The sequence below is a fragment of the Hypomesus nipponensis genome, chromosome 1, assembly GCF_054491055.1.
Source record: "Hypomesus nipponensis isolate SF chromosome 1, ASM5449105v1, whole genome shotgun sequence".
In the NCBI taxonomy this organism is placed as follows: Eukaryota; Metazoa; Chordata; class Actinopteri; order Osmeriformes; family Osmeridae; genus Hypomesus; species Hypomesus nipponensis.
Window position 1 is genome coordinate 312,041 of NC_140361.1, and position 72,089 is coordinate 384,129.

A 72,089-nucleotide genomic window follows, 5' to 3' on the forward strand; every position below is an offset into this window, starting at 1 on the left:
CACAGACGGTGCGAAGAAGCTTGGAATTCACGAATGGCTTCTGTACGACAGCTCAGGCCAACTCAAAACTAAACGATGATTCAATTACGGTACCAGGGTGTAGCATGCAACATTCCCAAACCCAGCTATTTCTTATGCTTCTCTGAAAGTACTACCCACACAACACTTTCTTGACGATGTCTTCACGTGATGTGAGGTTCCTTGGTGCAGTGTGAGGACACACTGCAGGGTGTGAGACTTGTTGGTTCTTCCCGCTCGGAGACGCAGGGCTCACTTCCCCTGTGTCCTTCTAGGTTCAAAGCGATCCTACTTTGTAAAAATGTACATCAAGGTGTGCATGACACATGGTAAAGTGACAGAGCTGTCCACCATGTTAGGGCATTGGGCACTGAGAATCCAACTTAATGTCACATCATTTTGTCACAATATTTTTAGACTTAGGACTATTTTTAGATTTTGTTACCATTCGCATTGTAAGATGACCTTTACAAAGCAAAACAAATATGTCCTCATACCTGCCCTGGATATCCCTCCAGTCCAGAGAACCTGCTAGTGTTGAAACAGAGTCTCTCTTTATCTGTAAAGATCTGACAGGTTTTCAAACAACCTGGGTGACATCCCAACTCTGGAATGGATCCCAACCTGAACTTGAGACAGGAAACAGACCTACCCTCCTTCGGACTCCACAGGAAATAAAACTACCCTCCTTCCGACTTCACATGAAATGAAACTATCCTACTTTGGTCTCCATGGTCTCTTTGGACAGGTACACCACCCAGTAGACCATGTTGAAAGCCCCGAAAGACACTGGGAAGAGAATGCGGGCATACTTGTCGATTTTACTGGTCCCGCCCATTCCAGCAGTGGTGGGCTGGGAGCATGGAGACTGCTTGGGCTCCATCTTGTTTCCCATCATGTGGATGTGCTCCAGCTTGGGGCCCAGGAGGTTCTGGAGGGAGGAGGAGCCAGTGCTCTCCCTGGACGGCGTGTCTCCGGGCGTGGCTGACGTGGAGGGTGGAGCTGGGGGAAGATTCTTCACCGTCAAGGTGGACGAAGCTGCATTAGATTGGCTGGTGGACTTGGGGCTGGAACACGATAGGCTGGAGGAGCTGCCAGTCATCACTGTGGTTGAACAGGATTGGCTTGAGGTGTGTGGTTGTTTAGTTACTCCTGCGTGGGGGTCCTGAGAGGTGGTAGTCATCCTTTTGCGCAGGTGTCCATTCGTGTCAAGGTTTCTCTGCAGACAGAAACAAGCAGAGAGGATGAGTGCTGGGCCAGAACACAACACAGCATGTCTAGGAACGATAAAGCCACCAATTGGTGTCATGACAATGTAGATTCTGAGACAAATCTTTACTCTCGAGTCTCCTAATTTGTGGACCTTATCTATTACATCACTGCTATCAGTCAGATCTAAACAGACCTGTTTTTCTTCCTACCCATACTTTCTGAATTGAATCAGTACTGTGCTTGCTTGCCTTGGTTGCTCTCCACTCGTATGAGATGGTTTGAGGCAGTGTTGTAGTCAAGACCACCTAAACCGAGACACACAACACAAACACTGCAACTTCCTGTTCCAACACAACCCTTACAAAAAATAAGTATATTAAAGTATACTATAAGTATACTAAAATATGGATAGTACACTTTTAGTTCACTTTTGATATACTTTTAAGAAGTATGCTTAGAAAATAGTTCACTTTTAATATACTTTTAAGAAGTATACTTAGAACATGGTTTACTTTTAATATACTTTTAAGTATGCTTTGAAAATAGTTCACTTTTGAATACTGCAAAGTAGCCTGTGTAGTGCACTTTCAGTTCATCAAGTATACTTCTTCAAGTACTTCAAAGTATACTTTGAAATACTCTAAAGTAGCCTGTGTAGAGCACTTTCAGTTCATCAAGTATACTTCCTCAAGTACTTCAAAGTATACTTTGGAATTCTCTAAAGTAGCCTGTGTAGTGCACTTTCAGTTCATCAAGTATACTTCCTAAAGTACTTCAAAGTATACTTTGGAATACTCTAAAGTAACCTGTGTAGTGCACTTTGAGTTCATCAAGTATACTTCCTAAAGAACCTCAAAGTATACTTTGCAATACTTTCAAGTGCACTTTCATTTAATGTAAGTACGTCAACAAGTAAACTTCTAAATGTAATTTTACTATTATTTACTAATGTATTAAAATGTTTATGGGCCCCTCAAACGCCTCAGATCTTGAGTCACTTGGCGAGAACGGGGCCCCTCATAATAATTTACTGCAGGTTTGTAGCTCTTCACTACCTACTCAATAACGTACTTTTAAGAAGTATGCTTAGAAACAGAAAATTGTATAATTTTTTTCTGGAGTAGGATGGATGTTTTCTATTATTATACAGCAAAAACAGTCAAAATAATTTAAAAGTACATTACAGGTTACATTTTTTAGATCCATCTCATTCTAATTATTCATGTCTATGAAAATCTAATGTATTGCACATTGAATCTTTTTTTGTTACTGAAGCTGTAACCTTAATTACTGCCAAAACATTCTGAAACCCTATACTCTTATACTAATAATGATCAATTAGAGTATTAATGGAAAAAAACGAAAAAGCTACTTGAGAATTTGAAGGTTATACTGTCAAACTGACTGAAGAACGAAATAACGACGTGAATTAATGAAGATAGTGTGGCTCATTGGCTAGTAAATTCCCATGATGCAAGGCGGTAAATAGTGTTAAAATTTCCTGATAAGTTTGCCGTTTATTCGAAATACAAATGTAACTTCATGAATTTCATTTTTTTAATGTGTCTGCTTAGAATGTAGAGTTTTGTTGCGTGGTAATTGTCATTGTTGTGCTAGTTTATCATTGTAAGTTGAGTTAAATGACTGTTACATTTGATAAGAACAGCTGGATTCTAGGAATGTTATTGAGTATGTGGTGAAGAGCTACAAATTTGTAGTAAATTGTTACGAGGGCCCCGTTCTCGCCAAGTGACTGAAGATCTTAGGCGTTTGAGGAGCCCATGAACATTTTAACATTAGTAAATAATAGTAAAATTACATTTAGAAGTTTACTTGTTGATGTACATACATTAAATGAAAGTGCACTTGAAAGTATTGCAAAGTATATTTTGAGGTTCTTTAGGAAGTATACTTGATGAACTCAAAGTGCACTACACAGGTTACTTTAGAGTATTCCAAAGTATACTTTGAAGTACTTTAGGAAGTATACTTGATGAACTTAAAGTGAACTACACAGGCTACTTTAGAGTATTCCAAAGTATACTTTGAAGTACTTGAGGATGTATACTTGATGAACTGAAAGTGCACTACACAGGCTACTTTGCAGTATTCAAAAGTAAACCTTGAAATACACTACAAGTGTACTTTAAAGTGTACTAAATGACCTAAAAAGTGGGCCAATTCAGTTTACTTAGTACAGAAAAAGTATATAAATAAGTACACTGCTAGTATACTTTAAGTACCATGATAATAGTATACTTTTTATACTAAGTATACTTACAAAATAAACTTGAAGTATACTTCTTTTTTGTAAGGGAACACAAACAAGGCTTTCACACAAGCTGATGTCAGAAAGTACTTCTTGCTCAGTGGGGTGGCAGAGCACACCATATAGGCATCAAAGCAGCTTATCCTCAGAAAGAGAATGATTCCAACCAGCGCATGTGTCACACTGGTTCTGATCCTAGTGGCTGCAGGAAGGGAAACACATGGAGAGGAGCTTTTGGAGCAACACAGGGGCCAGGGAGAGGCGCTCACAACCTGGACACCGCCACCCTGCCGCCACCCTAACCCTGCCAGCCTCCTCCCTGAGTGAGGCTTCAGGGCTGCTGTCGAGGAAAACGCTGCTAATTCCCCATCAGGGCGTCAGAGCCCCCACCAAAACCTATACAGATGCGCCCTGGCCACGTTGCCGTGGCAACCCACTAATCCATTGAAGCCCGGTTGTGGTTAAACTGCATTACAGTACGATCATACCAGCCAGGTCTGAACATCAGGGCATCTTACAGCAGGGATGCTGGTACACTGCTTTACTATCAGTTAACCATAGTAAACACACAGGAAACACTCAATATGCTGGATCTAGTAGTCATATATTTTATGAGCTGTGTGCAGTATAATATACAGTATATTCTACAGTTCATTTGAAGACCTTATTTCATATCAGACATTGATGATGAATTAAATGTGTTACATAATTTCACGTGTCATGTGAAATGCATGGTGATGTAAATACTCTGAACGACATCCACCAGCCCACACATTTATCCCAACACTGACTTTCCCAGACAACAGAGAATGTAGGACATTCACAGCATATTTAGAATTTTTAGGGATGAAATTGCTAAGCTGCTGAGATGGATTACAAATGGCGTGCATTGATCTGAGCAGACAGCTGGGGCGTGGGACTCTGCATGGGACGAACTGACAGAGGATTCTACATCTACACAGAACTGAGAGGAAGGTGTGTGTGTGTGTGTGTGTGTGTGTGTGAGAGAGAGAGAGAGAGAGAGAGAGAGAGAGTAAGATAACGAGTGAGTGGGTGGGTAAGAGAAAGAAAGAGAGAGAATGAGAGAAAGAGAGAGAAAGGATATATTCAGACAAAGAATCCTAAGATAATTAGCAAGAGAGAATCCTGTGTTGATAGTGTAGCAGAGTCCTGAGCCTGGCAGCTGATTGTCTCTGGAGAGTGAAGCTGTGTACCTGCAGCACCTCCTCTGTGTCCCTGGCCTTCACAGGTGTGGTCTGGGGCGCTGGGGGGCACCTCCCTGGCCTCCTCTTTGCCCTCTCCAGCTGGGCGTTGGTGAAGTAGTTTACAGCAGCAAACTCGATGAGGGCGGAGAACACAAATGCAAAACAGACAGCGATGAACCAGTCCATGGCCGTGGCATACGAAACCTTGGGTAGGGAGTGTCGGGCGCTGATGCTCAGGGTGGTCATGGTCAGCACTGTGGTGATGCCTGAGAACAAAAAAAATGTTTTTAAATGGATGCCGACTGATACAAATGCTGATTCCAGCATGAGCAACTCGCATCTATCTAAATGTCTCTATCAACGTGTCTGCATTCAACAGTTGACAGTGTAAGGGACATTCGCTGAAAAGAGGGGTAAAGCCAGTTTTCTTTGGTGTGATCTTGCGACTCTGGAACTGCGTTTGAAGCTAATGCAGCACCAGAGAGTGTAAGGTTTCCCTCGGAGGCTGTGAAGTTCTGCTGTGGGCCATGATGTATACCATCACTAAAACAGCTGCATCACATCTCTTTAGGATTAGAAGAAAGCAGCAGTAATGTGCTTTGGAGAATATCCCCTTTGTGTTGGAGATCCGGGGCAGCAGTGACACATTGACACCTCTCTGCTCCCCTTTGACCCCTGTGACTTTTATGCCTTCTGTCATCAAAAGCTGTCTGATGACCATTTGAGTGAGACTGGAGGAGGGAGGAAGCCAGCTTCAGAGACACAGTGCTATCTTTAATATGAAGCTCTCTCTCTCTGATGTTTTGGTCAATATAAGCACAATCAATCACCCGATCCACAACCATCCTAACCCTAACACTAAACCATACCCATACTCTGATGTACAACTGATGTGATCAGACTTGCTCAAATCCTTTTCAGAAAAAAAACTGCCTCTGTGTTTACGAAATTGCCTCCGTGTTTACGGATGAATGCAGCCGCTATTTTTCCCTTAAACCCTTTTTTGACATGCATCGCTTGGCTCTCATGTAGCCCACAGCTAGAGAATGAAACTTGTGTCCTTTCGATTCCACTAAAAATTGTAACATGAAGCATTTTGTATGTTAACTACAGCCTGTATGATTAGTAACATTTATGCACTCTCCTGTTGCAGATGGACTGATAGACTTAGCATTTATAGACTGTACACAGGCCCTTGAACCCCAAACCAACACACAACATGACAGCACGAGCCTTGGAGGTATCATGCTCTGAGAACTAATGTTACAGTAAATGTACATACATTTACATTTACAATAAGTCATTTAGCGGACGCTCTTATCCAGAGCGACTTACAGTAAGTACAGGTACATTCCCCCTTCTGCCTTGCCCAAAGACACAACAGCCGGGAATCAAACTGGCAATCTTCTGATTAATAGCCCGATTCCCTAACCGCTCAGCCATCTGACCCCCTTTTACATATAGCCCCACATAGTGCCGCTCCTAGCACACGTCCTAGCTGTCTGCCCTTTGGCTCTCATCTGGAAATGTTCTACCACTGAGCTATACCCATTCCCATGCTCTACCACTGAGAAACTGTGTCTTTATTCAGCATGTACAGAATGTACAGTATGATACCCTAGCTAAACCCACATATAGAGACCAATCACATTCACCCGATTCACATCAATTCTACATATGAACAACTCAGAACCTCTGATTCAGTCTATCCTAAAAGTCCTGTCATTTCAACAAGAATAACACATGTAACCACCAGGGGGAGCTCACAAAACATAATTCCTCTAATCATCCCTCAAGTGAATTCTTGCTTTTCTTCCCAAACAACAGTTCTGCCACTACGAGGCACGACCAGTTCTTGAAACATGGAGGCAGAAAGCGGAACAGAAAAAGACAGCCATCCCACACACACACACATAAGGACACATACATGCACCATATGAAAACACACAAATATGTACAAACACACACACACAGACACACTCACACAGATCCACAGACACACACATACAGACGGGAGAGCAACAGCTTACATGCTCGAGGGACAGAGCCAAATGACAATATTTACCTTGCCACACTGTGGGCAGTTTTATTAGCTTGGGAGGGGGAGCAGGCAAATCAAGTTCACCATGGCCAGAACAACAGAGCAGATTTACTATGTATATATAATGATCTCTGTCCTTCACCCAGGTAGAGGACCACGTCTGGCTCTGTCCCATCTCTGAGTCCACCACACATTCAGGGCCGCCCTTCTTCTATTCAGCCTCACACAGGAACACCCCAATCCCAACCTCTCACACAGGAACACCCTCATCCCAATCTCTCACACAAAAACACCCTAATCCCAATCTCTCACACAGAAACACCCCGATCCCAACCTTTCACACAGAAACACACAACTGCCAACCTCTCACATAAAATAGTAACCTGCATCTCACAACACTACACTCCCAGCCTCACTCAGAAGACATTGTTAATATCATATTCTCTCACGTTGTCTCCACTTGACTGCAAAACATTTAAACAACAAAAATGTCCATGATTCAGGCAGCAGGTGAGCTATGAAATGAACCTGCAGACGCAGAGCCACTGATGAGCCTGACACAGATTGCAGCTGCCTGAGACACCAGCAGGCTTCCAGCAGGAGGGACACACACACGTATACACACACATATACACACACACACACACACACACACACACTGAGGCACACATACACACACACAGAGGCACACAAACACACACATACACACACACACAGAGACACACAAACACACACATACACACACACACACACACGCAGAGGCACACAAACACACACATATACACATATACACACACACATACCGAGGCACACAAAGACACACATATACACACCTAGGGACACAAGCACACACATATATACACACACTTCCAGCAATAGGGAGACGTACCGAACACTGTCCGGGCAGGTACTGACTCTTTATTTATCCAGAATGACACTTGAGAGAGAATGACTGTCATTATGCAGGGGATGTACGTCTGGATCATGAAGTAGCCCATTTTCCGTTTCAGGTGGAAGTGCACCGTCATCACCACATATTCACCTGGAGGAGGGACAAGGGTCAGTTCAGGAGTTTGAGGAACGTAGAAGCTGAGGTAACTGTACTAACCTGAGGTAACTCTCCTAACCTGAGGTAACTCTACTAACCTGAGGTAACTCTCCTAACCTGAGGTAACTCTCCTAACCTGAGGTAACTCTCCTAACCTGAGGTAACCCTCCTAACCTGAGGTAACTCTCCTAACCTGAGGTAACTCTCCTAACCTGAGGTAACTCTACTAACCTGAGGTAACTCTCCTAACCTGAGGTAACTCTACTAACCTGAGGTAACTCTACTAACCTGAGGTAACTCGCCTAACCTGAGGTAACTCTACTAACCTGAGGTAACTACTAACCTGAGGTAACTTTCCTAATCCTAACCTTGAGGTAACTCTCCTAATTTGAGGTAACTTTACTAATCCTAACCTGAGGTAACTCTACTAATCCTAACCCTGAGGTAACTCTCCAGCCCTTAATATCAACAGTACCAGACAGTGATGGCAGTACCTGTGATGGATTTGACCGTTTCACTGGACACAGTTTGGCCAATCAGATCGTACTGCACCAGGCTGGAAGATTCTGGGGGAACCTCAACGGAATGTTCTGGTCCTTTGGTCCAAGTGTAGATCATTTCTGTTTTGGGGTATGCATCTGTAGGCGACACATGACACACAGGGGATGTGATAGTCTGCCCCCTCCTGGAACAGCCATGGTTGGAGTTTGGAAAGTTTAGAGTTATTGTAGTTTGTTGTATAGTTATTTAGAGGCACAGTCAATGAACACAGAATATATGGGGCTTTTTATATGGTAAAATGTCTAAAATTGAAAGGGGTTGCACAAAACCTCTATAACATTGGGAAGCGATGTCTGTTTCTACAATAAACGAGTACAAAAGGAAAAGCTGTGTGTGTGGCTGGATGGGTTCCAGATGTCACTCCTGCAGCAAGTCAGTTTAATATTCTGTATTTAAATGAGACATGTTGGAGCTGTGCAGCCAGTCACACATGACTCCTCCATTTGATCTACGTGCCACTCACAGGCTTAATACATGCTAATGTTCATCACTACATGAAATGGTGCCTCTCAAGGATTTCACAGAGGTTTTCTGTCACGATAGGATTGCAAACTACAATCCAGCAGCAGAGCTAAGCAAGACAGGGAGAGTCTAATGGCTTCATTACACTATATACTGCAGTCTACTAGACTTTATGATGTTGTTCTCGTGGCCTAATTCACTATGGTCACTATGGGACTGTCACTATGGTCACTATGGGACTGTCACTATGGGACTGTCACTATGGTCACTTTGGGACAGTCACTATGGGACTATCACTATGGTCACTATAGGATGTTCACTATGGGACGGTCACTATGGGACTGTCACTATGGTCACTATGGGACTGTCACTATGGGACTGTCACTATGGTCACTATGGGACTGTCACTATGGGACTGTCACTATGATCACTATGGGACTGTCACTATGGTCACTATGGGACTGTCACTTCCTGCTTCTGTCTGCTGGTCCAGTGGGGCTGTGTTCCAGTAGGGCTGTGTTCCAGTAGGGCTGTGTTCCAGTAGGGCTGTGTTCCAGTGGGGCTGTGTTCCAGTGGGGCTGTGTTCCAGTAGGGCTGTGTTCCAGTGGGGCTGTGTTCCAGTAGGGCTGTGTTCCAGTGGGGCTGTGTTCCAGTGGGGCTGTGTTCCAGTAGGGCTGTGTTCCAGTGGGGCTGTGTTCCAGTGGGGCTGTGTTCCAGTAGGGCTGTGTTCCAGTAGGGCTGTGTTCCAGTAGGGCTGTGTTCCAGTAGGGCTGTGTTCAATGGGACTAACTGTGCTGGGGACAGGCATGATGTAGAGCGGAAAGTGGCACTCACACACACGCACTCATGCACACACACACACACACACACACTCAAACACACACACACACGCACACACACACACATATGAAGAGGAACTTGTATAGGTCTGAGCTATCCTTGGGCAGAGAGGGATTTTGACCTTTCCTAAGATACAGCAGCGTTATAAGATCGGCCTCCCCTGTCTCTAGGCCACCAGCAGGGGGGGTAACAGCTCGATGAGTGGGGGGGGGGGGGTGAAAGAGTTTGGTGGAGGGAGATAGAGGGGGGTGGAGGAGTGGGATGGGTAGAGGGGTAGTCCCAATAAGTCCCAGGAAGGGTGATGGGGGGTGATGGAGGGTGATGGAGGGTGATGGAGGGTTATGGGGGGTGACAATGGTGTTATGTGGGTGTTGAGGAGAGTGTTGGAGGTAATGATGGAGTGGAGATGGAGGGGTGGTAGATGTGAAGGAGGATGGTTACTATCTTCAACCACTAGCAATTTACTGATAACCAGGCTATAGAAGTTGTCCTCTACAATGTCACATTTGAAGACAATTGAAGGGAAGTGGACAGAGAATGCTGTATGGCATCCCCCCCCCCTCCTCCTACCCCCTCACCACCCTCCTCCCCCTCCCTTCCTCCTCACCCCTCCCTCTTCCCTCTCCCCCTCCTGTATTTGATATCTGTAAATCTCTCCTCTCATTTTGATAAGCAGCACCTTCCGTGAGAATCTTTTATTTGAGCTGCATTTCTGCTGACCAGGAGCTGCTGAGTCTATCTTTCATTGTTCTGTTTCAGGAACAGAACATGATTTTGTTTTAACATCTTTTACTTTACAAAAAAGTACTGTCATCTCACTTTGGGAAACTGCTGCAAATGAATGATGGTAACCATAGTTACGACAACACGGTGAAGTGTTATGATGAGGATAAATGATGATGAGGTACATGATGATACTGTACAGTGTTAAATCATTTCAGTATTCCTCCATATTTGCTGATGTAGTTAATGATGGTGGTGGTAACCCAGCCCTGCTCGTCAAGTTGGACTCACAGCTTCCAAACTTTAGAGGGCAGGCATGGCCATCCATGGGGAAGTCCACCAGCTTCATGGGACATTGTGCAATGATGGTCAACCTGGAGCAACACATTCATCTTTTTTGTTACTGTATAATAACTGTACATTTTACATCAGATTTGTATTGTATAGTGCATAATGACAAGCCTCAGCCCAAGACTTTGTTAAGTTGGGTTATTATTACTAATACTATTATTCCTAAAGCTGAAGAGAAGACTGGGGTGTATAATGTAGTCCGTACCTCATGGTGTAGAGGATGGTGCCGTTCTTCATGATGCGGAACAGCTTATTGGGGGCAGTGATATTGTGAGCCACGGACTTCTTGCCGTTCCTGAAGAAGGTGTCTGGGGTCCAGACCTTGGTCACCATCAGGTTGTTGAGCCTCAGGATCTCGATGGGCCCCTCGTACCTCAGCCTCCTGTCCACCCAAGTCTGACGGAAGAACACGTCCATGGTGTACTCCTGGAAAACACCCAGGCTGTCACTCCCCACACGCACATCTGGGCTCTTCAAGTGTAATTTCACAAGGTTCAACAGTGTCTTCTTTTACTCATCGGTGTGGAGATGTTGTTAGGGAACATACCATTTCAACATCAGAGACAGGTCCAAAACTGGTCACATAAATGTCTGTTTTTACTTCTGTCACTGGACCTAGACAGAGAGGGAGTCAGTGAGCTATGCAGTTACATGTTACCTGTGATAGATGTGTGTCACACCTCAAGACTCCTCCCTTCCCTGAGTCAGGTGTTAGTCAGTCCTAAAATACTGGTGGCATTAAGCATTTAAACACTTACTACTTGCAATCTAATTTACTAACACTTTTCACATAAACTGTACTGCTATTTTTGACCACTTTCCATAAGCAAACAGTCCTGTGCTCCTCATATGGAAACATAGTTGAATTGAGTCTCTGTCCTCAGACGCAGCCACAGCCTGCAAGCCAGAGCATATAGGCTGTCTAACACCAACATCTAACTCTGTCTAGGCTTTTATATAATGGAATGAAAAATAGCTAAAGAGGTTTAAACAGTCGGCCATTGAGAGTAATCCGCTCTGCTTCCCGATGAACACTTGTGGGAACAGTTCTGAAGATAAGCGTTCAAAGGTTACTGGTTCAGATAGGCACTTCACGTATTTAAGTCTTTCCCCCCCAAATTCGACCATACAGAACATTTCAAACAGCTACATGTACCATATATTAGCAGGTGCGAACGTATATCATCCAGTACTGTTTTAGGGTGCGTGTCATAGATTTAACAGTCTGAAGTGATGAGTCCGGAAAGGTACAGCTAAAAGAACATCTGGGTTCTCTACTTAACTTGTGCATTAAGCGGCTTTTTCTAGCGACGATTATATAACTAAATTTGCTTAAATGTGTGGAGGTGGATGTTATTCAGAGTCCAAGCAGCCATTTCAAATAAGAAAGTCCTATGAGCCATAAATCTTTTGAAAGCATAGCGACATGTGACATGTGAAAGCTGTAGTTCTTTTGGTGCAACATATGTTTACTCCAACACAAGTCACAGTCTTGCGTTAAATAGGGTATGGGTGTAGTTCAGTTGGAGCATTTATAACCAGAACATAAGGTTGCAGCTTCAAATTTCCATGTACAGTAAACTACATCGCTATGGATTAGAAACTCTGCCAAATGAATACATTTTTATAGGCTTAAAGTGGGGATTACAATTATGTTAGCACACTTATTTAAAACACAATTTCTTCTGGTGACATCAGAGTTCCATTTCCACATCACAAACCAATTAAGAGCTGCTTTTGCAGGTTGCCTGTAGCCTACCCCGGTCTTGAGGCAGGCTACACCCCCCACGGTCTGTAGGTACATACCCCCAAACCCCGGTCGCAGCCGGTTGTCATAGCCGTCCAGAAGTCTGTCCAAAATGCGGGTGAAATTCTCTGGATAAATTCTCTCATCCTTTTTTACCTGTCCAGTGATCCTCCTTATGCTGAAAAAATAGACAATGGAAGACTGCTAGTTATTCTGACCACCGAGCCAGTGTTATGTTGATTACAACATTACATTGTGAGATATCTTTCGCAGTTCAAACCCCAATGTAATCTTACGCCGCATGTCCATGCGCGTGTCAGCACCATGGACAGCGACAGTCCCAGACAATAAGCCGTTTATCTGTGATCCTTGGAACTTACCACGCACTCCAGCACAACAAGTAGAAGACAGTCCAAATGTAACTGGGGTGCATCGCAGTCCACATCTCCTTCTTGGCAAAAACCATCTTTGCATGCCATACTTTAAGCTTCTCTTTACATTTCCCTCCGCCGAATGGCTTGTCCCATTGACGGATCACAGGCAGAGAAAAGGCGCAACTTCAGCATCTGCCGCTATCTTTCCTGTTCAAAACGACGCTCCAGATCTGCCGCTATCTTTCCTGTTCAAAACCCCTCTCCAGACAGACCCCCGACCGCACACCTTTCAGTTGTCCGCTTGACTACATCGAACACCCGGTCTCAGACGCTGGTACACGCAGTCCAATAAACATCATAGCGCGCACTGCCGAAACGCCATCTACAGAAGTGTGATGTTTTGAAAGAAAGACCGGACGGTAAAAAAGTGTGATAGTCTCGAGCCACACATTCCGTGGTTTGACCGACAGTGAAAGGATTGCGTGGGGAGGGAAGACACCCGCCTGTTAGAAACTTCCAACAGAGTGCTACTTCCAGCATCCAGGAGGCTTAACGCTCCTTGTCCGGGATCTTCAATAATGAAGGTCAAGATTTTTTTTTCTTTTCAGATTTTATGTTCTGAGGCAGACACACTTCTATGTAACTTTTTTTCAGACAGCTTCCAGGGAAATGTTTTACAATAGCAAAGTGCAAAACATGGGATTTCCTAAAGGTCCATCTTTCCATCTCATGATTGGAAGTAAGCAACTACGTTTCCCTATTCAAATGGGTCACTTCTGTCGCAATACGCAATCACGCACACGCTCACACTTCTTTGTTCTATCTCTACTCCCCCCCTCTCTCTCCTCCTCTCTCTCTCTCTCTCTCTCTCTCTCTCTCTCTCTCTCTCACAGGTACTGTGGAGGAACTGGGACAAGCCACATGCTGCTTCACAGATTTTTCTGCACCTGGGACAAGAACAGGACCTTCACAGAAGTGTGTGTGTTCACCCCTGAAGGTGAGCAGTCTAATAAGCTAGAGCAGCCATTCCCAACCGTTTCCATTCGTGGCCCAATTGCATAGCTCAAATAATTTTGCGGGCCCCAACAACACATCCATTTACTTAATTTGCACTTATGTTTAAAAACCCAGGAAACTCAAATCCACATATGTACATAATATAGTATTATTTAATATAGACATTAGTTTCAATCAAAAATCGAAATATTGTCTTTCAATTTTTTCACTTTCAGGTTTTTTTCTTTCAGTTTCAGACTTTTGGCCCCGATTTTGCGTAGGGGGCGTGGCTTCAACTCAGAGGCGGGAATTATGAGTGACAGCCTAACAAAGAGGCAGAAGACTCGGCAGTCGGCATAGCGTCTGCTCCGCCAACCCAGTCTCATACTTCTGCGTATCTATGACACGGGTTTACACATCTATTTTGCGTGCCATCTATGCCATCTTTTTTCTATGGCTCTGGAGAAAACCTATCGTTTTTTCCGGGGAACATTTTAAGGATGTATCAGGAGGCATAGAACAGCACGCAGGCAATTTTCCGCCCAAACAATGTTACATACCTTTATCGGAGACCTTGAGGAACAGTGTGAAATACCCCAAAAACCCAGTCAATCGCCCCTTTAAAGCAGTAAATCTAACACGAGGAAATCTCCCATGGTATCCTCCTGGCTCCGCTGAGGCTAAAGATGGATGACAACAGGCTACATTTATGATTCACGCCCAGTAACCCCTTAACCAAATTAGCGTTAGGTGTTTTTGCTTATGTTGTTATGGGTATCTTGCCGTTTTCAGAAATAACAGAAATAATACATTTTCGGATGGTGAAGATATTAAGGCAGGAACCATGGGAATTTAAGTTCCCATTTTTGAATGGTCTAGCTGGAAAGGGCGTGAACCTGCAAAGATGGCGACGAGGTCCCAAAATACAACACGGCGTGACGTCCCATGAAAAAAGAAGAGATTTGAAATAAAAATAAATAATTTAAAGATGACAATTGTGAGGGTTAGTCAAATATCTATCTATAGTCAAAAAATCTACAAAAGAATATGGTTTCTGGCCTGAGGAAGAGTCATTACATTGACTTCACAAATATAGATAATTCCTTTTTGAAAACATTTAGATAGGGTGGTGTGTCATTCAATCTACAAAATTATTACATTATTCATCAACAGGGCATATGCAAGTTGATGCGGAAATTTCAGTTGGGCTACCGTCAACGTGCCAAGCTTAAAGGTTCCATGACATGAACATTTCACTTTAGGACGTTATTTAACATTCATATGAGTTTCTCTAGCCTGCTTTGGTCCCCCAGTGGCTAGAAATGTTGATAGGTGTAAACCAAGGCCTGGGTATTCTTCTTGGTCTTTGAGAAAATGAAAGCTTAAACGCTCGGTTTAGAAAATCTTCTCCTTATGTCGTCATAAGAAGGAAGGTTACCTGCCCTTTCTCTGCTTTGCCCTGCAGAGAATTTGGCTCACCAATGACAAAATGAGCTACGACCGTGCAAGCGCGATATTGGATTTTCCCCGAGAGACATCATGGCTTGCAAACGACCGAAGCATGGCAGTTAGTCCCGCCTTTCTTTCTCATAGCATTTAAAGCTACAAACACAGAAACGGCACATCCTGAGGAAAGCCTATTGTGGGACTGCTCGTAATGGCTGTAATTCAGCACCAAGTCTGAATTTCAGGTAAGAAACTTCAGATCAGTGGCAATTTCTGTAAGACTTCAAGGGAAGCTCAGCTTCCCCTAACATTTAAAAATATTAATGGTCAAATATTTACTATTGTGTTAACATTTTAAATGTGTTAGAACACGTTCATATCAAAGACGAGTTCGTTCAGAATCAGCTACATATATTAGCAGGTCGAGTGACTGATTTCCTTCTCATACATTCCCGTAGCGTCGCAGTGCATTTCCCTGTTGAAGCTCAGCTTCCATGGACTTCAATGGGGCTGCTTTGAACAGTTTTTTTCAGTGCTTCGAAACTTAACGGGCATTGGATAAATGCTGCGATTATGTCCCGCCCTGGACGCTCAGCGTCTCTGGGGGTGAATGGAGGAGTGGGCTGGCCTGGACGCTAGGCTTCATACATTTCATACAATTATACACCACGTTCCTTGTTTCAGTTTAACCTAATTTCAACATTTCTTCCTTCGAGATTAATATTGTTTTGTTAGATTGTTTGTTAATTCATAAATTAATTAAGTAGGTTAGGCTAGTGTCATAGGGGTGAACAAGCCAATGAACTAGCCAAATAAATGTAACGTTTTTAGGATGTAGGCCGAAAATGAGCTTCCCCTCTTTGAAAGACCAGCAGCCACTGGTCTTTCAGATACAGTATTAGGGCACTACAGAGGCCTATATAAAAGCACCCAAAAACGGCATGTCTTGGGATCTTTAACTATTGGCGTTTCGGTCATGATGAATTAAAGACAAAATGTAATTTTAAAACGAGTAAGAATTCTAACAATCATTAACCAACGGTATATATACATATTTTTTAATTTTTCAATGTTTTATATTTTTGTTTTCATTGGTTTGCCGGCCCACCTGCATTACACTCGCAGCCCACAGGTTAGGAATCGCTGAGATAGAGAGATGTATTGTTTCAACGAGACTAGTCATTCCTGTCCAAGTTCTTGTACATTATCGGATGTCTAGGTACTGTCTAGAGCTGAATGTAAAATTAAAATAAAATAAACATATGAATACTCCCTCCTCCGCCTCCACCCCCTTCCTTCCACTCTCCCTCCTCCACCCCCCTCCCTCCCTCCCTCCTCCACCCTCCTTCCTCCACCCACAATGCACTACAGCAAAGCTCCTTCATTGAGGGGGCTGGCTAACATGGATGCCCTTCTTGAGGGTTCTGGTCAAATTTTTTATACAATTTTTGATTACAATGTTCTGGTTTAATGGGCTGTCGGCCATGCTGCACAGAAAGGGAACATGAAAAATGTTTGTTTAAAATCTGCAGAATGTTTTAAAATGTCAGCATGGGACATGAGTGGTGATGACAGAAAAGTCATGTGAGGCAGATTATGCTGCTGACCTTTCACTGCAGATTATGCTGCTGACCTTTCACTGCAAGCCTGACCTCTGTGTCAAAGACAGAACATGACACACTGTACTCTGTAACCCTGGATTCAGTTCAGGTCAAAGCTGACTATGTATTTACTGTGAGGGCAGGGGTGTGATGGAAGTCATTTGCATCAGTATCATGCCTGTGTGTGTGTGTTTCTATGTGTGAATTTATACTGTATGTGTGTGTGTTTGTATGTGTGCTTGTGTGTGTGGGACTGCTTGAAATAGCTTCCCATGTTCTGTGAGTGATATACCCTATAGCCTAGATGACGGCTATGATAACCTAGTTTTGAACCAACGTGCGTGTGCACTGTACGTGGGTGAGTGCGTTTGTGTATGTGTGAATACTGTATGTGTATGTGCGTGTGTTATTGTGTGTACGTCAGTGGGTGTGTATTTGTGTGTGTGGCCATATGTTTGTCCTCATGCCAACAATAATAATGCCATTCACTACATTAGGAATCAAAAACCACGACCATATGAATCACAAACGTCCCTTTCAACTCCCAACGTCTAACAGAGATTGTCTTTTCTCCAGTGCTATCTGGAGCAGGGAACAAGATGTGGGAACAGGTAGAGAGAAGCTGCAGCTCCGGGGGTTGGGGTTGATGAGGCTGGGGTGTTGGAGCTGGCGCAGGAAGCTAATGAGTCAGAACCATGAGTCAAGCTGCCTGGTAATCACTCCGTGCCTCACAGCCATATCCCACAGCAGGAGCCACGGGGAGCCAGGCCTCTGGCTGCACTCACCAGATGCAAAGTCATTGTCACAGACTGGGAAGTGGGAACTTGTGTATTTTGGGAGAAAGCATCTGTTAAATGAAGAAAATGTAATGTAGTGTTCATGTGTAGTTATTAATGTGACCTTAAAGGTCGGGCTAATGGTCATACAGTATCTAAAAAAGAAATTCAAACTTCAATACGATTATCATTTGGCTGAATTGATCTATATATTGGCTGGTTAGTCATTAATCATTTGGCTGAATTGAACATATCCAGATTTGTATATACTTTCTTGACTTACAGTAAAAATGATCTGGGTATCTGTCATAGTTATCAACATAACCCATGTAAGAGATTAGCTTTCTGTTGACAGCAAAAAGACAGATAGAAAACCTAGCATGGGGTTTGTGTTCTAATGTTTGTCCTCTCATCCTCCCTTTTTACATGAGAAGTTGAGTGGTGTGTCTTATTCATTTATGCTGGAGATAGACCACGCTGGAGATAGACCACGCTGGAGATAGACCACGCTGGAGATAGACCACGCTGGAGATAGACCACGCTGGAGATATACCACGCTGGAGATATACCACGCTGGAGATAGACCACGCTGGAGATAGACCACGCTGGAGATAGACCACGCTGGAGATATACCACGCTGGAGATAGACCACGCTGGAGATAGACCACGCTGGAGATAGACCACGCTGGAGATAGACCACGCTGGAGATAGACCACGCTGGAGATAGACCACGCTGGGCTGGATATAGACCATTCTAACATGTATGGTAGCAGAGCTACACCACTGGGCAGTAGGTATTTATTTATTGAACAAGGGCGGAGATGAGGCGTTCACACATCTTCATGTCTGTTTCTGGTCTCACATGTGTCCCTGGGGGATGGGCCATGGGGAGAAGGGAGGTGGTAGGAAGGGTTTGCCCTGGAGCTAATGGTGTGTGCAAGTGCAGCTTTCACTCCTTGCTTTCCATGAATACATTACCTCTGGAGCACAAGACCTCCTACATCGCTCCTCCAGCAACTCTCAGGGTAACAGACTCACTGACAACGGGTATTATTCTAGACAGATGGGATTCTGATTCTCTGGGTATAGGGCTGGGTTTTCCTATTCCAGAACCTTCTATTCAGATATGTACCATCAGAGTATACTCACCTTCTGACACACTGGTATACAGATATATCTGCAGTGTATAGATCTGTAGTGTACCATTGATACTCCTCCTCCCTTTTTTCTCCTCCTCTCCTCCCTTTTTCAATTCCTCACTCCACCCTCCTCCCACCCTTCTCTCTCTTTCCCGCTCCTTCCCTTCCACCTTCCTTCCTCCCTCCTGCCTTCCTGCAGGGTCTCCAGTGTGACGGCCCCCGCCCAGAAGCAGATGCATCTTGCACACTTGGTTTCTAGGCTAACACAACGCTGTGCCGGTGACATCAAATCTTCCATGACAACATCCACACTAAACTCTGACACACCACAATAACTATGTGATCCTTCTGCTTGCGTGATGCTGTGGTGATGTCCAAAACTAAATCCAACAGAACAGAACACATCCCCTCAGACCCTCAGACAAACTGCAAAGCTGGATCATGTACATGCCATTTGAAATCCTTAAATGGAAAATAGATTTTGCAGTGCCTCTGTTCATAAAGCACGTTTGTGAAGGTCTTGTGTTCCGTCAGGAGAGCCTCCTGTCATCAGAGCCTGCAGCAGCTGGGCCAGCAGGCCTGGCTGGAGACTGGAACACAGACTGGATGCAACGTCACACTGGGCTGCATGTAGATGACCACACAACAACTGGAGACTAAAGGGTTAGGTGAAGCGATAGAACATTTACATTGTAAAAACAATGTGGATCTACGGACATAATGTGAAATACTTAAACGGCAGGGCCAACAATAGCTGGTGTTGTCAGCGTGCTCACAGTTCACAAGCTTAACTGTTGTGTTAGAATACTGACAGCCATTTCTGTGACCCATGCATCCCTGTAGCACCATCCCTTTTGCTATCCTGTTCCCCTGCAGTCTGTCCTCCATAGTCACACAGTAAACGGTTGATGGTAATGATTGTGTGAGTGGTCTGCCTGAAGCGGTGTATTTCCTAACCCTAACCATCCCGTAGAGAGTCTAGCTGTGTGGAGAAGGGCTTCTCTCTGCCAGATCTCTGGCCTCATTGCTGGGGGATTCAGCTCGTTGGGCCTCTCCACTGAGCTCTGTAGAAATAGGCACGCTGCAAATAGACCCTCTCTCACAGGAGGCTCTCAGGAGAAGGTTTGGACCGATGGGCAGATTCCCAAAATGCATCATGATTATATAGGCCTCTGCAAGACACTCACACTTACATTATGTTTTGTTTCATGTTCTGCAGCTTATTAAGCAGTGTGCATATATACCTCTGGTTTTGAGGCAGTGGTTGAGAAGGATAACCAAAAATACAGGCTTGTGATCGCTGTGAAACAGTGAATCATCTCAACAAGGGTGGAAAAGGGATTAACAGCGTATGTATTGAAACAGCCTGGCTTGTGTCTTGAAGACTCCACAAATAGACAAATGATGCATTGTATTTATACTTAGCACTGAATTTCCACACATACTGCAAACCGAAACTGCAAGCAGGTCAGGATGTATTCCAGACTTCTACTACCCCCCCTCCACACACACACACACACATTCACACACCCTAACCCCCCCAGCCCCAGTCCTGGTGTGGTGAGTGACATAGAAGGAACTGTTTCCACATGCGCCATGTTCCCTGTGTCTTGCCATCTGAAGGTGCTAATGAAGAGCTTTTTCTTAGCCTCCTCCAGACTCCCATCCAGCCGTCCCCAGGGGCTGGCCTCCAGGGTTGGTCTCCAGTGGTAGCAGTGTGAGAGGAGCTGTCAGAGCTCCTGGGTGTTCCATGTGAGAGGATAATTACAGCCAGATTTCTCTGTTCTGGTATGATTAGCTTTACACTCTGTTTGAAGATATTTCTGCATGTTCTGGTGCTCACACACACACACACACACACACGAGGCAAGCTGATGTTCTCCACCACACACACGCTAGCTGGAGAAACAGAGTGTTAAACACACGCTCCTTAACGAGGGAACAGAGAGGGTGTGTTACAGGGTGTTTGGGCGTTGGAGCAGTTCTGCATGTGTACACAGACCCAGACCAGCTCTGATTCTCCCTCCTGGCTGCAGTCAGGATAAGAACCTCTGCTGTGAGGCCGGGCCAGCTGCCAGAGTCTGTCTCATGGGAGTCTCACAGCTTCTTCACACATGACGGTAGCAGCAGAAACACATTGAACTAATCTGAGTTCACTGATAAGAAGGACATCAAGTGATGGGGAAGCATGGCTAAGTGGTGCTGAAGAACTCTGAAGAAAGTGTGAAACATGTCTCTCTCTGGCTCTTAGTGGAGGAGATACAGATCTATCTCCTCGCTCCCTCCCATCTCTGAGTACACTATCTATGTCCCGGTCACACTAACCAGTCTCCACCCAACAGATTCAGTGTTTTACAGGCTACATAAAAATACTCTGCATAAAAATACATTACACTCAGTCAATAAAGATACTGGTGTTGTGCTAATGATGAGTCATAGCTAACATTAGCACAATGGCTTTCTGCTGGGGTGTGGACCAACCATCCCAGAGGAGGAAGATGCTAAGAAGATGTAACCTAAATCTCCCTGACTTCCATCCCTTGGGTAACACAACTCTTCAAGGGAGACTGATTTGCATGCAATCGTCCTCTGATGAAATCCTAATCTATTTTTATATCCCTGTGATGAAACAATCTTTGTTAAGAGTCTTCTTTCGAGTAGGCCTAGAGGACTTTCAGCGTGCTGGAACACAGCGACAAACACCAGCTTAAATGTCTCCGAAGCTAGGACCCCCACCCTGCTCTCTTCCCCCACTCCGTGCCCTCACCCCTCCACCCTACCCTAACCCCTCCACCCTGCCCTCACCCCTCCACCCTGCCCTCACCCCTCCACCCTGCTCTCACCCCTCCACCCTGCCCTCTCCCCTCCACCCTGCCCTCACCCCTCCACCCTACCCTCACCCCTCCACCCTGCCCTCACCCCTCCACCCTGCTCTCACCCCTCCACCCTGCCCTCACCCCTCCACCCTGCCCTCACCCCTCCACCCTACCCTCACCCCTCCACCCTACCTTCACCTCTTCACTCTGCTCGCATCCCTTCACCCTACCCTCACCCCTCCACCCTACCTTCACCCCTCCACCCTACCCTCACCCCTTCACCCTGCTTTCACCCCTCCACCCTACCCCCACTCTCAGGGGGTCAATGGGAGAGGTGTGGAAATGTCATCAAACTATTATGTACTCATTATGTACAGTATTCATTAGTACTCCCAACTACATCTCTTTATTGTTGTAAATATGAAACTGTACATTTACATTTAAATTGTGTTTATTTAGCAGATACTTTTATCCAAGTGCAATGCAGCATGTTGAGTGCATGTATAAAATACAACAGAACATCAAAGATCAGAAGTACATACTTCTAACATACCACCATAAGAAGTGAGAATACAATGTTTAGAATAAGAGTGCGACCACGTCTATAAATCAAATGTTCGGTTTTACTCTGCATTACAGAAACGATAGTTCTCACATAGAACATAACATATGAACACAAATTCCTTATTTGGGCCAAGGTGAAAAAGCACATTATCCTTTCCTGCCGAAGGTGTGGATTTATTGAATCGTTCAGCATAGCTCTCAACGACAACTAATTTAGCTCTGGTAAATTGATTGTTTTTAAGTATTAAAACTTATTTTAATGCTTCACATACAACACAAAACAATCATATAGTAGCAATGCATTTAAATGAGTTGGAAATGTTTGCACAACACATTCATACTGTCGTACATCCTCCTCTTAACCCACAGCTGCTCAACATAGTTGTGCTTCCATCCGACCCAGTGGCCTGGGGGATGACTGGACTAATGACATAGAGTCTGGGTTTTCATGCTTGCGCTTCATTGGCAACTTTATTTGTTCACTTTCAGCAAATGCATTAATTATTTTCTGTTAACTAGTGTTAGACACGGGTCCTGATTTACTATTTTTGGGATCCTTCAAAAAGCAAATCCCACCCATGACTGCAACTCATTCAAGTTAAACGTAAGAACTGCGTCACACTGCAGAAGTGTAGCACTGTAGCTAGTGAACATGTGGATCTTAAACACAGGAGACGGATAGCAGAGATCAGGGCAATCAATAAACTTGAGTCTAATCTTCAGTTTCGGAGCCCATTTAGCTAGATTGTAGGTCAAGGCTTTTCCTTGTATGTCCTTAAAGAGTTCTTAGAATAAAGACACATTGATTAAAGCTGGGAGTGGTCCAGTCGACACTACGATCCTCCTCATGTCTGATGTTACACTGTCATCATTGTCAAGTCAATACCCCAGAACCTACCAGGACTTAACGGAACAGTTGACAATTTTTTGGGGGGGGATATGTTGCTACATAAATACAATGGGTTGGGATCTTTGTCTAACAACGGGATGTTGTTTTCTGTAGCACTTTGATGGTCTGCAGCCGTCTTACCAAACAACACCTAAAACACATTGTCTCCTCTTCTAGTCTCTGCTCCGGTTGAGGTGGTCTGCTTCACCCTGACAATCCGACATGGCGCCTGGACGTGGAACACAAACGTCTTCTTTGAAGGTTTCTCTGCTTCCAGAGCCTTCTGTCTGTGGTAAACCTCAACGCCCCCATGCATGATGTGTGTGCCACACAGAGGCTCTGACCTGGTGGTGTTGGGATTGCTGACAAGCGAGAGTGTGTGGGCTGACTTGCCGATGTAAGATGTGCAGGGTCATATGTGACTGGGTGGGAGGAGGTAATACATCTGGTTCCAGGCACATTCAGCCTTACTCAGAACGGAGGAAGAGTGGGCGATATAAATCAACTTGCACAAAAAAAATCTCCCTTTGTGACCACTGCGCCACTCTACTCCCAAATACAAACTGAGATCTGTAATCTACAAATCCATCGCTTTTGTTTATATTGCGTCCTCAAAAAGCATTATTTCCTCTCTGGTGGAGAATTCTGTCCCTGCAGAGGAAGGCTGTGCTGGTGGAGGAGGAGCAGCAGAGGAAGGCTGTGCTGGTGGAGAGGAGGAGCTGTGCTGGGAGAAGACAGCACACAGATCTGGGCCATCTAGCGGATTGTGTTTGTCAGGAATCTGGAATTTTACTTTCACGGTTGATTTCTGGATACAACAACGTCAGGATGTTTAAACCATGCACATTGTTGATAAACATATTGTATGATGATAGCAGTCGGCCCCTGTTGCTTTTAGTAACAGAGACAAAAACATTAATTAAAAGTGGAGATGGTGAAAAGGAGGGACTGAAGCTTGATACTGGAGCAAAGTGGAGAGAAAGGAGAGAGAGGGAGGGAGAGAGAGAAAGAGAGAAAGTGAGGGAGTGAGGGAGGGATAGATGAATGTTTTTAAGTGAGTGAGTGATAGATGAATGTTCTAGAGTCTATGCAGGGAAACACTGCTGCTTTAACCTCTTTATTAGAAACTAGGGTATCTGCCCTGGTGGGAAATCTGTGTCTTCCTCACTCAGTGTGGGAGGGGAAGAGGACTTTGCCGTCAGCCTGGAGAGCCCTTTACTCAAGGGCACCGAGGAGGGACAGCTCAGAGCCCACCTCCAGCCCTCACCCTGCATGCAGCTCAGAGCCCACCTCCAGCCCTCACCCTGCATGCAGTGCCCGATACGAGAGACATTTATAGGCACGACTAAGCTGCCAGCTTCACTTCTGATAAGGCAGAGGGAATTAGGACACATCCACAGTCCACCATACACAGTTCTCTAAGACGGCCAACATGCATTTTATTCATTTAGCAGACACTTTTATCCAAAGAGATGTACAAAATGTCCATATAGAGAGTACAGGAGCAGATTAAGAATCAGAAGTTCTACAGTACTTCAGTGGTCAGAGTCAAGGAATGGTCTGGATTTACTAGCCGCATTGCAAAGTAAACACATTTCAGCTAACAGGCGCAGTGATGTACAAATACTACAGTGTTCTAAAACAATACAAAATTGCAAATACAGTGCAACAATGACACCTCAATTTTTCAAGCATACAGTAACAACATGAGAGAGTCTGATGCCTTTAAGACACACGCTTCCCTGTAACCTTCCCAATCACCTCATCCTGGTCTTCAGTCAAGCAGGCATCCACTGTTCCACACTGTTGTCAGTATGCAGGGTGTGGAGGTGTTAAGTACGAATCAAGTCAAACCTTTGCTTCCATCTGTCCCTGTGGAGCCAGTGAGTCTGGCCTGTATAGAGCCTGTGCTAAGTGACCTACATACAGGAGGAGCAGACACTGTCTGTGTTCAGGGGCGTACAAGCCCCAGTAAAACGGAACTTGTCAGGGTTCCACTAGGGCCCTGCCACCAGACGACGCGGCAGATCACTTCACCCCCCCCCCCCCCCCCGAGAGCCCAAACAGGTCACTTAATTAGAGGACCCTCTGGAAATGTCTGATACTGCATTATGATATATTTATCTGATGTCCCATCTCAAGAGGCTGACACTACGCTGTGGTTCCTGTGCAGTGGAGGTCGTCCATTTTGAAAAGAGATATCAACAAATGGCATGGATGTGTCTACACTTTCTCCCAGTGTGTTAATGTGTGATCACTTCCTCCCAGGGCAGAGTGCTGTGTGATCACTTCCTCCCAGGGCAGAGTGCTGTGTGATCACTTCCTCCCAGGGCAGAGTGCTGTGTGATCACTTCCTCCCAGGGCAGAGTGCTGTGTGATCACTTCCTCCCAGGGGAGAGTGTGGGCAGCAAGATGCTGACTGAGCACCAATGGCCTTGCTCTCGAGGACAAGGTCATGTTTCTGCTGATGCAGGACTCCTGTGATCGCATTTACATGGTTTCCATCTGTCATGATTTTTAATCTCCGTCTATGGAAAACATAACACAACAGGAATCACAGATTATTGAACACAGCAGCATTCAACTCTCCTGTCACTAACTCACCCATTCTCGCACAGAGTCTGACATACAATTTCATATTTAAACTGTTTTGTTTGTGGTTAGGGGTAGAGTCCCTGGGGTTAGGGTTAAAGAGTCCCTGGTTTTGAGACGTTGAAAAAAGGGTTAGTAAAAAAAGTAAAAGTTTCAAAAAAGAGGTTTTGAAAGGTTGAAATCATATTTTCGAAAAAGGTTTAGAAAAACCTGTCTCCTCTCATTTCACTATGAAAAACAGGTTTGAAAGCTGGAAAAAATATATTTTGTAAACAATTTCAAAAGGATTTGCAAGGTTGAAAAACGATCTTTGCAAGAAAGTTTCAACAATATTTTTTCAAAAAGTTGACACTTTGAAAGAAAGTTTCCCCCCAAAAGTTTCAAAATTGTTGTTGTACTCTGTTTTAGGATTCTCTTTTCTCCTCTCCCCTCCTCTCCTCTCCCCTCTCCTCCCCTCCTTTTCTCCTCTCCTCCCCCTCTCTTTTCTCCTCTCCTCTGCAAAAATATTATCAAAAAAGGCTTCATTTCCACACCTTGACCACGTGCTAAGTCAAAACAACTTCACGCTGAATACTAATAAACGTGTTTACGGTATTCCTGTGTATGATCCCTACTCCCGCTGTATGTGAAGGAGACTGGTCTGCTCCAGTCTGTGTGCAGCCTGCAGGAGGCAGTCTGCAGGAGCAGGACCAGGCAGGTACAATCTGCTGCTTATTACAGTTTGTTGTTTTTGTGTGTAAATGCTTACACACATTTTTTTAACTTGTCCTCTTTTTTTCAAAACTTACCACACAAATCCAAGAACTGCACACACAAAATGCAAAATGCCTTGCTTCTCTTGCAAAATGAAGCACCGCATTCAAAATATCACAAAGATGTCTCAAAAACAAACATTTGTCTCATGTTACAAACACTTTTGCCATTATATTACATTTTTTAATATATCATATACACACAGTTATTCAACAACTAAAGCTCTTCTTTCATGAGCCCCTATGTACATTTCTGTACAAGATTGAAAATAAATGGCAGAGATGATGAAAACAAGATTGAAAACCAAACTTAATTTTTTCGGACAGAAACCAAACCTAATTTTGAAAAAAGTGATAACGGAATGGTGTGTGTGTGTGCCATGAACTGTAGCATACAGTAATATATACTATGTTCTACAATATTGTCAGAATGTCTTCTTACAGTCACTGTACTGTTGCACAGTATGATACCAAGTGCCTGAAATAAAGCTGAAATGAAATAAATGATACAGTAATCCACCAGACTGTGGTCAATCATGCAGTGCACTGCAGTCAAGGGATGCATGGGTGCTAAAATGTATGTGCATAGTATACCATGTGTTGTGCTGAAACAGCTGTTATGTGTACACTACAACATGTGTATATTACAGTAGATTGTTACATACTGTTATCATTTCTACAGTAAAGGTACAAATTATACCCACCATGACTCAAATTAGGCTATTTATAGGCCTTTTCCAAGGCCGTGATTGGTTGGTGTTGAGTATAGCAATGAGAGTTTGCACATGTGAAGAGTTAGTGTGAGGCACTGATGAATTAGTGTGGCATTTTGATTGGTTGTGTTTGAAAAAGGAAATCTAGATGCTTCCTGTTAGAATTGTGTGTGCTACGTGGAGAATTGTGTGTTGTGTTTTGCAAAACGTGTTTTATGAAATTGAAAACTGAGTCAAAGGCCAAAAATGTACATATGGTTTTGTAGATTTGAGGTGTGGTTCTGGTGTTTGAGTGTCAGGTTTCAGAAATTGTGTGAAAAGTAACAAATTTGTGTGTCAGTATTTGAAAGAAACTGTAAGACAGGAGCAGGTTAGGGTTAGGTGGGCACCTGTGTGTTGCAGCGCTCCTGCTGGGGAACAGGACTGGTCAGGGAGGCAACACCTCTACCTGTCCTGCAATCTATGCTCGGCCATGTTCCCTCTGAGGAGAGTGATTCACGCCCAGGACAGCAAGCAGGGAGGCAGTTGGGATGTGATCCTGGCAGGGAGAGGGGCCAGGATCAGTGATGGAGGCTGTTAATAAACAGAAAGGCGCATGAAGGGTGCCGGAGACCTGCCCAGTGGAGGATTATACCGCTCTCTTGTGGACAAGTTAATCATTTTTGGCAAGAGTCTGGCACAGACACAAGATCCCTGGCATGTGTGAAATACAGCTTCTGTAATTCAGGACAGGGGATTTTTGTATTATTCTTCAGAAACTATTTTTTCTTCTTCTTTTTTTACTGATACCAGAAAAACTGATAAGTACAGTTATGAAGTACTTTGTTACTTCCCATCTTTGCATACCAACATTCAACATTATGTTATGGAGGTTATTAAAAAACGCAGTTTTGCTTCAATATTGTGCTAAGAGAGAACTGTTTTAGAATGAAACACAGATAAAACTACTGTACTGCTTGAACCATACGGCGTTCCGTAGCAAACCATCGATCACGTGTGTAGATCCGGAACAGGAACAGGATGAATGTCCAATCCACCGGTGAGGAATCTCATCTTTATCTATAAATTTACGACAGTTAAAGTCGTCATTTGACGCCTAGTTTCATCCCTCTCGGTACAAGCAAGTGTTGAAGTGTTGACATTTTTTGATGCGGGTGAGCAAATCTTACCTGCAGATTACCTTAGCTCGGCTAGCTCATGTCAGTGCAATCGACAAATCTCTGTTCGAGATGAAAGCAGTTTAGCGAACCAGCCAAGTTGTTGCAGCTAACGCGAGTTTGCCGACCGTCCAGAGAGCCAGCTGTCTAGCTAGCTAACCCTGACAGAATGCGATGGGGAACTGCTGGGGTTACTGTACTGGGATCTTCCGGCGAGAAGCGAACAGGATACAACGTGGAGGCGGGTACGTAGCGATGACTGGTGAAGTTAGCTAGCTGGTAGCCTACTACTGACTGTCTGTGATCTACGCCCCAAATATCCAATACTGTAGCCAGCCACAAGTAGCTAGCTAGCTCTAGTTAGAGCTACTCTACTAGCTACCTAAAAGTATGTATTGGCTGAATGTCGCGGAACACCTCATTGTATAGCTTGTGTCTGGATTTGCTGAAATTATATTACCTTAGTGTTGGCCACCGCATTATGGACCCCACCCCTAATTTGGGTTTCGTGCTAGAAGCGAGACGACTGCTTGTTGCGGCCGGGTGTTTATTAACCGTCTAGCTGGACTCAAAACGATCTGCTAACTAGTTCTGCTAACTAGTTCTGGCACTCGTTGGGTCTGATTTACTTGTCAGTAAAGCAAGCCGAACAGGTTAAACACAAAGGGAACGTTTTTACTCAACAAAAAGCATAAGCACAGCTCTAGGTAGTTAGCTCGTTACTAGCCTGCACAAATTTCTGGTTACTAATCTTGCTAGTGCAGTGCTGGTACTGCCTGTGTGTCACGTAGCTTCTCATTTCGATCATCACAGGTCCAAGTACTTCCGCAGCAGCACCACCGGGGAGCATTACACTATTGAGGTAGGTGCCACTACTCTGAACACGATTAATTTCTTTATCACATACCAAGTACAACGCTGTATTTCTAACACCAAACGATTCTTTATCTTGACAGTTTGAAAATCTAGTAGAGAGTGATGAGGTATGTGTACATATTAACATTATAACATTCTCACGTTGATTATTTTTACTGGTTTGTGACCAAACTTATTCTATTCTCTCTCATTCCAGGTTGAAAGCCCACAAAGCTGTCCCAGGTATGTTAATGTTGTTGTGTTGCTCGGAGAGAGAGACCGATAAAGGGACAGAGAGGAGAGTGAGAGAGAAACAGGTTGATTCTGAAACAGCTCTGATGTTAGCCAGTGACTGCTGGCCTGTAAGAATAAGGAGGCGTTACTCAATCATTCTGTTATTTTACTCTATTGCTGCTGAGAGAAAAGAGTTTAAATCACAACTGAATCGTGTTCAAATGTAAATGTTAATCCCTTGATGCTTGTGTTGGTTCCAGGCCTATCAATGAGGAGGAGATCAATCACCTCAAAGAGCACCGTTATACTGCTATTTCTGATCAGCAGACCCTGATAGACCTCAAACTGCAGGCGGAGGTATATGATACAAACAGATTATTTGTTTGCAATCACATGTAGTTAGTCTCATATAGGAAACACAGTAATGTATCTCACCCAGCTGTGACTATCAGGGTGTTGGGGAAAATGGAGATCTCTGTTTCCTTCCATGTGAACCCCCACAGTTAGCGTCATGACAGCCTTCTTTATAATTTGGGCCAATCTTAACTTTAATTTGCAGCATTCATTTTTGATATTTCATATTTTGTGTTCTCAACCTTTTTAAAATTTATTTTGTATTGTCATTTCTGCTCAGTTAGAGGCAGAAGAGGAGAGGTTGAGGCTAGACGAGGAGGCTAGGAATGCAGCACTGCGCCAAGCCGCCAGGGTCGCTCGCGAGCGAAGGCTCCTGGAGGTGAGGCGGCCCTCAGCTCGCCCACCCACTTCCTGTCACCTCCTCATACTTCCTGTCACTTCCTGCCTCATTAGTCTGCTAAAGACGCGATGCTTACACCCTCCCTCCCTTCCTCTACTTGATTTGATTGAGTAAATTATTGATTTCAGTAATTTTTCCTTGTTTTCCCTGAAATATGATATTCCTCATCTCCCTGCTTGTCTTGTAGCGGCTGTGTTGCTCTGTGCCCATCCCATGAATCTGTCAGCAGATGATTATTTGTTTCACTCAGTGTATTTTTTTCACTCAGTGTCACTCAGATGATTATTTGTTTCACTCAGTCTAACATAGTCTTTATTAATCATGCTGGAGGTCTGGCTGTTTCTCTCAGGAGCAGCATGTGCTGAGGACTAAAGGCCGGCCGGACGGAGAGAGCAGAGCAGGACTCCACAAGAAGTGAGTTTCAGCAGCATTAGTAGTATCACTAAAACATTACAGTTTTTACTCTAAGGAAACAATGCACCGCTACCAGGAAGTGAATGTTGTTTTCTGCAGCAGGCACACAGCAGGAGAAGACTTTGATGTTTACCTCCAGAACGTGAAGGCCCAGTCTGAAGCCTTTAGGGGCAGCAGTAAGTCTGTCGTAAAAAAAAAACATGCAGTAATGTATTCATTTAGCAGACGTTTCTATCCAAAGCGACATGCAGTCAAAAAGTGTATCACTGAGCAGCACAACATATCTATACCCCTCTCGCTGTCCCTCTTTACTGCTCCTAATAACAGAATGTACAGACACTCCAGTCAGGGTAGACAGATTACAGGCGCTCTGAGGCAATCAAGCCAACATACCCCACAAGATAAATATACAGACACAAATACAGGAGGGAATGTTGACGCTGGTTTGTTGTCTCCAGGGTTGCCCTCGGAGACCACTGTGGTAACCCCCAACACAGAGAGCAGTTGGGACTTCACCACCAAGACCCGCTCTACCAACGACGACGGCACCTCTCTGGACCTGGAGTGGGAGGACGAGGAGGGTGGGTGTCTGTCACTGCTCTGGACACAACCACACTGCTTATAACACAGGGTTAAAGGTTATAGTTCACCCTCCAGGGTTCGTAGTTCACCCCCAGAGGTCATAGGTCACCCCCAGAGGTCATAGGTCACCCCTCTATATATAGATCTTTTAAACACTCGTCTTTCATATTTGTATTACTTACCTAATGTTTGTGGGTCTAATAACAACAGCACAACATGATCAGGGTTTTAAAAGGTAGTGGTTCAGTCCTCCGTGTGTTTCTGATGTGCTGTGTGTGTGTTCTGCTGCAGGGATGACTCGGGTGGGCCCAGCATGGGAGCGTTCCCGGACGGAGGAAGACATCCTGCGCGCCGCCCTGCGCCCAGGCCCCGCCCCCCACGCCAGTGGCCCGGCCTCCGCCTCCGAGGACTCCAACGCCCTGGAGTGGGAGAACGATTTTGTGAGCGCACTCACTGACGAGGTGGACGAGTCAGAGTATGAGGGCTTCGTCAACCCTGTCCTGGAGACACGGTCAGACACGCCTGGAGACACGCTGTCTTCAGACACGCCGTCCGGGGACATACCAGAAGACGCCACACTGTCGGACACACAGGACAGATAGTCCCCGTCAGCAGCAGAAACGGACGCCTCGTCGGTTGGAAATGTATTTATCACCACTCGCTAGCACTGACATCTGCTCTGAGAGGAGGAGCTACTGGATCATTTTCTGTGGTCTGGCTTTTGTGTGTAAATAAGTCAGGATAATACTCCCTTTTTCAGTGCCTTTTTTAATTGAAATGCAATTTAAAATGTTAATATTTAAATGACCCAAGAAAGACTTAATCTTAGTACAAACTTACTAATTAAGTTATAAACCAAAAAGTTGACATTGACACATGGCCATTTGCTAGCAACCTAGGCACTGTAAAAGGAAGTCCTGGAACAAGCACTAAGAACATGTAACATTCATATCATAGCTTTGAAAAAAGAGAATTCTGTACAGCTTGTAAAGTAAAAGTTGTTTACTATTATACAGTTCACTGCTTGAACTGGCAACACAATGGAAGATGATTAGCAGATATAAATAATGTTGTAACCTGGGTGGGAACTGCCTTGGGCTGTCCCTGGTCCTTGTTTTTTTTCCAAGTACTATATGTGTGTGTTTTCCAAACATTAGACACTGCATCTAGCATTTTTACAAATCTGATTTGTTTTTAGTGATGTAATAATGTGTAATTTTTTTCCCTTTTTTTCCTCCTCATTCATCACTTAATTTTTCCCCTTCAAAAGTCAAGTGCAATTTTTTAAATCATAATGTGGGTCGAGTTTGTTTGCTTATTTGTGTTTGTTTGCAAGTGGGCTGCAGTGAGTTTACCTTTTGTGTGTTTGAAACTGTTTTTGGTGAGCATGTATCACAGTGCCTGATTGGCTGTTAGAAGTGTAACCTGTCATTACTCTGAAGGAACATGACAAGCTCTTCTGCACAAAACTCCTGATGTATTCCTGGGTTACAGAGGTGAGGGGAACAGCTAGAGCCTGGTGTGTGGGGACCAGAGGACTGAGAGGGGTTGAAACTCCCTCCATGTCAGGGAGCAGCCAAGCTGCACTGCCACCCCTCCTAGCAGAGAGAGAGAGCAGTCCTGGATCTGTTTGAGCTAACACAGAGCAGCTCTGTCTGAGCAACACTAAGTCTCTGGTTTGGTTTTGTAAACCTTGCAGATGTGCTACCTCCTACTTTTTATAATTCTATACAATACCCGAGTAGATAAATGGCGAAATTCAATTATGTTAGGTATGTTGAAATTAACCAAATAGTGTCTTTTTGTGTAGGACTGCTACTGATGTATCGACACTGTCAACAGGTGTGACACTTGGACATTCCCAGGGTCATGCTCTTAACTAACAAACCAGACCTCAGTTTTGATTGTAGCACAATATCTGTCCTACCTTAGCTGTCACAAGTCTGGCTCTATTTTAAGTTTTATCAGTGGAACTGCTGACGAAAATGCATCCCAGCTTTTAGGGCCCTCCTACAATCTTGAAGTGTTTTTCCTGAAATCAGAGGGTTGTTTGTGTGAAACCAGTAAGTTTCATGTCAGGTGTAGTGGGGATAATTAATATTGTCCCAAAATAAACTGTGTTGTTTTGAGGACTTGGGCAACTTCTAAAGGGACGAACACCTGTAAATATCAAAGCTTTTAATAATTGATTTCAGTTGTTCACTGCAGCCGTGGCATGGATTAGCTTGAGTGCTCATGATAGGAGCTTTACTAAACATTTGAAAAGTCTGAATCCTACTCGGACTACAACACAGGACACACCCTTCACTGACTCCTGGGAGAGTTGGGAGTACAGGTTAGCTTAGTTCACAAAAAATAAAAGATTCACTCTTATTCCAACTTCACTGTAGGTTAGGGTTGGGCAGAATCCAAATGACTTCAGAAAGCTGATATTTAGTAGGCAGAGATCATCTGCCTGAGATCTGCTGCACTATAATTGTGTTGATCTCAAGTTTACTAACAATGGCCGGGTTTCCCAGATTCGTTAAGAAGCTCTCAAAGCTCAGAGCTTCTTAGGAGCGTTCTAAGCGCTTTAGAACACTCTTATAACACTCTTAAGAAGCTCTTAGCATTAAGAACTTCTTAATGAATATGGGAAACCTGGCCAATGTTAGTTACGATGGAGGATTTGAAAATCAGAAATTTTTCAGATTATTAAAATGGAAGTTTACTGAAAATGAGCTATTTTATCTATGCACACTTGGACTCCTTGGAGCTTGACAGGTGTGTGTGTTGCTAATGCAAAATGTTGGAAATGGTTTTAAAATCAAGGGGTAATATTGCAGTCACAGCTACAGTTTAATCAACGCATCATTCCATTAAAACATTTTTTTTGTTTAAAAGGAATTATTTTCTTCTCTAGCATGGGGAGGTTTGGAATCCACATGTTCATGAATACATGACACACAAACTGTACAAGTACATCTTCAGCTGGAGCTGCACCCCTCGTTATGGCCGTTTGTCATTCCAGCAGAATGTAATATTACAAATACTGTATGGTCTAGTGAGCACAGCACCCTATAGATTCAGTTTGAGAACAATAAATTAATAAATCCTATTGACTTTCTTATTTGGTGTCCTATCACTTATTTAGATAAGACTTAAGAAACCATGAACTTCTCATACGAAGTTCTATCAACAAGCTTAAGTAACATTTGATGAGACCCTGGTAGCACTTAACCTGGCTCTGCCCTCTTACGTACTTCCACTCAATTTTGATTTTGCTTCTGTTCTAGGTCTGGCCTAGCCTGGCTGCCAGACCAACTTCGCCCCGCACAAAAAATTAGGTCGGGAAGTTGGGTCTGGAGGGTCTCGTATTGGGAACAACTAGATAAAACCAGGATCTGGGCGGACCAATGAAATTGCCAGGGCGGGCTTTATACGATGATGGACAGATGATCAACAGTAACGTAATCAACAACGTCACGAAAGAGCCCTTGGGTTGAATTTGTTTTCAACAAACAACATATTACGTTGTTCTGATTGGTTGTAGGTCTATCCAATTGAGCGAAGAGGCATTTGTTTTACGAGTTCGGTTGAAAACACGTCCCGTAGTCATAGCCCAACGGAGAGTTTTCAGACTCAAATTCTGACTAGAATTATGAGTATGACAACGTCAGGCTAGGTCTGGCCATGAGGTATGTAGTCAGATGTCTCCGGTTAAATTTCTACCGGCCAATCAACGAACAGAGGGAGTGGCTGAGAACGATGACGTTGATGTTGTGCGCAAGTTTATTTTGTAGTTCCGTAATGGCGGCGGAGAAAGATGCGAGCAATGCCATTCGGTCCGTTGTGGCAACGCTGCTGAATATCCATATGCTAAAGCCTGAGCAAGAACAAGTTTTGCAGTTTTATTGGTGGCCATGATGTTGTGGCCCTCCTTCCCACGGGGTTTGGAAACAGTTTGATTTTCCTGCTACGGCAGCTAGCTCTTTTTACAGTAGTGGTGAAGGAATTGGTTAAGGAAAATGCTAGCGATTGGTTATGGCAGATCAGAGTGGCTCTGGGCAGATCCAATAGTTTTAATCTTCAACAGAGGACCCGTCTACAAGGAAGTCAACGCTTGTCAATGGAGCGAGGCCAGACTCTCTGTACAAATGAAATGTACGAGAGTCTGGTTAGGACCAGGCTAGGTCGCACTGGTCATAGGAAAATAAATTCTCAACAAAATCTACTAATTTGACAAGCCATAACCAATTTATTCTCCTGAAAACTTTCACACGTTAGCAAAATCTCACACTCCCCAACAGAAGCATATTGACAGCTTTAAAAACGTGTTAAGGTGGCTCTGATCACCCATCTCTCACTGTTGGATACAGCTGTACTGCCCCCTCCTGGTTAGAGGAGACACTGCAGTAAAACTAAAAGTACTCAACCTTTTGCCTTTGGCAAGACACAACCTACGTATATTCTCAGATATATAATTTTGTATTTAAAAAATGATTCCCACTCTAACTAGTCCCTCAATATTTGCACTAAATAGACAAGACTGGTGTCAAAATGTTTGTCTCAATCCCGATTGCATTGCTTGCATCTCCAAAAAGGTTCTGTTGCACTGTTTAGGCTGGACACACTTGAAGATTTTAAGCCCTATTTGCCTATTTTTCTGCTCCTGATCGTATCAGAGCCTCCCCGATCTCACATCGTAAATACTAAATGTGCAGAATATCTACGACTCCTTATCGGGCTGCCGGAGGCCATAGCCAATGAAAGCCAGCGTCCCCATAACCAGGTGTTGCTTTTATGAATATTATTGTTTTTCCATTTTTCATGCATGCCCCTCTAGGATTTATATATTTTAATTTTTGTTTAATGATTTTGCAATTCTGTCGCCCTCAAAATTTACCCTGGCTGGTGGGCTTCAGAGCAACAGACAGATTTCATGAATATTTCAGTTGTTTCAGTCACTGTTAAAGTGGAGGCTCATAAAAACATGAAAGGTTTTCAGCAAAACAGAACAAAGTGGTTGTCCTCTTTTTAAATGGTTCAGGTCTGTGGACGCCAGCTACCTGTGACGGTCTGTAACAGACGTGGCCACGCTCCATTATAACAAAGTATCTTTTGCCACTCGCCGGGTTTGAACGCTCGACTTCTGACTTGCCAAGCGCGACCACTACCAATTAAGTCAACGCGGGTGGCCTGCTTCATACCTGAGGAGTGAGTTTCACGGTTTTCACACCGTTACATACCCCCAGATGTACAGACAGGTCTGTGGACGCCAGCTACCCCACAGCAGGGGGGAACTGTCAGGGTCCTCCAGGCCCTCAGAGAGGGCCTAATATATATCCTAAAAATATATATTTTGAAAGCAATCTGTTCTCATTTTATCAATTCATATTTTGACAATCTGAAGACAATGTTTCTGAAATAAAACCTTCAATCCTGCCTATTCAGTTTGTGTTGGAATGTGAAGAGTTAAATGAAAAAATCCCCTTTTGTCACCCTATCAGAATTTTGCAGCCTCCGTTGTTGGGAGGAAAATGCTATGCAGCTCATCAACAGCAGCTCTGTGGTGGTCCAGCTTACAGAAGAATTTACAGAAGGCCAAACCCTCCATCTCCCACAATCTCTCAATCACCCTGGGATCTGCGATGGTGACCCCCTCATCCTCTGCCAGGAACCTTGGGGTGACCATGGATGACGAGCTCTCCCTCACAGCCCACATTGCTGCGGTCTCCCGGTCGTGTAGATTCACCCTCTACAACATCCGGAAGATCAGGATATATCTGTCTGAGCATTCCACCCAGCTGCTAGTTCAAGCACTTGTCCTCTCCAAGTTGGACTACTGCAACTTGCTGCTTGCCGGTCTCCCAGCATGCGCAACCTGCCCTCTCCAGAGGATTCAGAACGCAGCAGCCCGCCTGGTCTTCAATCTGCCCAGACGCTCCCATGTTACCCCGCTCCTCATCTCCCTCCACTGGCTTCCCATCACGGCCTGCATCAGATTCAAGACCCTGGTACTGACCTTCCAAGCAGTGAACGGGACTGCACCCGACTACATCAAGTCTATGCTCCAGCCTTACACCCCCACCTGCCACCTTCGGTCATCTGCTCAAGAGCTCCCTTCCGCTCAAGAGCGCCCGGTTCCAACACAAGCTCTTCTCCTGTCTGGCCCCCCAATGGTGGAATCAACTCCCCACCTCCATCAGAGACACTGACTGTCTCCCCACCTTCAAGAAAAGGCTCAAGACGCACTTGTTCCGGGAGTACAACGGTACTTAGGAATGATTGGCTGGACCTGATGTTTCCTCCAGGATCACAATGACTCTTATTGAGAGACTTGTTGCTCTTGTGGTTAATGGTAACTGATTAAAATTTCTGTACTCGCTGTGATATATTGTTTTTATTGTTGCTTGTTCAGGTACACTTACAGCGGTTCATGTTGTTTATTTGTAACTTGTTTAACTACATGCTCTTATGGTTCTTCCCTTTGGCACTTTTTTTGGTTGTTCACAATATGTGCTTCATTTTTTGGCTATTCGCAATGTTTTGGGGCTATCTTGTTGTTATTATCAGTGACCTATGCACTTTGTAAAACTCTCTTTTGGAAGTCACTTTGGATAAAAGCGTCTGCTAAATGCATAAATGTAAATTGGCCGATTAATTGTTCAATAAAATACTTGATTGACTTAATCATTTCCATTGACAGTAAAATTGACCAATCATATATTCCCTCTAAATGGGTGGCCTTTGTTATCTCTAACAGTGCGTGTCCACTGCAGCGACGCGATGCGAGCGACAACATGTTTTCCATTCATTTTCTATGGAGTCAGGCGAATCGCTTGCGTGGTGCATTGTGGGTAGCGACGCGACGCAATTCAAGCGATTCGAGTTGAGATGTTCTCAACTTTATGCTAATGAGGAGCGATTTTCGCTAGCGATGGCCAATCAGAGTGTTTTCTTGTTTCTCGTAACGTAGAAACCATGGTAAACATTTCTAGCTTTCTAGGTTTCAAACTGGAGGAGAAACTAATCGTTTGTGTGGCTGCTAACCCAGTCCTGTACGATACATATCTGTATTCGTACAGAGATGTTAATACAAAAAAACGATGCATGGCGCAAGGTTTGCCGAAGTTGTGGGTGCTTGTACTTTCAAATTCAGTTTAGTCACATTACGTAACTTCGTTCTGTCCTAACTAGTTAGCTAGCCGGGCTGAAACTCCCTATCGTATCGGCAGATTAGCAGAGATTGAGGAATATATAGTAAAACGTTTTTATACATATGTCAACGTGTATGTCTACAGTATTAAACAGTTTTATATTTTGTAAACAAGTTGTATTTTGATCGATGTTGCAACTACGTAAACCCAAGTCTGCACACTTGGCCATGACAACTACAACAGTGACTTTAGAGAACTACATTCTACATTAATCTGTTTGAAACGCCCCCGAGCGTGGTGAACTGTGGGAAGTCAAGCGATGGCAAGCGATTCGCGTCGCTGCAGTGGACACGCACTGTAACTTTCTGACAGGTTCCGCCGCTGTGGGGAACACGATCACAAGCTCAGGGCTACCAACTGTCACGCTTTGGCCGTGTGACAAACGCATTTCAACCAGTTTACACGCCATACCTTGTGTTTCTCACGCTGAGAAGGCAACGCCAACCAAATAATCCTGTCAAAGTTGTAAACGTTCCTTCACTTCACAATGGAAGCAGCGAGTAACGTTCACGCTAGCGAGGAGGACATTAGAGCTAACAATTACAGGACATTTTAGGAGGACATTTTAAATTAAATTCATTCATTCAAAAAGACAGGATAGTGCACTTCGTTTTCAAAGATCATCAGAGGTAGGCAGATAAGCTCTGTAATTTCAAAACTTTTCGGCCGCGGACGAAGATGTTCCACAACAGTTTGACACCGAATATGGTCGATTTGAATTGACAGATTTTACAAAAAAGTATTGATCCATCCTCATAAAGGAAAACTAGCCCTGTCTCTTGCTGTAATTTTGGTCGAGAAGTGTTTCCTTTTCAATTCTTAGCATTTTTGGCTAACGTTTTAATAATATAGGCCTAGACGTATGAGGTGAAAAGTGTAGGCCTATTTACATTTGGCCTCAGACCATTGCGTTCTATTTGAAAATCCGCGGGTTTTCGGAATTCGCGCTGTATCTGTTTTTTTCTGACGAGTTGGGGTCAGAGGGCCAAGGTTTTAGAGTCACGGTTCTCTACTGCTTTGTGCATCTGATGCAATAATAGAGAAAGCTGTGTCGTTGTTTCTTCATCAATGAAGAAATCAAGATATCATGCCTCCCCTCTTGATAATTCTGCATTGATGACCCAGCCATCAACCAATTCATCCAAAAAGACAGGAGAATGGACTTCGTTTTCAAGTCAAGATCGTCAAAGGTAAGCCATGTTATTTAAAAACCTTTCGGCCGCCGTGCCACCTGATTTTATTCCGGCCGCCGCTGCCACTGTTTTATAGCCCTACAGAGCCTAGCCTAGCTAGCCTATATGTTACAGTGTTGTGCAGAATGACTGGTCAATCTGTAGGCTAAATGTACCAACGCAACGTCATGCACAATTAACGTAAAGAGTGCAGCAAGGGCTGCCTCAAATAGTGAGTAATGACCAACACAATTTCATGTAGGCCTAATGGTGTGTGCACGCTCTATCGTGTTCTTTTCTGATAAGTTGGGGTCAGAGTGCCAAGGTTTAAGTGTCACGGTTCTCTACTGCTTTGTGCAATAGATGCAAAGGATGTAATAACTGAGAAAGCTGTGTCGTTGTTTTTTCATTCCCTATTCATCTGACCTGTACTCAGTTTCCTTAGCAAACTTTGTCAGGCTATCTCAAGTTCACCATACTCTGTGTTTTGTTCCTCAAAGAAAAGGGAAATAGATATGTGCTTTTGGAAGATCAATTCTTTACTGTTTCTCTCTCTTTCTATCTCACACTCACAAACAAGCACACAAACTCAACCCCCCCCCCCCCACACACACACACACACCACCACCAAATCACACCAAAGCGGTCCAATAACAATCAAGATATCATGCCTCCCCTCTTGATAATTCTGCATTGATGACCCAGCCATCAACCAATTCATCCAAAAAGACAGGAGAATGGACTTCGTTTTCAAGTCAAGATCGTCAAAGGTAAGCCATGTTATTTAAAAACCTTTCGGCCGCCGTGCCACCTGATTTTATTCCGGCCGCCGCTGCCACTGTTTTATAGCCCTACAGAGCCTAGCCTAGCTAGCCTATATGTTACAGTGTTGTGCAGAATGACTGGTCAATCTGTAGGCTAAATGTACCAACGCAACGTCATGCACAATTAACGTAAAGAGTGCAGCAAGGGCTGCCTCAAATAGTGAGTAATGACCAACACAATTTCATGTAGGCCTAATGGTGTGTGCACGCTCTATCGTGTTCTTTTCTGACAAGTTGGGGTCAGAGTGCCAAGGTTTAAGTGTCACGGTTCTCTACTGCTTTGTGCAATAGATGCAAAGGATGTAATAACTGAGAAAGCTGTGTCGTTGTTTTTTCATTCCCTATTCATCTGACCTGTACTCAGTTTCCTTAGCAAACTTTGTCAGGCTATCTCAAGTTCACCATACTCTGTGTTTTGTTCCTCAAAGAAAAGGGAAATAGATATGTGCTTTTGGAAGATCAATTCTTTACTGTTTCTCTCTCTTTCTATCTCACACTCACAAACAAGCACACAAACTCAACCCCCCCCCCCCCCCCCCACACACACACACACACCACCACCAAATCACACCAAAGCGGTCCAATAACAATCAAGATATCATGCCTCCCCTCTTGATAATTCTGCATTGATGACCCAGCCATCAACCAATTCATCCAAAAAGACAGGAGAATGGACTTCGTTTTCAAGTCAAGATCGTCAAAGGTAAGCCATGTTATTTAAAAACCTTTCGGCCGCCGTGCCACCTGATTTTATTCCGGCCGCCGCTGCCACTGTTTTATAGCCCTACAGAGCCTAGCCTAGCTAGCCTATATGTTACAGTGTTGTGCAGAATGACTGGTCAATCTGTAGGCTAAATGTACCAACGCAACGTCATGCACAATTAACGTAAAGAGTGCAGCAAGGGCTGCCTCAAATAGTGAGTAATGACCAACACAATTTCATGTAGGCCTAATGGTGTGTGCACGCTCTATCGTGTTCTTTTCTGACAAGTTGGGGTCAGAGTGCCAAGGTTTAAGTGTCACGGTTCTCTACTGCTTTGTGCAATAGATGCAAAGGATGTAATAACTGAGAAAGCTGTGTCGTTGTTTTTTCATTCCCTATTCATCTGACCTGTACTCAGTTTCCTTAGCAAACTTTGTCAGGCTATCTCAAGTTCACCATACTCTGTGTTTTGTTCCTCAAAGAAAAGGGAAATAGATATGTGCTTTTGGAAGATCAATTCTTTACTGTTTCTCTCTCTTTCTATCTCACACTCACAAACAAGCACACAAACTCAACCCCAATAACACACACACACCACCACCAAATCACACCAAAGCGGTCCAATAACAATCAAGATATCATGCCTCCCCTCTTGATAATTCTGCATTGATGACCCAGCCATCAACCAATTCATCCAAAAAGACAGTAGAATGGACTTCGTTTTCAAGTCAAGATCGTCAAAGGTAAGCCATGTTATTTAAAAACCTTTCGGCCGCCGTGCTACCTGATTTTATTTCGGCCGCCGCTGCCACTGTTTTGTAGCCCTACAGAGCCTAGCCTAGCCTAGCTAGCCTATATGTTACAGTGTTGTGCAGAATGACTGGTCAATCTGTAGGCTAAATGTACCAACGCAACGTCATGCACAATTAACGTAAAGAGTGCAGCAAGGGCTGCCTCAAATAGTGAGTAATGACCAACACAATTTCATGTAGGCCTAATGGTGTGTGCACGCTCTATCGTGTTCTTTTCTGACAAGTTGGGGTCAGAGTGCCAAGGTTTAAGTGTCACGGTTCTCTACTGCTTTGTGCATCTGATGCAACGGATGTAATAACTGAGAAAGCTGTGTCGTTGTTTTTTCATTCCCTATTCATCTGACCTGTACTCAGTTTCCTTAGCAAACTTTGTCAGGCTATCTCAAGTTCACCATACTCTGTGTTTTGTTCCTCAAAGAAAAGGGAAATAGATATGTGCTTTTGGAAGATCAATTCTTTACTGTTTCTCTCTCTTTCTATCTCACACTCACAAACAAGCACACAAACTCAACCCCCCCCCCCCCCACACACACACACACACACACACACACACACACACACACACACACACACACACACACACACACACACACACACACCACCACCAAATCACACCAAAGCGGTCCAATAACAATCAAGATATCATGCCTCCCCTCTTGATAATTCTGCATTGATGACCCAGCCATCAACCAATTCATCCAAAAAGACAGTAGAATGGACTTCGTTTTCAAGTCAAGATCGTCAAAGGTAAGCCATGTTATTTAAAAACCTTTCGGCCGCCGTGCTACCTGATTTTATTTCGGCCGCCGTGCCACCTGATTTTATTCCGGCCGCCGCTGCCACTGTTTTATAGCCCTACAGAGCCTAGCCTAGCTAGCCTATATGTTACAGTGTTGTGCAAAATGACTGGTCAATCTGTAGGCTAAATGTACCAACGCAACGTCATGCACAATTAACGTAAAGAGTGCAGCAAGGGCTGCCTCAAATAGTGAGTAATGACCAACACAATTTCATGTAGGCCTAATGGTGTGTGCACGCTCTATCGTGTTCTTTTCTGACAAGTTGGGGTCAGAGTGCCAAGGTTTAAGAGTTACGGTTCGCTACTGCCCCCCTGATGTACAGACATTACTGCTCTTTCCACTTTAATTGCAGAACTTTTAGTGACGTTGGTTTTCCCCAAGATGACAACGATACCAGTGATAGCTACAGAGATTATTGTTACACCCTGTATTAGGGCTGTCCCCACATAGTTGACTAGTCGATTTTCTGGTCGATATGCTCTTGGTCGACTTTTTTTTAGTTGAGCTGCCATATGGCAGTTTGAGATCTGATTCCCGCTTGTGTCATCATTGATGAATTAACTAAATGTTCAACAGAAATACAAAATATATAAAAATATATAATTTAATATACTGTTACTGTTTTCTCTTTCGTTAATCTGCGCTTTGTTTTGTTTTGGTATTTCGCACACGGCACAAGCACAATTGGCTGTAGAACTACTAACTCTGCCATAGCTTATTTTGTCAGTGTTATTAGTCAAAATGGCAAAGAAATCCGTGGTATGGCAGAATTTCATTAAAGTACATTTACATTTACGAAGTACCGGGTGATTCGAAAAACGTTGAATGCAAACTCTGCCCACAACGGTTTATTTTTCATAGTTCGTCGTCGAATATGATGTAGCCTACCACCTGAAAAACGTAAGTTGGTCTCGCCCTACTTCGCTCATGCAAACGCGCTGGGTTGAAAAATTAATATGCCTATTATAAGAATCACATCCAAATCGAATGACATTATCTTCTCCAGCCAAGACAACAAAATATTTCTCTGTTGCAACGTTCCCCACTCAGCTTCTACGTAAGTTTGCATGTTGCAAGTTCAGGCAGTGATAAGCTCGCTCTGATGATTTGCATGTGAAACAAACAATATTTTTAATTTGTAGTACATTGTAAGAGATACTAAATACCTTCGGCATTGGATTACAACAGGACTGGTGATACGAGTCTTATTATTAGTAGGCTAATAGCGGCTGAATCTGCAATGTCCAGCAGCCTTTCAGAGTCAGATTCAGAGTCAGATTGCGAACATTTTTGTTTTTTTTAAGCGTTTCAAAGTTAAATTAGTCAATTTTCAGTCGTTTTTGTCGAGTCTTTGTCGACCAAAGAAAATCTTAGTCGGGGACAGCCCTACCCTGTATACCTGACTTCATTTTTCCTTTTTTAGCAGACTGCTAGTTTCTGAATAGAAGCTAAAATAACAGGGTTCAAACTCTCTGGCTGAAAGTGACACAATAATGCAATGTGTTATTGCTTGTGGCCCTGCATGCTTTCTCGTCACCCTAAAAAGGATATACATACATACATCTTCTCTGTTGGAACTTGAGGTGCTAAATTAAGATGCAGTTTGACGTTTGGTGTTTCTCACACACACACAAACACACACACACACAGACATACATACATACACACGCTCACATGTTAAATGCATATTTTTAATCCACCAACTATGTTACAAACACAACAAGACAGGATAATGACCATAATCATCCTGTTACACTCTGAACTCTGACTGACCACTCCTGATTGGGTCTATTTTGCAACCAACAAGTTCAGCCTTAGGTAGTATTGTGAGGTATAGTAAACTACTAATGGTGTCAACTCTCAATGTAAATGTTCTAAATTAATACTAACAATGTCATGCATTGTGCTTTGCTATTGAGTGACAATATCATTGAAATACAATGTGTACTGTTATGACCTGGTCATGCTATCAGCTTCCACACTCATAATGTCAGATTTATGAGGATGTATAATCTCTGTATGAGAGACTGGAAATTACATCTAGTTACAAACAAGTCCTACCATTTAACACTTTGGGGAACATTGGAACTTATTTTCAAACATTTAACAAAGTGTCTTTTCAATGTTTGATGAAGGATATTTCCTAAATCCGGTCTAATCTGCAAGGACTAATTTAACAGTAACTGCACAAGGACAACGTGAGCAGAGAGGTTGAAAGGAGGAGAGAAATCAACTTCCTTAAAGTTGATAACACAACACAGTTTCCACACTCCAGCACATGCACATGCCCATGAGCATGAGGTATTTGTTCTGCTTGTCAAACATGGAAAATGATTGGCTGAATCCCGTTGTAAAGAATGTAGCTCATTTGCATGTTTTCTCGATGGTTGCCTCGACATGGGATTGAATATGAAAGAAGAAAACCTATTGCTTCTCTTTTCCATTTATTTTACTCCCTGACAAATTAAATTGTGCCACTTTGTTGGGCGCAATTGGCATTCATGTATCCAGTTTAATCAGCTGCTCAAATTGACAGAATGTTGTCATATGAACAGTCTTTGACCTTGGGCTTGGGTTAAGCTTTGACCTTGGCCACTACAGCCTTCCTGGGGAAGCCTGATCAAGGGAAACATTTGTCAATTAAAGGCCATTTTATTTTTGAGCACTTTTATGTAACTAAAGTGATGTTTCGATTGATGGTATAAATCTAAATCTGATTCGGTTAGGGTTAGGGTTAACCCCTAACCCTTGGGTTTTTTGTGGGTGGGTGTATTTGTGTGTGTAGAGAGGGGGTCTGATATAGATACTACTACTTTAATCTAAACTCACCTGTAATTGATTCCAGATCTGTGTACTTCCTTAAGGTATTGAGACAGGCCATGTGCTGGTGTTTTGATCCAATCACAGTGGAGATATCTGGGTTGTCAGGCGAAGATAGCGAGGCTCCTCTTCCTCCCTGATCTGGTAATCAGGCTATCTAGTCACCTCGCTGAGACAGTGAAAAGTAAGCTTGCCAAGGATGCACTCTAAGCTGCTGTCATATAGTTTGTTTATGACACTGTGTCAGATACTGGGTTAATTAGACTCAGGATCCAACACAAAGATGGATGCCAGAACACGTTGAGGATTAGAGATGGACTGTTTTCATATAAAAAAAACATCCAGTCATAAAATTTCAGTAGTAATTGTGCTTGTGTTTTGTATTTTTTTATGCATGAACAATTATGTTTTGAATCTTACATGAACCCGTTTTAACAAGACGTCTTACGGCAACTGTAGCACCGGTGACGACACAGTGTGGATGTGAGGCACAGAGCTAATATAGACAGAGACCAGCACACAGACAGACCAGCACACAGACAGACCAGCACACAGACAGACCAGCAGACAGACAGACCAGCACACAGACAGACCAGCACACAGACAGACCAGCACACAGACAGACCAGCAGACAGACAGACCAGCACACAGACAGACCAGCAGACAGACAGACCAGCAGACAGACAGACCAGCACACAGACAGACCAGCACACAGACAGACCAGCACACAGACAGACCAGCACACACAGAGACCAGCAGACAGACAGACCAGCAGACAGACAGACCAGCACACAGACAGACCAGCACACAGACAGACCAGCACACAGACAGACCAGCACACAGACAGACCAGCAGACAGACAGACCAGCACACAGACAGACCAGCACACAGACAGACCAGCACACAGACAGACCAGCAGACAGACAGACCAGCACACAGACAGACCAGCACACAGACAGACCAGCACACAGACAGACCAGCAGACAGACAGACCAGCACACAGACAGACCAGCACACAGACAGACCAGCACACAGACAGACCAGCAGACAGACAGACCAGCAGACAGACAGACCAGCAGACAGACAGACCAGCAGACAGACAGACCAGCACACAGACAGACCAGCACACAGACAGACCAGCACACAGACAGACCAGCACACAGACAGACCAGCACACAGACAGACCAGCACACAGACAGACCAGCACACAGACAGACCAGCACACAGACAGACCAGCAGACAGACAGACCAGCAGACAGACAGACCAGCAGACAGACAGACCAGCACACAGACAGACCAGCACACAGACAGACCAGCACACAGACAGACCAGCACACAGACAGACCAGCACACAGACAGACCAGCACACAGACAGACCAGCACACAGACAGACCAGCAGACAGACAGACCAGCACACAGACAGACCAGCACACAGACAGACCAGCACACAGACAGACCAGCAGACAGACAGACCAGCACACAGACAGACCAGCACACAGACAGACCAGCACACAGACAGACCAGCACACAGACAGACCAGCACACACAGAGACCAGCAGACAGACAGACCAGCAGACAGACAGACCAGCACACAGACAGACCAGCACACAGACAGACCAGCAGACACACACCTGCAGGATATGGGCTCATCCATTTTTATTCTAGAACATTTCCAGTTCATGTTCAGTATCTTACAGAAGTATCTTAAAAGGGAGGGCTAGCATTGATTAGCAGCTATACCTTTTTGTTCATGTGAGATTCAAGCACCTGTAGCGAGTGTAGACTGGGTAAACTGACTCCTCAGGGACACCGGCTGCCAGCGGATTGCTAGCTTTACATTGACGCAGCTGGTCGTGGCGGCCATATCTGTTACACACTACCTCTCAGACTTCTTGTGCATACAGAAAGCTTGAAAAGAGAAACTTTATGTATGTAAGGTTTTGTCTTGAGGATGAATCTGGAAGGTCTGTAGCTATAAACAGTTTACATATGGAGGGGATGAATGATTTTGTATTAATATCAAGTGTTTCTTTTCCCATCTGTCTGGTGGTAGTAGTAGTAAGGTAAGGTACTGTGTACCTGTGGTACAAACACATCAAAAAAGAGGTCCAACCTCTTTAGATACAATTATTCAAAAAAGGTTCATATATTCTCACAGTAACATCACTCCAGAAGAGGTCACATCACTCGAGTTTTAAACAGAAGTACTTGAAAGTAACCAAATGTTGCACTCCATTAGATTCTATAAAAGCAGGTTTCATGCAGTGTTAAGGAAGGGAAGTTGGGTCTTTTTAAAGGCTGTGTAAAAATCCCTGAGCCTCTAAGCAACTTGGTGGAAAAAATAAAACAAATAATTCAGAAGCTAATGGGCTGCAACCCTCAAACAATGGAACACAACAACAACAACAACAACAACAACAATTGCCATGAGATTCATCTACCAGCAACAACAGGAAGTGAAAGCAGAGAGCGTATCCTGTGGTGGACAAGTGTGTTTCCTTTCATATGATAATAGGAAAACCAAACCAGATTCCACAACCAGGCTGGTAAATTCTACTGCGAGATGTACAACACGTCTTAAACAGCCCCTCTCAGAGTGCTGCTGAGTGAGTAACACTGTGCCATGTCAGAGAATTGTGGTCAGTTGAGACAACGTTCTAATTTGTATTCTTTGTTTTTAAATTGGTGAAGTAGTTCATTCATCTCTGCAGCATCAGTTCCTCCTCTCCTACAGGCAGGACAGCCGTGAGCTGAACCCAGTGTTCTTCCAGACTGAAATAGAGCCACCACATCTCCTGTGACTGAAATACCCCGGGGAAATGTCTCTGTGTAGTTTCTGGCTTACATTGCACATGAGAAAGGTTAGGTCGGTTGTTCCTGAGTGTTTGCCAGGGCTGTGTTGAGGTCCTTTTCTGAGGGACAGACTGCTCGGCCGCAGTGTTCAGATGGTTCTCTGTTGCCATGGCAGCTAAGGGCAAGGTGTATGTAACTAGCTGGTTAACACTCGACCCCTGGAGATCACCTGCCAAACCGGGTGTCTTTCTTCGAAGGCAGATAACCTTTAAAGGGCACATCAGATCGGAGCCTTTAAGGTTGGTGTACCCAGGGGAAAGTTCTGGAGTGGAAATGCCTAACTCCAGTGAGCACTCAGTGAGGGTCTCTGTATTTCCAACAGGCCGCTCCTGCTCCTTGATTCCTTTCATCCCAGAGAAGCTTTGAGGACAAGGCCACTGTGTTTCCAGCACAAACTGATAAGTTGAAATGCTTTTGAGCTGTCAGTCAAAGTATCCATGGTAAGTGATGATAATTAGGTTTTGAACAGTTCTGAGGAACATTCAGAATATGTCTTCTTTACTGAATCCACAGAAGTGTGTCTTTTGGGGATTCCTTGAAACGTGCCTTAGACTAGGATGGTAAGCTCTCAAACTGGGAGAGGAAAACGGCTCTTGCTTCTCTGATGACCCTTCTGGTATCTGCATTGATACGTTTGATTAGGAGGAATGCAAACTCGGTTGACAGGGAGAGAAGTTGCTGTTTTCACTGCTTGTTACATTTAATAATAATAATAATAAATTGTATTTATATAGCACTTTTCAAAATACTCAGTCACTTTACATGGTTAAAATAAACATACTGTAAAACAAGTACATCACATAAAATCACAGCATTTTTGCACATTAAAAGCTGATCGACAACATTTGTTGTAACAAGTACTCTCAACACACTCAGACACAGTTAATTGATTCACACGTGGTTTATTTTTAAACACGCACACACACACACCTCAGCTTGCTTCTGTAAGGGTGAGGGACAGTGGTGGGATTCAATACGGTGTAGATGGATTGAGATGTGAGGCTGTTGACAGAAAATAGGGCACAACAGGACACTTCATGCCTCTCTCTTTGATGGCAGCTTGGCCTCTGCATTGAATGACAAGCATGAAAGGGAGTCTGAGACAGTGAGTGTCTGGACTGTTCTTGCAGTTCTTGAGCTGGAGGTGATTTATAACAAAGCTTTCTCCACACATTGCCCACTGGATCAGTACAACAACATCTACACCATCTATGTTAACATACAATTAGAGTTCTTAATGGCCAATTATCATACATGAGGTAGAACAAATGTTTCTTTTATTTTATAATTTTTGGTTCCTCCTCTACTCTGCGCATTTCCTGACAAGACCTTGTCCCAGTGACATGAACAGGTGTGACTCCAGATGTGACCTGATGAACACACGTGCTCCAGGTGAGACCTGATGTCTGCCGTAACCAGTTTCTAAGCTCGTTGTGCCTGTAGTTGCTTTTTCCCCTTACATTTTAGTCATTAGGAGACACTCTTATCCAGTCAATCCAGCTTCAACAAGGCCAAGGAGCACAGTTCATGCATTCAAATGTTTGAAAGTTGTGCTACTCAGTCAGAGGATGGAACACAGCTTTTTGAAAGCATGAAAGGGTGTCAGGGGGTGCTGCAGCACCCCTAATTCCCGCGGCCATGCATATGTATGTATTTATTTAAAGTTTGAAGCTCATGATTCATACCTGATGTTTCTGGTTGGGCCTCTGTTGACGTGTCTGGCTCTGGAACACGCGTTCTTGTAGTGCCTTTCTGAAGCCAGGCTAACATAACGACTTACAAGCTACGAAACTTGACACACTTTTTTAGTTTTCAGGTTTTCAGCAGTTACGCACTTTTTTGAACTAGCGTCCGTGGAGAAGCGAACTTCTGATAGGGTGGGTCGACTGCTTGCCTTTACGTGATTCGTCAAGATCTGAGGTAAGTCACGTAGTGATAGGGTCATTATTGAGTCATTTAGCAGACGCTCTTATCCAGAGCGTTTCCAATCTCTCTGACGCTGATGCTTTCTCTGTCAGTGGTAGAGTACCGGGCCGGCTCCATGCGAGACGTAGCGGTACGCAAGCAGAAGTGCCGGTACGCTTAAGAGTCAAATGTAGAAGTGCCGGTACTGCGTACCAGTGTCCGGCCCACTTTGAGCACTGCCGATGACAAAATAATTATTTAAATATATTTGCCGACCCAATTTTGGGTCCCGACCCAGACTTTGCAAAACACTGGCCTAGAGGAAGGACCAGCCCTGCTCTAAGCCTACTGAATTGAACGGTCCACCTACGTAAACACCTTCCCGTAATCGACGGCGGCGTCATTATCTTGACCAGCGTAGCGTGCGTAGTGCAAGCGTAGGGTTCGGGTTCCGTAGCATTTTTTAAAAAATTTGGCTGAAACCAAACCCCATCCCTAAATTTAAGCAGAGAAATACCATTATTCCCCATTTGGCATAGGGACGACATTGTCTCCATGTTTGACTTTTGTAAACCTATTTTCTCTTTCAGACACTAGATGGCAGTATTGTTACATGGTCCGAGTCTTACATGCCACTATGAAGACATCACGTTTTACTGTAAGTCCGGTTTACAACACTTAAATGATGAAAACAGGCTGTTTCTTTACAGTATCCTAAATAGCCGTATTAAAACTTTAACGATGAAAAAAATGACATTTAAATTTGATTAAAAAGGCGTGTAACGGTTTAAGAAAGTCCTTTCAAACCACTCGCTGTGAAAAACAGGGAGGGAGGCATGGAGAGGGGGACTATGAAGAAACAGATGAAGACAGAAGAAAAGAGAGATGGAGGTACAGAAAGAGAGAGGCTTCAAGCCCGGAGAGACATCTTTTGCATAATCAGATGTTACTTCTTATTTGGCTGTTCCCTGGCTCAGGCCCCTAAAGTGCTGCATCTGTTTACAAGCATGCCACTTTGCAGAGCAGCACAGAGCCGCTCCGTATTCATGAGACACCTCTGAAGGGTCTCCAGCTGGAAACATGAGGAGAGGCAGGAGGGAGATCCTCTCCTGCTCCTGTTATTCACAGGACGTTTTAACATTGATGCTGCCACCTAAACAAAATGATTCCCTCTTCAGGATGGGTTTTATTTGGGATATGACATCTGTTTGGTGTCTTGGATGCAATAGTTACCCTACATTTTGTCATTTTTTGGGCTTTGTAAATGCTGTGCCTTGATGCTGCCTTTTGCCTCTTCATCCTCCTTTCACGGAGAGAAAAAGAGAGAGAAAGAGAGAGAGAGAGGGGAGGGAGATAGAGATAATAGTGAGGAGAGATGGAGAGAAAAGAGGAGCGAAAGACAGAGAGAGATCATTAGGACAGACTCATTGCCTCTGAATGCTGCCCACCATGCAGAAGAAGCTGCCAGGACAGCAGCAGCAGTAGCAGCAGCAGTTCCAGAGAAGTCTCATGAAGAGCTGCCTGACCAGTCATGTCTCCCTCAGACCAGCAGAGCATCAACACACACGGCCTGTCTGTGTCGGTCTCTCTCTGCCTGTCTGTCTCTGCCTGTCTGTCTCTGCCTGTCTGTCTCTGCCTGTCTGTCTCTGCCTGTCTGTCTCTGCCTGTCTGTCTCTGCCTGTCTGTCTCTGCCTGTCTGTCTCTGCCTGTCTGTCTCTGCCTGTCTCTGCCTGTCTCTCTCTCTGTGTCTGTCTCTGCCTGTCTCTCTCTGCCTGTCTCTGCCTGTCTCTCTGTGTTTGTCTCTGCCTGTCTATCTCTGCCTGTCTATGCCTGTCTGTCTCTGTCTCTGCCTGTCTGTCTCTGCCTGTGTCTGTCTGTCTGTCTCTGTCTCTGCCTGTCTCTGCCTGTCTGTCTCTGCCTGTCTCTGTCTGTCTGTCTCTGTCTCTGCCTGTTTCTGTCTGTCTGTCTGTCTGTCTCTGCCTGTCTCTCTCTGTCTATCTCTGCCTGTCTCTGTCTGTCTATGCCTGTCTGTCTCTGTCTCTGTCTGTCTGTCTGTCTCTGTCTGTCTATGCCTGTCTGTCTCTGTCTGTCTGTCTCTGTCTCTGCCTGTCTCTGTCTGTCTGTCTCTGCCTGTCTCTCTCTGCCTGTCTATCTCTGCCTGTCTCTGTCTGTCTGTCTGTCTGTCTATGCCTGTCTGTCTGTCATTAATGAAGCCAAAGGGAGGGACAAAGGAGGGAGAAGGAAGAGATTGAGAGGAAAAGAGGGAGAACATTTCAAGCTTTCTTGTAACCCATAGCCTTGTAACCCTAACACTTCCAAAACCAAATATTTAATTTTAATTTTAAAATGCAGTATCCTTTTGGTGTGATCAACTGTAGATGTTCCAGAGTTTGTTAAAAGTAAGGGTCTGCGTTCAAATGTAATTCAAATACTTTAGCAATCTACAGTATAATGTGCATGTGCTAAATATACTATTATTCTGAGAAAATGTCTCCAAACTTTTGACTGGTACTGTATGTTAGTGTTGTAAGAATATATTTACTTTCAAAGTATACATTCTAAAACCATGATATTTCACATAGTATAGCTGTTTGTCAATACTAAAAGGTGAAGAATCTGAAAAGCTAAAGGTAAACATATCAAATGATGCATATCAAATGCAAATATCCTGAATGACTTAAAATCACTAAGGGTGCAGATCAATAACAAACAGACGTGCTGTTTAAAACTAGAAGATGAAGCTTTCCCTGCTCCTAGCTCTGTTGACATAAAGGGGAAAATGATGATATACTAGGTGGGCTTTTATTCATTGGTTGTCCCAGATGAATAAAGATCAAATTATGGGTTTATGAGTTTTCCTGTCTATCTTGACATTTATATGAGCCTAGGCTGGGTCTCCCTGTGATTTATGTTTACAGCTAGGAGAAAACAAATGAAGTAGCCTGAAATCTTGTTGTAATGTTGCCTGGATGTGGAGCTCGAGCAGGGGGCCTGGCAGGATCAGCTCTGTGGCTCCCCTGGGCTCGCTAAAGGAACACCTCCACAAGGGCTGGAGCTAGTGACAGAAAGGGTATGCTGAAGTTGAAAAGAGGGTCAGTAGGTAAATCATTTGACCCCTGAACCTGTTCCTCTCCTGGTGTTTGGATATGAGAACGTCTTTGGAGCCACTTGGTGGCAGTCAAGCACCAGGTTTTTGTCCACGCAGGTGAGGAGGGAAGCGGAGGCTGTCACATTCATCATTCCCCCTGACATCACATGGAGGAGGAGAAGCAGAGACAGCATCCATAATGCATGCCATCAGTCAGATCTTTAGTACACTCTCTGCCGAGAAAACACACTCTAAAGATGGCTATTTGCAGGGGGTGATGATACTAATAATGACACAGAAGACAGTGCCAACAGGGGCCTCAAAAACTGTCTTTTGACGATGTGAAGAAAGCCATTCTGAATGCCCGGTTGTCTAACTTCATGAATACACACATTAGCACGCCTGTTATATTCTCCTCCCTGCCGTTAACACATTCCTGCTCTTCCCCAACACACCCTAATTATCACGCTCAAGTGTAACTCTGAATGTGAGCATAAGATCAACAATAGATTGTCTGGTTTGGCTTAACAAATTGAGTATTTAGATTACATATGCATGTTCCTCACAGGTTCCTCTCTCTCTCTCCCCCTCTCTCTCTCCCCCCTCTCTCTCTCCCCCTCTCTCTCTCACCCTCTCTCTCTATCTTTCTCTATCTCTCTCTATCTCACTTTGTCTATTGCTTTTCACTAACCCACAACTTCATAACAGCAGTGGCTTTGCCCTCATGTCAGGGAAGGGATGAGCTTATCTTACAATGGGGCTTAGAGGGAATGTGGACGGGAAGTGTTGAGCATATTTCCCTCCACTGTTCATCACTTCCTGTGAGCTGATTGGAGCCAGCTGCTGTGTTGGAGGAAACACTCCTCAGGGTTAAGGTTATCCTCTTTACCTTAAAGGGTCAAAACTCTCATGCCACAACAGTAAGTCTTTACATCATGAAGGTAAATGCAAAGGTAGATAGATAGGCACATAAGGGGATTTATATAAATATATGAAGTTCAATGTGTAGTTCAAGCAGTAGCCTTAACGCTGAGACTTCAAACTTAGAATTTTACCAACTTTGATTGGTAACATTTTCATTTTTTATCTTTAGCATCCTAGAGCAGTTCTGTTTAAACATGTATAAACCACATTTACATTTTGTCATTTAGCTGACGCGCTTATCCAGAGCGCCTTACAGTAAGTACAGGGACATGCCCCGAGGCAAGTAGGGTGAAGTGCCTTTCCCAAGGACACAACACAATTTTGCGCGGTTGGGAATCGAACTGGTAACCTTCTGATTAATAGTCCAATTACCTAACCGCTCAGCCATCTGACCAAACTACCCCACATGCTCAAGACAGTCCAGGCTGTGTCCTTTCCTGTCCCCCTGACCGCCCCCCCTCCCTCCTGTCAACCTACCCCCCCCCCCCTCCTTTCCCCCTGTCTGTGTGCCCCCCTATGGGAGCAGATCCAGTTCATGTCGACATCTGCTGCTGAGCAAGACCCCATGTCTCCTCATTATCTCTCCCAGAAAGTGTGGCTGATTCTGGGGGTGACTGTTGCAGTGTCCCCCCCACTCTCTGTCCCTGGTTCTCTGGTCACCTTAATTTGTCACATAGAAGGTGGTTCTAGTGTGTGGTTCTGGAGGACGTGGTTCTGGATGTGTGTGTGTGACGTCAAAGCAGGGGGCAGGAGCTGAAGTTTTAAGAAGGCAGAGCGGAGGAGTGGGCTGAGGGGATGAGAGGATCAAAACGACAGACAGGAAAGATTTCTAGCTTTCTACCTCACTGACTTGCTCCAGCCCCCCTAGAGAGTCCCTGAAGGTCACCGTGACACACGCCCCCCTCATCTCCTTTCTCTGGTGAGTGCAGGCTCGTACTCTGCAGAAGCAGTGCTCAGTTTGTGGCTGTGGAAGGTATTTGGTTCTGCCCACCTCACAGTCATGAAGGGCCGTCCCTAACGCTGCTACACAGCAGGCTCACGCACACTGCATTCCCAACATCGTTGTCATTTCATAATACTTAATAATTTCAATAATTTACCTCAGCAACACTTCAAGTTGGGAAAGAGAATCATAAAGATGTGCAGCCACAAGCATTACTAATATAAAGTTCAAATAAGGCTCAAAGAATAGACCGGTGCGTCTGGTGAATTGGAGGGTGATTTTCTCCCTCTTTCATCCCAAATCTGTGAATCATAAGAATACTGAACAGGCATAAAACAAGCGTGTTAATGTATCAGTGGGACCACGAGCACTTCCAAATCAGAAGCAGAAAACCATGCTGTGATGATTACAATAGCTCACTGGAACTTGGCTGTTTATATTGGCTGGCAAATCTAAACTCTGCGCAAGAGTGCATCCGTTTTAAACATTCCCTTTGAATATATTATAAAGAAACTGGTTTCTGTGTGTGTGTGGGGGATATTTGTTTCATGGACAATATTCCACAGTATTATTTTGTTTGCGAGGGTTCCATAACAGATATTGCAGTTCTCTTAACAGTTCTGAGCGAACAGTTCAGCTTCAGATGGTTAGTTTGACCCATGATTGGTGTGGGGTGGACATGGTGATTCTTCCAAAGGAGCAGTCTGCAATGCAAGAACAATCAAAGTAGTCTCCATCTTCTACTTTCAGTTTTAATATTAGTGTGTCGAATCACTGCTCGGGACCCATGGTGTGCTGTTGACTGAGGGCCAAACTGAGCTGTGAGACAGAATGTTTCATTTGGGGTTCCAGATGGATGTGTTGGACCGACAGGCCCTCTGCTCAACTCTCATCCAGGATAACTGTCTGGTTGTCCTGACACATCATCCGCCAAATCTTCTCCCAAATTAGAAGGATCATCCTGAAAATGCATATGCATGTGCTCATTTGCATAGCTCAAAATAAATACATGATTTGATGTAACTGCAGTCAGCAATGACAGTACAGACAGCTGTGTTGAGATCTCAATAAACAATCCCTCTCTACAGTAATGTGTTACCATGTAATTACCTGGATCTCTGACATAGGAGATCTGGTTACAGTTTGATCTGTGGTCCTAATCTGAGTCAACAGGCAGGTCTCACAGGTGTCACCTCAGGTGTTAGCCTCTTTGCTCCGTCTGCTCTGCCTGCTCCGCCTGCTCCGCCTGCTCTGTCTGCTCTGCCTGCTCCGCCTGCTCCGCCTGCTCTGCCTGCTCTGCCTGCTCCGCCTGCTCCGCCTGCTCCGCCTGCTCCGCCTGCTCCGCCTGCTCCGCCTGCTCCGCCTGCTCTGCCTGCTCCGCCTGCTCTGCCTGCTCCGCCTGCTCCGCCTGCTCTGCCTGCTCCGCCTGCTCTGCCTGCTCTGTCTGCTCTGTCTGCTCTGCCTGCTCCGCCTGCTCCGCCTGCTCCGCCTGCTCCGCCTGCTCCGCCTGCGCCGCCTGCTCCGCCTGCTCTGCCTGCTCTGCCTGCTCCGCCTGCTCTGTCTGCTCTGCCTGCTCTGCCTGCTCCGCCTGCTCCGCCTGCTCTGTCTGCTCCGCTTGCTCTGCCGGCTCTGTCTCGGCCACAGGTAGCAGCACTGACAGGAGATGCTGCCGTACAGGTCTGTGACTGACAGGGGCTGATGTTTTGTACCATGCCTGTGAGGCCACCCATCAGTCACTTTCTGATAACACCAAATAACCTGGTCCATTGTTATCTCCTCTTTAACTCCTCACTCCTTGACCAAAGCCATTCAACGCCATGCCGTAATCCTCAGTTCTTATTTCCTCCGCTCTCCAAGAGAGCTCCCTGTCCAGCTCCTGCCCCCCTCCCTGTCCAGCTCCTGCCCCCCTCCCCCTCCTGCTCCCCTCCCCCTCCCTGTCCAGCTCCTGCCCCCCTCCCCCTCCTGCTCCCCTCCCCCTCCCTGTCCAGCTCCTGCCCCCCTCCCCCTCCTGCTCCCCTCCCCCTCCCTGTCCAGCTCCTGCCCCCCTCCCCCTCCTGCTCCCCTCCCCCTCCCTGTCCAGCTCCTGCCCCCCTCCCCCTCCTGCTCCCCTCCCCCTCCCTGTCCAGCTCCTGCCCCCCGCCCCCTCCTTCTCCCCTCCCCCTCCCTGTCCAGCTCCTGCCCCCCTCCCCCTCCTGCTCCCCTCCCTGTCCAGCTCCTACCCCCCTCCCCCTGCCTTGCCGTCGAGGTCAACACACCATCAGACCAGAGGGATCAGAGCACGGCTCCAGCCCTGGTTCAGATAAGCCCCTCTCGCCTGCCAACAGACAGCAGCACTGTTCCTGTTATTCTCATCAGCGACTGGGGCAGAGAAACAGGTGCTGTTGTGTTATCTGCTAAGTTATCTTCTTCATGTTATCTTCTTTGCTACCTTCTAACCTGTTTGGATCTTTCCCTCTCTCGTGAGCTCTTTTGATTTGAGTTGAGCCATGGCAGAACATCCAGAAACAATAAACCTAAATGTTTTGCGTTTACTTTACTTTAGGTTAACATTTGAATGGCAATTTCTCTACTTTGCTTTCAGAATTGAGGAGGGGAAAAAAAACTCAGTTGAACATTTTTATTTTCGAAGAATCTCACTTATTCAACTATTCAACTACTCAACTATTTATGAACTATTTATGAACATCGTCCAATAATGAAATGATGCATGAGAAATTGATTATTAACAAACCAGAAACCCGTCATACAAATGAATGTTTCTCCAGAGATGGGCCGGGTGCTCTCTGCAGGTTGCAGAACAGACAGAGGAGATATCCAGTGTTGTTCCACCTGCAGAGCCTCCCTGCACCGTCTCTGAGGAGCAGAAATGGAGCCGAGGGAATATCTGCTCACACCTCGGTTCCTCTCTCCTCTTCGCCCCGCGTCCCCCGTCACTCACACTCCCTCACATGGGGCTCCTCTGCACACGGACCCTCGGTCTCTTCAATATTTCAGCCACGCTTTATTTATTCATCCTCCTCTCGACGCTCAGAACTGCTCTGATGAACTGATGTCTCCTGAAACTGAGGGTTTCAAATACAAAAATCACTGCAATGAAAGACATATGCCGCTGTCATGAATCTTCAAAATGGATCAGTAAAAGAACATTTGTAAGAATGTTACATCTTGCACTAAGTTTCTTGGAAATTAAATGTATTTGACCTGATTTGGGGCTTTAACCCAGTGGAGGAAGTGGCCTTGAGAACCATTCCTCAAACCGTTCCTCAAAAGAAAAAAACGTGTTGATGGCATCAAGGAAGTCAGAACCTAAACTTAAACCTTAGCTCTTATTACTCTGTATTCCTGCTCATTCACAAGAGATGTGAGTAAGGAGCCAAATGGTTCGTTTTATTCCAGGGAGCACACAGAGAGATAACTAGCATATAGATGACTTCATTTTCCCCACTCTAAGATATCTGGTGTCCTCTGGAAGTGAAACCCAGTGTGGGGCAGGCCAAGGAGCAGAGCAGGGACAGTGCTGTGCTTTTGGTGGGTGAACCAGTGTTGTTAATGAGGGGTGAGAGAGAACACACAAGCTCATTAAGTGGGTTAAGGCACCGGGAAGTTTCACAACCACCCAAGGACATCATGGGACTGCTTTCACTTTGTAGAAAAGCTCAGATTGCAAAACAATTAAATCTAAACTAATGAGTACCACCAGTACAGAATGCAATCTAAATGACAAGCATTCCTCAGACTTAGTTTAATGTTCAAGATTGTTATGGGTAAATCATTAAATAAGATATTTTGGTTTTCAAATTTTTTGGGGGAAAAGAAAAGTTAACTTTTGTCTGTATTATTTCTTGTGACTACTTAACATTTTTCTTTGTCTCCACTAAGCTTCACCTATAGTAGAGAGACACATTTTTGCTACTAATCAAACAGCAGCATTAGTTTGAGCCTCATTAAAGCCTTCAGTGTTTCATCGTCCAGGTGGATGAATGGAAACGATGGGTGAAAGGCTTCTAAAGGAGAGGGTTCAGTTCCAGACAGGAATGAAAGAGAATGGATCTGGAAACGTATTAAAGTGTCCTACACCTCTCGAGTGAGGCGCAGGCGTGCTTGTTTAAACCTCTTAAATGACTGGTTTTAATCTGTGGGACTTCAGATAGGCCTGCTCACCTTCATTTGTCTTCAGTCGAAGTTCGACGTAAAATATTCAAATGCTGAACCAAGGAAGATGAGTGACTACGTTTTTAAATCAAAGTCTTGATCCTATATGCCAGCTGAAAACCAAGGGAAAAAAGAGATGGGAAAAAAGAGATGGCAATGTACATAGTTTGTCTTTGTGGATGATTTCATGTAAAGCAATGCTTTTACAATCTTGCATTCATTTCAATATGGGATCAAAACCCAGGTGAATAACCTATTGGACAACATTTTACACTAAATTCAAACGTGATGCCATACTACAACACTACTGTAGCACAGCAAAATTGAGAATCAGACCATAAGAGTCCAAGAATTCCTGCGTACTTATCCTTTACAATTCCACTCATAACTAATGAAAATTCATTTTAAATTATTAATGCAGATTTTTCTTCTGGGCCTATTATCAAGATCCAGGGCAGGATTTCATTTAATTTAGACAGATTAGATAAATCCAGACATCTGCCTCAGTGTAAAAGACACACAAACGGAGGGGTTAAGGTGATTAGGAATGATCATCTTTCATCACAGAGCTTGGATGGTGATGAAGTGAAAGGTTATATCACAGTTCTTCTATATAAATGATTCATCTGCTGGTGGAGTCCTTGTCCAGTTTAGAGCTGCCCTGTGGTCCAAATGTTAAGTCCTCGGGGTATGAACCTCTGGGGGGAGTCTAAATGTCCAGCCGTGCTGAAGAATAGGGCCGGTTTAAGTCAGGCTGTGATATCAGCCACCATCATCCGTCTGTAAAAGGTCGAGGCACAGACACTCAACATTATGAGAACTCAAATATCCACTTATCTTCTGAAGCCCACAAACTAGGTAATCCTCTTATTTGACACCCGCACCAGACTTCCATTACAACCTCTGCTTCCTCAACAATAAAGACTGAAGACAGGTAGAAGAACAGAATTTCATGTCAAGATAAGTTTTCTCCATTTCATAAGAAATATGGATCTCTTGGGTGAAAAGCCTAGACTCACCACCTCACACCTGAACAATCTCTGAGGGTGAGCTGCAGCACGGTATTAGCTCCACACCCTTCAGAAGACACCAAGCATGTCACCTGACACCACACTTACCCAAATAGAACAATTGAGTGGAAGCTTTGTGAAAGGCCTTCACCTCCTGCTTGTGAAAGGCCTTCACCTCCTGCTTGTGAAAGGCCTTCACCTCCTGCTTGTGAAAGGCCTTCACCTCCTGCTTGTGAAAGGCCTTCACTTCCTGCTTGTGAAAGGCCTTCACCTCCTGCTTGTGAAAGGCCTTCACTTCCTGCTTGTGAAAGGCCTTCACCTCCTGCTTGTGAAAGGCCTTCACCTCCTGCTTGTGAAAGGCCTTCACCTCCTGCTTGTGAAAGGCCTTCACCTCCTGCTTGTGAAAGGCCTTCACTTCCTGCTTGTGAAAGGCCTTCACCTCCTGCTTGTGAAAGGCCTTCACCTCCTGCTTGTGAAAGGCCTTCACCTCCTGCTTGTGAAAGGCCTTCACCTCCTGCTTGTGAAAGGCCTTCACTTCCTGCTTGTGAAAGGCCTTCACCTCCTGCTTGTGAAAGGCCTTCACCTCCTGCTTGTGAAAGGCCTTCACCTGCTGCTTGTGAAAGGCCTTCACCTCCTGCTTGTGAAAGGCCTTCACCTCCTGCTTGTGAAAGGCCTTCACTTCCTGCTTGTGAAAGGCCTTCACCGCCTGCTTGTGAAAGGCCTTCACCTCCTGCTTGTGAAAGGCCTTCACCTCCTGCTTGTGAAAGGCCTTCACCTCCTGCTTGTGAAAGGCCTTCACTTCCTGCTTGTGAAAGGCCTTCACCTCCTGCTTGTGAAAGGCCTTCACCTCCTGCTTGTGAAAGGCCTTCACCTCCTGCTTGTGAAAGGCCTTCACCTCCTGCTTGTGAAAGGCCTTCACTTCCTGCTTGTGAAAGGCCTTCACCTCCTGCTTGTGAAAGGCCTTCACCTCCTGCTTGTTCTACTGTTGTCTGCGTTTGGCTTATCTTAAATTGCCTTCCTTTGATTCCAGTCAGTGTTAAACTCCCACTACAAACTGCTGAAAGAACACAGTCCCAGGAGGCCAGAAAGAGGCAGAGGGAACCAGGAGGAGGATGAGTGAGCGACTGAAGGCTTCAATTAACATGTCAAGCAAACGGTGGAATTTGGCCCAGATACATATAAAAGACAAACTCTTACGTTATTCTGCTCCTTACGAGCGCTGCGTGCTGCCTACAGACTGTATGCTGGCATCATTAAGCTCTCCAGTAGGGGACATAGATCATTGCCCAGACAGCATCAAAAGGGAGATGGGATATTTTAAAAACTGTATCTCACATATCTTTTGAAAGAGCAAAAATACTAAAAGCAAAATAAGATTCTGTGAACTGAAATTCTACAAATTCTTAGAAATGGTTCCATGTGCACACCATATATGAATGATGAACTGAAATGCTGCAAGTTCACAGATCACATCAAGACACTTACTAAACTGCTGTAAGTTCACAGATCATCAAGACACTCACAAAACAATAAAGGGAAAATGAACTCTATTTTGTCCACATAATCTAATATTTATTCCAGTGTTCATACATGTTAATCATCCTTTTATAGTCCTCCGTAAACTTGAATAGCTGCCTTACACAACCGTGCCTCACCTCTCGGTCTCATCCCCTTTTCTCTCGCTATTAAATCCTAATACGTTTGACAGGTTGATTTTCCCCGCTGTGGATAAAATCATTATTGTCATCTTTTTCTGACACAGCTGTCAGAAGCTCCACCATGCACAGTTATTTGTGAAGGGCCCTTAAGCTGTCGGTTTGGGGATTGATGGTTGCTGGACGCCAGCCTGGTCTCGCATGTCCTGAAGCAGATGGAGGATATCAGAGGAACAGCCCTGCCTGGGAGGGCAGGGGTCCTGGGGAACCACGTTCCCACGTCCACTTCAAAGTAAGCTGGAGCGTGTGGAGGAAAATGGGATTTCCTGTGTACTTATGTTATTCACTAATCAATAGAATTTGTCATTGGATACTAGTTAATATGTTCTCATGTGCATTCGCTATTGATACAAGTTGATTGTGTCTATTTGTCAGGCTGAGTAAATGTCCAGGGTCACTAGAAAGTACTGGGTAAACGTTCCTTGTGATGACTGCCCTGAGAGTGGTCATTGGGTTTGGGAGCTGTGAATCTCTTTCTCTGAGACTATTGTAACATCATTACTGCCTGGCTGACACTATCAGATACAACTATGTTCACTTTCATCCTCAATTAAGCGTGAAGGAATTATTCATTTATACCAACACAGATTGTATTTTCAAATGACACCAAGTTTCCTCCTCTAAAACAATGCATGGATTTGCACTCCACCTGGATTGGGAGTCACGTTGAATCTGTTTAATAAATAAGACATGCTGTTTTTCCCTCATCCAGGCGTTGGAGAGGAGATGAGTGGTGGTGCAGAGAGAGGAGGCCGGTGCTGAACAACACACAGCACCAACACCAACCCTGGTGGGATAGCACACACTACCCTCATAAACACCCCACTGGCCACCATCACCTGTGACCTCTAGTTCAGTACTACACCAGCTAAACCACAGCTATGTCGGCCCAGTCACACTGGAAACCCACACCAAGGTCACGGTATCTGACTAAATAGCAAATTAGCATAAGAGTAATTTAGTCACACATGGGACTAATTTAGTTTGTTTTAAGATAACCGTGGCAACCTTCATTTAAGATAACGAGGAAGATGCATCTGTTTGACACCCTCTGCTGAACGCTATACAGTGTTCATGTTTGAAGTGTTGTGGGTCTTTACCATTGGAAATAAATTCCTGCTGTACAAAAGCAAATTCATTGATGTATTACCAACATAGCAGCCCACCGTAAATCCTCAATTAGTCTCTCAGTAGCGAATTCAAAATGATTTTCTCTAATAGCAAGCACTTAATGGACTCAAACGACAAGGTCACTGCGACTTTTTAAAATGAAGTCTGAGCCCTGTTGTTGCAGAGGATAATTGAGGGACATTCGAGCTGAAGAAGTAGTTCCAGCAGGATGTACTGCTCTCTGCACCTCTGTGTTAATCCTCCCTATCTCACCTGCTTTCAGTCTTACATTACACACTTTCATTAAAGTTTAATCTGAGCCTGTCGAAAAGCAACACCTTATTAGGAACCCTTTGGCTTGTGAGAACAGCAAGTTGAGTGAGTAAAATTATTTAGAGACGTGTCGTTTTTAACTTTTTGACATTTAGTCTGTGCTCATGTCGTGGGCATCATCCCCCCTGACTCTGAGTTGCAGCGGTAGGTGATGTCACCATTCCTGTTTCTCATCAACTCAGTCACAACGTCCTAAATAAAGGATAGAAATGTGTATTCACTTCAGTGATTTTACACCTTTCATATTAGTCATGTTCAACAGCCGCACGTTTGAACACAGTTTGGAAACATTCTTGTTCCATGTGACTGCATTGGAACAGTCCCTCGTGACTCACTCAGGGTAGTTGGACATCAATGAAGCTCTATCACCAGTGCCATACCTTGGCAGCATATTTCTAAAAAGCGTAATGGCCGAACAGAAAAAGGATGTGTTATTGTACGGCAGAGCCTGGGGAGAATAGAAGCATGCGGCTCGTATCAGAGACAGAGTCATTTCCCAGGCCTTCTCGCCTGATTTCCTTGATCTCTCATCTGTTAATGAGTCCTTGTCTGTTTGCGGAGTTTACTTCTGGCTGCATGCAGCTGACAAGACTCATTTACATACAAGGCTGTTCTGCTCGGCCATCGGTAATGTGATGGAAATACAAACTCCCTAAACGTCGTCTCCACACACATCTACAGGGATCGTCTCCACACGGTCCAGTACGCTGGCTCAGGTGCAGCTCTCTTCACCTGGAAGCTCTTTGAAACACTCCCGGTTCGTCACGCATGTATGGGTATGGAAAACATACATGATCGTGTTCGTCATGGGAACAGACAATTAGTAGGCGTGTTTATGAAGAGTGCAGTTGGTAAGAGTTAATCTGGAACAAAAAAACACTTGTGAAAGCCATTGACGTCACCAGCACCACCTCCCTTCTCAAAAGAAGAGGAGCTAACGTTCTGTCATTTTTCAATAGAATAATGGCTCTTTTTTTTCCCTCCAACCCCATCAAAACAGAATCATTAAAAGTGTTCTGCTTATTCCCTAACCTTTCCTGCTCTGCAGGTCTGACTGGCATTCTTCTTCAGTGCCTTTTGCTCGTTTGTTTAATTTCTTCTGTAAGCACATGATTAATTGGACCCCTCTTTCAACTTCCTGAGCTCCTTTCTGTCTTCCTCCCCTCTCTCTCAGGGATCCCTCTCATCATCTTTTCATTAAAGGTACCTCTGCTCTTATTCAGCCTAAGAGTCTCTGAACAGAGCTTGTCCTTTATTAGATTGTCGCCAGAGTGCATTCCACAAACTCATTAAAAAACTATTATGGCCAGATGATTTCACAGATAAACCTTGTGCACCTCCGAGCGCACCAGCCTGTCTCTGCGCGGTGCTCCTATAGGCTGAGATGGAGTGGAGGTTAGCCCAGGGGATAAAGGGAGTCTCTGGTGTTAAACATCCTTGTAGGTGTGTCCTCTGTTCCCACTTTGGCCTCTATGGCTGTCAGGTTAGAGACCACTGTTAACTGGCCCATGTAGGGCTAAGTGTGTTTGTACGTGTGTGTGTGTGTGTGTGTTTGAGTATGTATGTGCCTTTGTGTGCTACCTTGTGAGTGTCTGTACATCACTGAGAATGTACAAGCGTGTGAGCTTGTGTGGGTGTGCGCGCGTGCGTGAAGGCATGCATATGTTCCTGTGTGACCTAGAGCCCTTCCCCCAGCCGTGAGTCCCAGCTGTGGTTCTCTCCCAGCGACAACGTCGCCACCAGGAATCTCTTTCTGCAAAAGCTGCAGAATGGGAAAGCAATAAGGCAGCGCCGGACGGAACCGCAAATATATCAAAGGTTCATTCTCCTCTGCTCGCCATTATTCATGTATGGCCTCCACAGAATGTCACACCTGAGAAATGTGACTCCCCCTCTCAAGATATATGGCCAGTATTTCATATTTGAAGTTATTTACCTCGTCGTTTGTTTTCATTTTTACTGATGTGGGTCATTTGACAATTTCGAGTAGTTTAAAGTCTCTCCCAAACAACCATCCATACGTTATTGTGACAGGGTATTTCAGCTCTCAGGCAGATGGAGACCTTATGCTTTCCCCTTAAATATTGTCATGGGGTATTTCTATCTATATAACAATGTTTCTCATTAAATATTTACTTAGTGACAAGATGCCTTTGCTCCAGTAATGTGGACGGAAATTTTACAAACAGATACATTTATAGATAATTATAGATAAAAATATTTAAATGCTTACCCTAAACCACATGTGTCAAACTCCGGTCCTCGAGGGGCGCTGTCCTGCATGTTTTAGATGTTTCCCTGCTCGAACACACCTGATTCAATTAAATGGGTTGTTATAACGACCATTCATTAGAATCAGGTGAGCTGGATCAGGGAAACATCTAAAACATGCAGGACAGCGGCCCTCGAGGACCGGAGTTTGACACCCCTGCCCTAAACCTAGCCCATTTACAGTGATTCTAAATGTCTAAATAAAATGGATGACGTAATTACTTTTAATCCAAGACACCTTGCTATGCAGAACACAATACTCGACAGCATTTAAGAGGCTTTGCATACAACTTAAATACAGTGTTCACTGCATCGAATTAAATCACCAAACGGAAAGTCAATTAAACAAAAGAAACTCCCAGTTCCCTCGATGAAACAACAAAGCCAGTCAGCCCACGAGGCTTCATATCTACAATCTGGACAAGAGTCCATCTTTGAAACAGCTATTCCCTCCAGATAGTTGATATTAAAGTTTAATTAATGTGCAAACTCTTTACGCAAGGCTCTTGGAAAACAGCGTCCTCGGCTGGGTGGCATGCCTGACGACATCCTTCCCCAGGAATCTGACAAAGAAACCAAAGGAGGGAACTAGGTACATCACACTCACCGCTCTGTGTATTTAACCACAGAAAGAAGCAGCTGTTGTGAGGGATAAGGAGGCAGCGGACAGCGTGTGTTGTGAGGTGAGGGGATAAGGAGGCAGTGCGTGTTGTGAGGTAAGGGGATAAGGAGGAAGTGCGTGTCGTGAGGTAAGGGGATAAGGAGGAAGTGCGTGTCGTGAGGTAAGGGGATAAGGAGGAAGTGCGTGTCGTGAGGTAAGGGGATAAGGAGGAAGTGCGTGTCGTGAGGTAAGGGGATAAGGAGGAAGTGCGTGTCGTGAGGTAAGGGGATAAGGAGGAAGTGCGTGTCGTGAGGTAAGGGGATAAGGAGGAAGTGCGTGTCGTGAGGTAAGGGGATAAGGAGGAAGTGCGTGTCGTGAGGTAAGGGGATAAGGAGGAAGTGCGTGTCGTGAGGTAAGGGGATAAGGAGGAAGTGCGTGTCGTGAGGTAAGGGGATAAGGAGGAAGTGCGTGTCGTGAGGTAAGGGGATAAGGAGGAAGTGCGTGTCGTGAGGTAAGGGGATAAGGAGGAAGTGCGTGTCGTGAGGTAAGGGGATAAGGAGGAAGTGCGTGTCGTGAGGTAAGGGGATAAGGAGGAAGTGCGTGTCGAGAGGTAAGGGGATAAGGAGGAAGTGCGTGTCGAGAGGTAAGGGGATAAGGAGGAAGTGCGTGTCGAGAGGTAAGGGGATAAGGAGGAAGTGCGTGTCGAGAGGTAAGGGGATAAGGAGGAAGTGCGTGTCGAGAGGTAAGGGGATAAGGAGGAAGTGCGTGTCGAGAGGTAAGGGGATAAGGAGGAAGTGCGTGTCGAGAGGTAAGGGGATAAGGAGGAAGTGCGTGTCGAGAGGTAAGGGGATAAGGAGGAAGTGCGTGTCGAGAGGTAAGGGGATAAGGAGGAAGTGCGTGTCGAGAGGTAAGGGGATAAGGAGGAAGTGCGTGTCGTGAGGTAAGGGGATAAGGAGGAAGTGCGTGTCGTGAGGTAAGGGGATAAGGAGGAAGTGCGTGTCGTGAGGTAAGGGGATAAGGAGGAAGTGCGTGTCGTGAGGTAAGGGGATAAGGAGGAAGTGCGTGTCGTGAGGTAAGGGGATAAGGAGGAAGTGCGTGTCGTGAGGTAAGGGGATAAGGAGGAAGTGCGTGTCGTGAGGTAAGGGGATAAGGAGGAAGTGCGTGTCGTGAGGTAAGGGGATAAGGAGGAAGTGCGTGTCGTGAGGTAAGGGGATAAGGAGGAAGTGCGTGTCGTGAGGTAAGGGGATAAGGAGGAAGTGCGTGTCGTGAGGTAAGGGGATAAAGAGGAAGTGCGTGTCGTGAGGTAAGGGGATAAGGAGGAAGTGCGTGTCGTGAGGTAAGGGGATAAGGAGGAAGTGCGTGTCGTGAGGTAAGGGGATAAGGAGGCAGCGGACAGCAGCCGTTCCTAAACACGCTGTGGTTAATTTCTGCAAATGCACCCAAGCAACTAGCCGCGCTTTATTACACGTTGTTACTTTAATAATTTATCTGAGTTGATTCTAATGCTGTCAACGCAGTGGGGGGTGGGGGGGTGGAGGGGTGTGTTGACCGGGTTCGTAATCTGTTGATACCCATTGAGAAAGGTTTGTAGGGTTTCATATGATGAGAATTCACACCTTGAGGAAGTGAATATATTTAGAAAGCAGCTTCTCACGTTGACACTTAGATCTACTGTAAAGTATGCCGTGTGCAGCTAATTACCTAAAGCCTTTATATTTAAACTAATCATGTACTCCAATTCCAAAAACTACTTTCACAAAACCTTTAGCATGGCATGCTGCCTTTGAACCAACACAAACCCACTGGGACTGGCTTAGACACAGCTGTGGTTTTCAAACAGTTAAGGATTTTTTGGGTAAAAATAAATAAATGCCCTGTATAGAAAAGGCAGGGGGCCATATATGGTCTGCTAATGAGTCCCCCCCCTCCTCCCCCCCAACACACACACACATTCTTTGTGAATCAAGGTATGAAAGACATTCATATGGAAACCCCTTAAGACTTCAAACAGCCTAAGAAGTGTGAGGTTTGTGTGTGTGTGAGTGTGAGAGAATGTGGATGCAGTATAAATGGCACTTGTGTCCCCAGAGATGTTATCAGTGTCAGCAGACGTGGCTGCAACATGAACACTTGAAGTGAGACACTGCTGACCTGACAGACCCATCCTGAACGGGCCTCTGTCCCACGTTAGCCAGCTGATTGGCTGAAATCTCCTGAAATCAGCAGATCTGACAAATCAAGTGTTCCCTAGCCAGAACACATGGAGCAACATATTTATAATCTTACAGTGAGGACATAACATGTTTAGGATCGCGCCAAGATTAATGTACAAGTAAACAAAGAGGTAATTAATCACAGAAGTAAAGAAAGCAGAGCACCTTGGGTAACAGGGGGATTCCCAGTAATAAGGTTACAGATTTATTTTCCTGAGACGATCCTCATGAGGATATGGCAGAATCAATAGAGGATGTGGGAGGAACCGTCTTCCCCTCTGCCTTTAATCTGAGGACAAGACAGCTCTGAGGCAGCGGCCTACTCCTGCTCAAACAGCCTTGCTATTAACCAATTAACCAAGATAGGATTCAGAGATTAAAGACATTGTAGCTGGCATCAAACTAATTTATTTACAGCAAGCCAGGTGACAGGATGTTCAGAGGCCACACAAAGATGTGTCACACCAGGAGAGAAAACAAATCAATAATAAAATGTTGATGTAGTAAACTATATAGGATTGCAGTTCCAGTTTGTCAAACAGAACCACACAATGTCCAGCCTTGCAGCCGTCCTTTCCTGGGTCTCCACTAAGTCAGTTTTGGTCACGTTATCTTGGTTGCTGTCAGAGGATAAAATACACAACAAGCATCAACACAAAGAGGAGGAGAGAAGGGAACTATAACTGAGATGAATGAAAGAAGACAAAGATCCTGACAGCCTACAGTAGGAGTATCAAAGCCCCCCCCCCCCCCCCCCGGGCTGCTTATGCATATGTTAAACACGTAGCTAAGCATAGCCTACTGTAACAATCATTGCACAGTTATATTTATTGAGCCCTTGATGACTGAAAATAATAGCTTCCTATGCATGTGGGGTTTTGTTTCACAAGTCAGGGAACACTTTCTTGTTGTTCTCAGAAACAAGATGATGAAAGAGGGTTCTGGGGCTGTAATGTACGGCAGTTCTATCAGAGATTTGTGAATGATAGATCCTCAGATAGATCCATTTTGGTGGATCTGCGAGTCAAGTCTACCATGCAGGAGCTATGTCCACCTCACTATGGTGTAACTCCAGTACACCTCACTATGGTGTAACTCCAGTACACCTCACTATGGTGTAACTCCAGTTCACCTCACTATGGTGTAACTCCAGTACACCTCACTATGGTGTAACTCCAGTTCACCTCACTATGGTGTAACTCCAGTACACCTCACTATGGTGTAACTCCAGTACACCTCACTATGGTGTAACTCCAGTTCACCTCACTATGGTGTAACTCCAGTTCACCTCACTATGGTGTAACTCCAGTACACCTCACTATGGTGTAACTCCAGTACACCTCACTATGGTGTAACTCCAGTACACCTCACTATGGTGTAACTCCAGTACACCTCACTATGGTGTAACTCCAGTACACCTCACTATGGTGTAACTCCAGTTCACTTCACTATGGTGTAACTCCAGTTCACCTCACTATGGTGTAACTCCAGTACACCTCACTATGGCTTAACTCCAGGGGCCAGTTGCATAAACTTAGTTTAAGACTAGTCTTAGCCTTAGACTGTCTTAAATTGTCAGGTAAGACTAGTCTAATTAAGCCTGACTGTTGCATAAATAGTAAGACTGACTTAATTTGAGGTAGAAAAAAGTGAGCCACCTCTCCCCCTGGCTAAACCTTGCGGTAAGGTCTGAGTTGCTATGCCAACGATCTGTTAGTAGGCCTACGCCATTATCTTAGCATAATTTATTACGAAATTAAATACGTTTGTTAATTGAAACTGCAGAAAAGGTAATGCTGATAATGCTGTTCTGAGAGGAGGATAATGCTGTTCTGAGAGGAGGATAATGCTGTTGTGAGAGGAGGATAATGCTGTTCTGAGAGGAGGATAATGCTGTTCTGAGAGGAGGATAATGCTGTTCTGAGAGGAGGATAATGCTGTTCTGAGAGGAGGATAATGCTGTTCTGAGAGGAGGATAATGCTGTTGTGAGAGGAGGATAATGCTGTTCTGAGAGGAGGATAATGCTGTTGTGAGAGGAGGATAATGCTGTTGTGTGAAGATGTATGAGGAGGCCTGTGGGTGCTGATGGCCATGATGATGGGAGGCAGAAGTGATGTCTCCTTTGAAGTTTCTTGTTATTTAACAGCGTGAGAATAACAACTCACAGAACCCGCTCGTAAATCACGGTCTTCTCCCAAGTCTACAGGGGATTTCTCAGAATTACATCATATTGCTGTAAGTATTGTCTTTTTCCTTTTGTCTTCACTGTAAATATGTTCAAAAAAGGATTCCCCTTCACTCTTCTGCTTTCGTGTTATCAGCCTGAGTAGTTCTTCTGTCCAGAAACTTCTCAAGTTGTTAACCATCCAGCGGAATGCGCAGTTCTTCTTTTTTTAAAGCCAATGAGAACTAGGAGAATGGAAACAAGCAAAATCATTTTCCCACTTCTAAACATGAAGATTTCTTGTGAACCTCCCATGATGGGCTGGTGAAAACCAGCTCTTGAATTGTTCTCATGACACCGATTTGACTGTGTTATGATGATATTCTGTCGGAAGATGGGCCAAGGAACGCACCACAATGAAAAAGAGTTGACTTTGTTTATTAATCGAGCTGCTCGGATCAGGTCACCACAACAGGCAAAGTGGTTGGCATGACTGACTAACATGTCTCTCAGATGAACATTATATGCATGAGCTGGACCATACAAATATAGTAACCACCAAAACATGTCCTTAAACGGTATACATTCCACAACTTTAAGGCATAGGAAGACCACTACACAGGTGGTTCAGTCATAACTCATCGTTTGTACTATTTTCTGCATGTTGCTCTTTCCAAAGGTGAAAGTAGCACATTCTCTATCTATATGTGTATTGTCCGAGACCTGCTGCGTGACCACTTGACCACTGCAAGAGACTAAAGCTTCTCTGTACACAGAAAATCTGCATATCACTCTGCAAAGAAACTCATGCAGACAAGCACACACAGTACTGTTCACATACAGGCACTCACATGCCTATCAGTGAGGCAGTAAATCTGATGCCCCCCCCCCCCACACACAGAGACAGAGCTAAGCTCCTGAGCTGGCGAGAGATACAACACAGATTTATTGGCACTCCAGAGAGGTAAGAATATGACCTAAACTGCTGACTGTGGCATGTCTGTGGGATTATTGATCTCCTGTAGACTGGAGAACAACACAGGGAGATGGGAGAGCCGGCTGTGAGCGGTGTATGTGTGTGTATATGTGTACTGTGTGTGTATGTGTACTGTGTGTGTATACATGTGTACTCAAAGCCAACAGTCCTGGGTAACAGATGATGTTGTGAGACATAAAACCACTCTGATGGAACTGTCTTCCAATGACAGGTTTTCTGAAACGAAACAAAATGATATCCAAATGTACTGTTACAGTGTAGTTGAGACTCAATGTAATCCTAGTCATTACGTATTGATAGTGAGAAGATCCAGTAGACTCATATTACTAGCACACTGTTTATATCACT

General features: G+C 44.6%; 2 protein-coding genes and 1 long non-coding RNA gene across 6 annotated transcripts; 1 reads left to right on the plus strand and 2 right to left on the minus strand.

Moving 5' to 3' along the window:
* Positions 1 to 730: 730 nt before the first annotated feature.
* Positions 731 to 12,943, minus strand: gabra4 (gamma-aminobutyric acid type A receptor subunit alpha4). The gene is made up of 9 exons (XM_084698772.1): positions 12,858 to 12,943; positions 12,537 to 12,655; positions 11,278 to 11,345; positions 10,936 to 11,156; positions 10,671 to 10,753; positions 8,288 to 8,431; positions 7,635 to 7,787; positions 4,714 to 4,970; positions 731 to 1,237 (listed from the first exon to the last, which is right to left on the minus strand). The coding sequence occupies exons 1-9, from the start codon at positions 12,941 to 12,943 to the stop codon at positions 731 to 733; spliced, it is 1,638 nt and encodes a 545-aa protein (XP_084554898.1).
* Positions 12,944 to 25,170: 12,227 nt separating this feature from the next.
* On the minus strand, positions 25,171 to 28,431 carry LOC146301769 (uncharacterized). The gene is made up of 4 exons (XR_014731523.1): positions 28,305 to 28,431; positions 28,103 to 28,194; positions 27,525 to 27,708; positions 25,171 to 25,606 (listed from the first exon to the last, which is right to left on the minus strand). It is a non-coding gene; the product is annotated as an uncharacterized LOC146301769 (long non-coding RNA).
* Positions 28,124 to 34,240, plus strand: ap1ar (adaptor related protein complex 1 associated regulatory protein). Of its 4 annotated transcripts, none has more exons than XM_084674980.1 (11): positions 28,127 to 28,289; positions 28,428 to 28,537; positions 29,106 to 29,154; positions 29,249 to 29,275; positions 29,365 to 29,390; positions 29,642 to 29,738; positions 30,016 to 30,114; positions 30,485 to 30,549; positions 30,649 to 30,725; positions 31,008 to 31,130; positions 31,423 to 34,240. In XM_084674980.1, exons 2-11 carry the CDS (start codon positions 28,467 to 28,469, stop codon positions 31,731 to 31,733), a joined length of 945 nt encoding a protein of 314 aa, XP_084531106.1. In that variant the 5' UTR covers positions 28,127 to 28,289; positions 28,428 to 28,466; the 3' UTR covers positions 31,734 to 34,240. The 4 variants fall into 4 exon arrangements, with proteins under 4 accessions (XP_084531433.1, XP_084531517.1, XP_084531106.1 ...); XM_084674188.1 differs by having other exon boundaries at positions 28,138 to 28,174; XM_084675307.1 differs by having other exon boundaries at positions 28,124 to 28,537; positions 30,652 to 30,725.
* The last annotated feature ends 37,849 nt before the right edge of the window (positions 34,241 to 72,089 follow it).

Excerpts from the sequence above, each read along its gene's own strand:
- gabra4 (XM_084698772.1), bottom strand. The coding sequence starts at position 12,943 with ATGGTTTTTGCCAAGAAGGAGATGTGGACTGCGATGCACCCCAGTTAC. Across the intron at positions 11,157-11,277 it reads CTGTCTCTGATGTTGAAATG|GAGTACACCATGGACGTGTT; the intron begins GTATGTTCCCTA and ends GGTGTTTTCCAG. Across the intron at positions 4,971-7,634 it reads ACCTGCCCGGACAGTGTTCG|GCATCACCACAGTGCTGACC; the intron begins GTACGTCTCCCT and ends TTTTGTTCTCAG.
- ap1ar (XM_084674980.1), top strand. The coding sequence starts at position 28,467 with ATGGGGAACTGCTGGGGTTACTGTACTGGGATCTTCCGGCGAGAAGCG. Across the intron at positions 29,391-29,641 it reads AGCCCACAAAGCTGTCCCAG|GCCTATCAATGAGGAGGAGA; the intron begins GTATGTTAATGT and ends TGTTGGTTCCAG. Across the intron at positions 30,115-30,484 it reads GCGAGCGAAGGCTCCTGGAG|GAGCAGCATGTGCTGAGGAC; the intron begins GTGAGGCGGCCC and ends TGTTTCTCTCAG.